At 32.5% G+C, this 72089-nt stretch overlaps 4 protein-coding genes and 1 non-coding gene across 10 annotated transcripts; 1 reads left to right on the top strand and 4 right to left on the bottom strand.

The window, feature by feature from the left end:
• Positions 1 to 49619: 49619 nt before the first annotated feature.
• On the bottom strand, positions 49620 to 52908 carry LOC127262591 (riboflavin biosynthesis protein PYRD, chloroplastic). 4 transcript variants are annotated; one of them, XR_007841162.1, is made up of 5 exons: positions 52409 to 52908; positions 51654 to 51952; positions 50981 to 51591; positions 49860 to 49900; positions 49620 to 49795 (listed from the first exon to the last, which is right to left on the bottom strand). XR_007841162.1 is itself a non-coding variant. In XM_051291346.1 (5 exons), the coding sequence occupies exons 1-3, from the start codon at positions 52760 to 52762 to the stop codon at positions 50994 to 50996; spliced, it is 1251 nt and encodes a 416-aa protein (XP_051147303.1). In that variant the 5' UTR covers positions 52763 to 52908; the 3' UTR covers positions 49620 to 49795; positions 49860 to 49895; positions 50981 to 50993. The 4 variants fall into 4 exon arrangements, 3 of the variants coding, with proteins under 3 accessions (XP_051147303.1, XP_051147302.1, XP_051147301.1); XM_051291346.1 differs by having other exon boundaries at positions 49860 to 49895; XM_051291345.1 differs by having other exon boundaries at positions 49620 to 49900.
• LOC127262592 (kiwellin-1-like) lies at positions 50052 to 51024 on the top strand. Its single transcript, XM_051291348.1, has one exon. It carries the CDS (start codon positions 50052 to 50054, stop codon positions 50613 to 50615), a length of 564 nt encoding a protein of 187 aa, XP_051147305.1. The 3' UTR covers positions 50616 to 51024.
• Positions 52909 to 52985: 77 nt separating the features above from the next.
• Positions 52986 to 53059, bottom strand: TRNAV-CAC (transfer RNA valine (anticodon CAC)). Its single transcript has one exon. It is a non-coding gene; the product is annotated as a tRNA-Val (tRNA).
• LOC127262628 (integrin-linked protein kinase 1-like) lies at positions 53051 to 55920 on the bottom strand. The gene is made up of 12 exons (XM_051291406.1): positions 55539 to 55920; positions 55195 to 55422; positions 54923 to 54997; positions 54743 to 54823; positions 54524 to 54618; positions 54301 to 54421; positions 54154 to 54233; positions 54020 to 54082; positions 53841 to 53950; positions 53663 to 53748; positions 53457 to 53575; positions 53051 to 53335 (listed from the first exon to the last, which is right to left on the bottom strand). The coding sequence occupies exons 1-12, from the start codon at positions 55572 to 55574 to the stop codon at positions 53200 to 53202; spliced, it is 1230 nt and encodes a 409-aa protein (XP_051147363.1). The 5' UTR covers positions 55575 to 55920; the 3' UTR covers positions 53051 to 53199.
• Positions 55921 to 56020: 100 nt separating this feature from the next.
• On the bottom strand, positions 56021 to 58545 carry LOC127262629 (F-box/kelch-repeat protein SKIP4). Of its 3 annotated transcripts, none has more exons than XM_051291408.1 (3): positions 58397 to 58545; positions 57399 to 57915; positions 56021 to 56786 (listed from the first exon to the last, which is right to left on the bottom strand). In XM_051291408.1, exons 2-3 carry the CDS (start codon positions 57872 to 57874, stop codon positions 56189 to 56191), a joined length of 1074 nt encoding a protein of 357 aa, XP_051147365.1. In that variant the 5' UTR covers positions 57875 to 57915; positions 58397 to 58545; the 3' UTR covers positions 56021 to 56188. The 3 variants fall into 3 exon arrangements, with proteins under 3 accessions (XP_051147365.1, XP_051147364.1, XP_051147366.1); XM_051291407.1 differs by having other exon boundaries at positions 57399 to 57950; positions 58397 to 58532; XM_051291409.1 differs by having other exon boundaries at positions 58404 to 58528.
• Between the last annotated feature and the right edge of the window lie 13544 nt (positions 58546 to 72089).

Genomic DNA, 72089 nt, shown 5'->3' with positions numbered 1-72089 from the left:
GTTGCAAGACTTCAAATCAGTCGTTGAATATAATTCCGCCATGTTTAGAATCACTTCACACTTGAACCTATGCGACAAAAATATTAATGACAATGACATGATGGAGAAAATATTCTCCACATTTCATGCCTCAAACTTACTTTTAGAGCAACAATATCGAGAGAGAGACTACAAAACATATTCAAATCTCATTGTCTGTCTTTTGTTGGCAGAACAAAACAACAAACTTTTTTTGAAAAATTATGCATCTATGCCAATAGGTTCAAGCCCATTCCCTGAAGCGAATGCGATATAGTCTGCAAATCTAGGCCGCAGAAACAACAGACGCTGGAGAGAAGGAAGAGGTCAAAGACATTTATGTCCCTAGCCTCGTTGAAATAATGACAAAAAACCATACAAGCCCTTGAAGTGGCAAAACGAGCATAAAAGAAATTATGAAGATAAGTGTCACATGTGCGACACAAAGGGACACTGGTCGCGTGTCTACAAAACGCATAAAAACTTGGTTGATTTGTACCTAGCTTCTCGGAAAATGAAAAACACATCTGCTGATTAAATCCTGTTGAACAAAATAATGACATGCCTGAAAAACACGTCTGCTAAAATAAATCTCGCTAAATAGAATAATGATGTCCTAAATAGCGATATAATGCATCTTGATACAATAGACATTTTTGAGCACCCTGAAGGTGCAAGATATTATGTATTTTATTGCTCAATTACTTTTTGTACTACTCTACTTTTTGTAATTTCATATTTTTGTATCATTTTGTATTTCACGGCTATATTAATTTATTGTCTTTTTGTTTGTTTTATTTTGAAAAGAATATGGATAACATGTGTCAAAATACACATTACAAGGAGCACAATATTTGCCTAATTGACAGTACGACTACATACACAATATTGGAATACAAAAGACATTTTTCCTACCTGAAGTTGGAAAATCAAAAGTCAACACAATAAGTGGTAGTTGGAAAATTAAAGGTTGAAGAAATTTGTTGAGTTTCAATGATATTCGTAGAAACGGATATCACATTGAAATAATGAATTAGGAAAATTATAAATATTTGGTGATTACAAAAATCATCAATGAAAATAAGTGTACAATTGAGAAAGTGCCCCTGTTGTCTTTTGGCTTGCATTATACCAAAATAAATGTCATTGAAATGTATGTGGTAGAACTGAAGTCTACACAATCAAATGAATTTTTTTATTTGGCATGATCACCTCGGGCATCTTGAAAATACCATAATGAGGCGAATAATCAAAAGCTCAATTGACCATTCATTAAAATATCGAAAGATCTTGAATTCAAATGAATTTGCTTATGTTGCATGCTCATAAGGCAAATTGATAATAAGACCACCACCAACCAAAGTTGAGACTGAATCCCCATCATTTTTGGAAGATTCGAAGGTGATATATGTGGACTAGTAGTCCACCATGTGGGCCATTTAAATATTTTATGTTATTTATTGATGCATCATGCGAGATGGTCACATGTATGCTTGGTATATACACGTAATTTAGCGTTTGCAAAATCATTTACATAAATAATTAAATTACAAGCACAATTTCCTGATTATCCAATAGAGAAAATTCGTCTCAATAATGCTAGTGAATATTCATCACAAGAATTTGACGATTATTGCACGACTTTAGGAATAACAGTTGAACATCTTGTTTCTTATGTTCATACCAAAAAATGGTCTGACAAAATCTTTCATCAAAGGGCTGCAATTAATTTTCAGACTATTATTGATGAAATCCAAACTGCCTATTTCTGCTTGGAACATGCAATATTATATGCAACAACACTTATGCGAATTAGACCGACAAGTTATCAGAAATGCTCTTTAACACAATTAGTATTTGGAAAAGAGACCAATATTTCTCACATGAGGATTTTTGGATGCACAATTTGTGTGCCGATCGCACCACCTCAATATACAAAAATAGGCCCCTAACGTCATTTGAGAATTTATGTCAGGTATGTATCACCGTCAGTAATTAAATATATCAAACCACTAAGGGGTGATCTATTTACTATGCAATTCGCAGACTGTTATTTCAATGAAACAAAAATTTGAAATTGAGGGGATAATATAATCAATTGAAAAAGGAATTTTTTTGGAAAATACCTATGAATTTCCTGGATCTTCGTTCACGATATTGTGAATTAGAAGTATAAAGAACTATACACTTGCAACAAATTGTAAATCAGTTAGCGGATAAATTTAATGACTCCAACAGAGTCACCAGGTCATATATCCCTGTAGTAAAAGCACCGGTGAAAATAAATATTCTAGCAGGACAAATGAAAAGTGCCCAATAAATCTTCTGCGTGCTTGAAACGTGGCAAACCTATGGGTTCCAAGGATAAAAATCTTAAAAAAAAATGGTATTGATTAATGATTCAATCACTCAAACAATTTGTAATGACAAAGAACACATCCTTGAAGATGATGTTCCTAAAGAACTCGTCTCAAAAGAAAATGAAGTTATTGAAAATTCAATTAACTTCCCTACTATAAAAAAAAGTTGGAACCGAAAGGAAATATTCATTGAATGTTTTTGCATATAACGTAACACTTGATATAATGGAAAAATACGAGGATCCCGAAGCAACATCGGTTGATGAATGCCGAAAAAGAAACGATCAACCAAAACGGAAAGATACGATTCAGTCTGAAATAGACTCTCTGGCCAAATCTTTGGACCCATAATTCAAACACCAGAAGATGTTAAGCTAGTTGGATGCAAATGAGTATTTGTGAGAAAAAGAATCGAAGACAATGAATTTTTCCGATACAAGTGAGGCTTGTAGCACAAAAATTCTCACAAAGACATGAAATTGATTATGACGAAACATACTCTCAACTTATGGATGATATCACATTTAGATACCTCGTAAGCCTAACAGTGCATGAAAAATTTGATATACGCCTTATGGATGTAGTCATTGCTTATCGATATAGCTCACTGGAGAATGATATTTATATGATTTTTTTTATAAAGGATATGAAATGCCTGAAGCATGCAAATCAAATTATAAAGAATGTTATTCCATCAAAGTACAAATTTTTTTGTATGAGCTCAAACAGTCTGGACGCATGTGGTATAACCATCTCACCAAATGTTTAACCAAGAAAGGTTAAACTAACGACTCAATATTCCATGTGTTTTCATAAAGAAAAATTGATCAAAATTTGTAATTATTGCAGTATATGTTGATGATTTTAATATTATTGGGATTCCTGAAGAACTCCAATTAGCATGGAATATCTAAAAAAAAGAATTCGAACTCAAAGACTTTGGAAAGACAAAATTCTATCTTGATCTGCAAATTGAATATGTGGATAATAAAATATTCATTCACCAAATCTCTTATACTCAGAAGGTATTAAAATAATTTTATATGGATAAAGCACATTGAGTACCCCAATGATCGTTAAGTCACCTGATCATAACAAGAATATATTTAGACCAAAAGAAGATGATGAAAAAATACTTGGTCCTAAAGTACCATATCTAAGTGCAATGTGCACTCATGTACCTAACAAATAGCACAAGATCAGATATTGCATTTGCAGTAAATTTATTGACATGATTTAGTTCATCTCCCACTAAACAATATTGGATTGAAGTTAAACATGTTTAACGCTATCTCCAAGGAACAAGTGATCTCGGTCTACTTTATTTAAATAATTCTCGACTTGAGTTATGGCAACTCCAACCATACACCAAATATGGAGTTTGGTGCATAAAATAGAGATGAATTCCTCCAATGCACTCTATATTTGGTGAAAATGTTGTAGCAACGCCATTTTTGGTGTTGTGCTCTTCTTTTTTTTTTTTTTTTTTTTTTTTTAATTTTGAATTTTTTTGAAATTTTGAATATTAATTAATTAATTTTTAATTTTTTTAAAAGATAATATTAATTGTAAATATAAAAAATAGTTTAAAATAATATATAAAATAAAAGATTTAAAGAATATTTTTTTTGAAAAAAAATAAAATTATGGGCTGGAATAAAAATAGTCTATAACTGTATTTTAGAGTTAAACGACATAATTAGAGATTGTGGGTTGGAGATGGCCTTATTAGGTCATGAAGAGGCTAGATATTTGTTTGACCCGTATAAAGTAAAGTCGCAAACTGACTATATATTTACATGTGACAATAGTTATTTCTTAGAGATCCACAAAATAGATAATAATTGGTTATTCATGAAGCCAGTCAAGAATGTGTTTGACTGAGGTCAATGACCAATCATATTCAAAAGAATTGTAGGTTAATGTCTGAAAAAAAATCCCTCCAATTATGTATGAAGACAATGTTGTTTGCATTGCTCAATTAAAAGTGGATATATCAAAGAAGATAGAACAAAATATATTTCACAATTTATTTTATTTTATTATTCTTTACTTATGACCTGCAATAGAATTGTGAAATTGATGTACAACAAATCCGATCATCTAAGAAATTTGAAGATTTATTAATTACGGCCGTACCAACAACAACATTCAATAAATCGGTGAAAGGGATTGAAATGCGTCGACTTAAAAATTTCAAATAAATTCCAAATCAGGGGGAACAAATCGATACAAGAAGTGTACTTTTTTTTTTTTTTTTTTCTTTCACCCGAATTTTTTCCACGAGTTTCTTCATGATAAAGTTTTAGCAAGACATATTATTTATCTAAAGACATCAAAGGGGAAATGTTATAGACACATATGCCATATGTGTACACCTTATAAAGATTAGGTGTGGATGTCATGTTCATACATATGTACTCTTTTATTATTGGATGAAATTTTGATTAATTTTCATCCTAGTATTCAAAGTTTAATCTCCCTGTAACACTACAAAAAAATATCATTTTTGTAACGAGATTTTTTCGTCATTAAATTCACTTTTTCCGTTACTAATGATATTAGAGACAGAATTAATGATGGAACTACATTAGCTACGTGATCTTTAGTGACGGAATTCCGTTACAAATATACTATTTTTTTTGTAGTGATAAATACTAGACAAATTATATTTGTTAAGGTAGAGTTTGAAAGCAATCAAATTCACTCCATCATTATGTCTTTACTCTCTCTCCCTTTAATATATATATACACAGGGTAAACTATTTTTTTAGTTTTGTAATTGGACTCCCTTATCATTTTAGTCCCGTAAGTGGAGCATGTCGCAAACTAGTCCCATAAGTGAAAATTTTTTACTGTTTTAGTCCTCCGGTGCCGGAGACGCACGCGTGGCTCGCCGGAGGCTATGTGTCCGCCAGGTTAACATGACCTGGCAGACACGTGGATTTTATTATTTATTATTTATTATTTTTAAAATTGATTTAAAATTGATTTTTAATTTTATTTGCTTTTTTTATTTTTTTTATTTGGTCCAATTGAAAAAAATTAAAAAAATAAATAAAATCCACGTGTCCGCCAGGTGTCGCTGACCTGGCGGGATACCTGGCGGATACGTGGCTTCCGGCAAGCTACGCGGGCGTTTTCGGCGTCAGAGGACTAAAACAACAAATATTTTTCACTTATAGAACTACTTTGCGACAGACTTCACTTACAGGACTAAAATAATAAAGGGGTTCAGTTACGAGATTAAAAAAACAGTTTACCTATATATATATACTTATTCATATATCTGTATAGATTACACATACACCTACATATTATATATACACTAATATACTGCATAATATAACATATATTTATATACCATATACTGATATATTTATATATAATAGTGTTTAAAATAGGAATAATTAATATTCATATTTATAACATTAGCATAATTTTTTATATAATATTTTCTCCGTTTCAATTAAAATGAGTTTTTTGAGGTTTTATAGTAGATTGAGAAATAATAATACTTCCTCGGTCAAGGTAGAAATTATACATATTTTTATTTTGGGACGTCCAATTACAAAGTAAACATTTCATTAAATACCTTATTTTTTTTCCACAAATATCCTTATTTTATATCACATAATTACTTTTACACCAAAAAACAAGGGAAAAAAATATCATTATAATACTTTTAACTACCCACTATAATTAAAATACTATTATTTTTTAAACACCGCGCCAAAAGTAAATGTTTACTTTCTATGTGGACGGAGGGAGTATTTTATTGGTTAGTGAAAGTATGTAAGATATTTTGACAGCTTTGTTCACTACAAAAAAATAATCTATTTGTAAAACGGAATTCCGTCCCTAAAGTTCACGTAGCTAACGTAATTCCATTCATATTTCCGTCTCTAATGTCATTAGTAACGGAAAAAATAGATTTAGAGACAAAAAAATTTTGTTACAAAAATGATTTTTTCTTGCAGTGGTTCTTTGACTTTAAGTATAAAGTAATTATATGTTAGTAGTATATTTGTAATTTAAGTAAAAGTTAAATGATATTTTGGTATTAGTGTATAATTATTCTTTTTTAAATTAGAAATTTTTTTTTTTGATTGAGACAGACAAAAATGATAAAAATTAGTACTTTGAATTGAGATGAAATGAATAACAAACATAAATAAGTTTGAAAATATACGTAATAGAGTGTATTTGAGTTTGTAGTGAATATATTTTCTATATTATGTATGAAAAATTAATTCATAATATAAAAAATATAATATTTTGTTTTAAATTATTAAATTTTTTGTGAATAAATAAAACGTATATATTATTATGTATGTGCAGCGGCTAATGTATTAAGGGAGCCTACCTCTATTTTATTGGATTATATTTAATTATTTTAAATCTATATATATATATATATATATGCAAATAATTATTATTTAATAAAAATAATTATAAATTAAAATCTTAATAACTAAATAGTTTAATTAAAATTAAAAAATTATAAATTATAAAATTTAAAATATAATTAAAGTATATAATCAATTTTTTTTATAAAAAAGACAAATTATGTGGGACGAACTAAAGTAGAAAATTTATCTATAAAAGATATTTGAAATAAAAAATAATAAAAACATTAAAAGTTGATATTTTTTAAAAAGAGAAATTGTACTATTTTATTTTTTTTTATCTACTATATATGCATATAATAAATAAAAAACATTAGAAATAAAAAATAATAAAAACATTAAGTGTTGATGTTTTTTTAAAAGAGAAATTGTACTATTTTTTTATCTAATATACACATAGTTACAATATATATATATATAATTATAATTAACGCCGATGTCGTTCATTATTTTTAATAAAATAAAAAAGAAAAAATTAATTTATAAATAAAAAATTATGTTTTAATTTTAAAAAATTTGTCCCCTTCTCATAAGTATTTTGGTTACCATTATGTTTATTGTATTTTTATAATATTTATGAGAAATTGTGCGAATATAAAAACATTAATTATAAGTAAAAAGAATTCTAATTTTTAATTATTTTTTTAATGTGTGTATATATACATAGATGGTGAGTTTGAGGATATTTTTGAAATTTTTATTTTTATTTTGATTTTTTATTTGATTTTATTTTTTTAATAAGAATATTATTGTATTATCAATATAGAGATAACTAATATAAATATTAATCATTGCTGCTGCTATTCGCTACTTTCTATGTTTAGGATAAATTGTCCAATTGCTGTACATACGAAAATTTAGGTAAAATATAAATACTAACTAATTAAAAAGTGTAATTGTAAAATTAATTATGGTATAATAAAAATAATTATATATTAAAATTAAAATAACTAACTAATTTAATCAAAATTAAAAAAATTATAAATTATGAAATTTAAAATGTGATTAAAAATGTATAATTATATTTCCAAAATAGAAACCGAAAAATTATGTAGGACAGACGAAAATAAAAAATATGGACAATTTATGTGAGACAGAAGGAGTATTATATATATTGTATGTAGTATACATGTGTATATATTTGTGTGGCGTGTGGATATATAATAGTATATACTATCTCTGTCCGGTTCTAAGGGCTGCATTTACTTTTAGTGTGTTGATATTTGAATATTAATTATTATATTAAAACGTAATACAATTCAAGAAAAAAAAGGTAAAAATATTAGTGTTTTATAATAATAATAATATAATGATATTTGTATACAAAATTATACAAATATAAAGATACCTTTAATACGAAATAAAATGATATAAATATAACTAGTATAAATAGACAAGGAAGTATATAATATGTTATGTGTGTTAGTGTATATAACTTATAAAATATATTAACATAATTATTTTTTACACATATAATAAATGCAATTGACATAAATAAAGAGAAAAGCTGGAGATTGAGAGAGAATTGAAAGTAAATAGGGTGTATTTAATTTTCATTCATGCAACTAAAAAAAATATTTCCTTATTCTGTTCATAATGTTTACATATTTTTAGTTTAGTCTGTTTAATTCAAATGTTTATGTATTTTTTTTAGTAATTATGGAACATACCACTAATTATTACTTCTTCTGTCCTATGTAATTTCGGTGTGTAGGTAAACATAAAAATTTAGGTAAAATATGATTAGTAAGTAGTTAAGAAGTGTATTAGTAAAAATAATTATAAATTAAGATTAAGATAACTAAATAGTTTAATTAAGATTAAAAAAATATAAAATATAAAAATTTAATATGTGATTAGAGTGTATAATTATATTTCCAAAAAAGGAAAAGACAAGTTATGTGAAATGGACGAAAATAGAAAATAGGGACAAATTATGTGAAACGGAGGGAGTAATACTTTTTTTTTCACATTAATTTATCATATTATCCTTACTTTATTATACATTTATATCTAAAAGTAAGTGCAATTTGATCTTTACACTATTATATCTACTAACTACTATTAAAATACTAATATACTTTAATCTACGTGCAATATAAATATTAGAGCTGGATGGACGGAGGAAGTACATAACTTGTTTATATAGTTGAAATATGGCAGTATTAGAAGCATCCATGTATGTAATATGTATACACTAGTGTATTACAACACTCTCCTTTAGCCGATAAAAAAAAAAAAAAAACCACTCTCCCTTAGTTTTTTTTATACAAAGGTTGTGACTCGTTAAAATCTTACTAAAAATAATTATGTGGAAAAATAAATTTTAGTAAAAGAAAAATAATACAATATTATTGTATTAATTTATTTCCCCTGATATGAGCATCATATGAGATCCCTTAACCGGATGTATTTCATTTTTTTTTTACTATTTTTTCAAATATTGCAATCGGTAATACATTGGTTAATAAATCCGCTAAATTATTATCTAGTCGAATTTTTTGTACATTGATTTCACCATTCTTTTAAAGATCATGAGTAAAGAAAACTTTCGGTGAAATATATTTCGTTCTATCTCATTTAATATAACATCTTCTAATTAACCTATACAAGCCGTATTATCTTCATACAATGTAGTCAGGAAAATTTCATCTTCAAATATTAACCCATAATATTTTAGAATATGTTGAGTCATTTATCTCAACGAAACACATTTTTTTATTAGCTTCAAGTATTGTCAATATTTCAGCATTATTTAAAGAAATAGAAGTTAATGTTGTTTTATTGATAACCAAGAGAATATAGTTTTGCCACAAATAAAAATGTAGCCAGCTTGAGACATTGTTTTATGTGGATTAAATAAATATCATACATTGGCAAAATAAATTAATTAGTGTCGATAATCTCTCGGATAAAATAACAAAAAATCAACTATTCTTTGAAGATAGTGAAAAATGCGCCTAATTTCATTTCAATGTCGTTGAATGGATGATGAGCTAATCTTGCCAATAAATAAATTATATATCAAGTCGGGCGTTGTTGAAAAGATACATCAATGTGTGTCTATAACATTCAAATATAGCACTTATGGGCCAAGTATTTCTTCGTTATCCTCTTCTGGTCTAAATGGATCTCTTACTGGATCGAATGCTCTAACGATCATTAAGGTACTTAATAGATGTAATTTATCCATCAGAATTATTTCAACACCCTTTTGGTATATTTTGATTGGTGAATAATGATTTACTTTCTAAGCGCTCAATTTGTAAATCAAAACAAAATTGAGTTTTTCCAAAAAAAAATTATCTCAAACTTCTATTTTAAATATTCATTAGCTTTCTGGAGTTCATTAAGAGTTTCAATTAAATTGAGATCATCAACATATACAGAGATAATTATCAATTTTGACTCATTTTTTCTTTTTAATAAAAATATATAGACAGAAAATATCATTTATGTAAACTTCATTTATTGAGCTTTTGTTAAGGTATCACATTAAGCCTGATTGCTTGAGGCCATACAATAATTTTTGCATTTTGATGGAATATGATTCTTTTGGCTTTAATATAGATGATTTAGATATATTAAATCCTTTTGGAATTTTTATGTAAATATCATTCCTGACCTTCTCTAATATGAGCTAAGGAATGGGCTTCTTTTTCCCATGTTGCCCGGGTAGAAGGAAGGGAGGAGCACCCCGTAAAGGACTAGTTAGCTATCCCTTGGCTACTAATATTCTATGAGAGAAAGGGTGTTCAATGAAAACAAGAAGCCCCCCCTTGACTAATAAGGTTTAAGGCGAACTACCGGAAAGAGTTGCCAGCGCAGCGAACCCGGCATCAAGTGTAAGAAGGCTTTGAGGAGAAATCCTAACTACATCCACTAATAGCATATAAGATTAATGTGTATTGTTAGATTCACCAAATACGTATATGTTATTTCATCTATGACTGGCGAATATGTTTCTCAAAATCAATACCCAGTCTTTGGGAAAAATCTTAGGGTACAAGTCTTACTTTATATATTGTAATATTATTATCTCCGTTTGTAATATTTTATTATATCGAGTGCAACAAAATATGCAGAAGCATTATCAATATTGAGTTTTTCTATTTTCAATATTTTTTTATTTGTGGTATAGTTAACTAAAGTTTCAATAATTTCATTCTCCATTTCATCAAGATTTTTAGTATCAACCTGTTCAAAGGTTGTACTGACCTTTTTAGGTATCAGATCATTGATGATCTCTTTATTAGTACTTACAATTCTGTTTCCTTTTTTTGAATTTTAATCCTTAAAATCCAACAGTTTACTACATTTTACGCAGATAAGATATATTTGGTTCAATAGACACATAGCCTGGTCACAAAAAAATCGCATATGAGATATATTTGATTCTTTTCCAAATACAATTTGTGTAGAAGAATAACAGTGATAACTTATTGATCTTATTTTCATGAGGGATTATGCATGCAATATGATATGTCTCCAAACTGATAAAGAAAGTCTATAACTCATTTATAGCGGTTAGAAAATTAATTGCAATTTTTTTATGAGTGATTCAACCATGCCATTTTGTGTACGTACATAAGGAACAAGATGTTCCATAGTGATTCCAATTGACATTCAAATGCGTGATGAATACTCTCCAGCATTATCTAGAGATATTTTCTATATTGAGTGATCTGGAAATTATGATCGCAATTTAATTATTGAGTAAAGTAGTCTAGCAAAAGTTAGATTACAAGTAAATAATAAGCATATGTGTGACCATTGCATTGACACCTCAATTAGTATTATAAAGTATTGAAGGGTCTACACGCTAGATCAATAAGTCCAAAAATATCACCCAAACTTTGTTCTAAAAAAGTTAGGGATCCAATTCCAACTTTTGTTGGAAATGGTTTGATTTAACTTCCGTTGGAAATAGGCAGCACAAGTGAATTCATTCAGACTATGTTTTTTTTTTTTTTCAATGGATGACCATTTGACTTTTCAATAATTTTCTTCAATATAACATTGTCAGAATGATGCCCAAGTTGATCGTGCTAAGTCATCAATTCACTAGTAGTCACTTGGTGTGATACCCCCGGAGTTGGGTTGTTGCTTGACTAACTCCTGTGTGTGGATGAGCCGGTATTTGAGGTCATCCAAAGTTAATTAGAGGTTAAATGGATTGAATAGACTGCTCATGTAAACAATATGCATATTCCTTTTCGGAAATCCTACTTAAAGGACTCTAGAGTAATTTGAAGATGGGTGACCCCTTGAGAAGACTCTCACGATGCGCGTGAGTAAGGATAGAAACGCACTGGAAGGAGTCGTGTTGACCTATGGGGCCAGCCTACGATCTCGAGACACCCGACTTTGCATGACTTGTGGGCCGGGGTGTTATAGTTGGTATCAGAGCCGACTTGTGATAGTCTGCAATTGTTGACCGGACTGTCAACGGGCCTAGCAATTGACGATTCTTGGGGTGCAACGTGAATGTTGTATTCTAAAGTGGGGGAGGATGTGATACCCCCCCTGGAGTTGAGTCGTTGTGTGGCCAACTCCCGTGTATGGATGAGCTAGTATTAAGCCATTTGAAGTTGATTAGAGGTTAAATGGATTGAATGAATTACTCATGTCAACAATGTGCTCATTCTTTTTCGGAAGCCCTACTAAAAGAACTCTAGAGTTAAGCATACTTGCTCTAGAGTAATTTGAGGATTGGTGACCCGATGGAAAGTCTCTAAGGGTGCATGTGAGTGAGGATAGAAGTGCGGTAGAAGAACTCGTATTGACCTGTGAGGCCAGTCTACGATCATGACACACCCAGCTTTGCGTGAATTGCGGGCCGGGGTGTCACACTTGGTCTAGAAGGTAGTGACACTGACTTTTGAATAATACAAGCAGAAGAAAATGATTACAAAATTTCTTTGACAATTCTTTTGTCATTCAATGTTTCAATATGCTATATATTTTTTTGAATATTAGTGAAGTTAGTAAATTTCTTTGAGTTTTGATCGAGAACAAGATATTTTCAATCGTCATTTTGGTCCATTCAGGGAGATATACATAGTTTTTTCTAAACCTTCAATAATTTTTTATGTACCAATAATAGTAATGATAATGGTCTTTCTCATATTCAAATGGAAGAAAGTAACTTCTTTTTTTTCGAAATATTGTGAGTCGTAGCACTATTGATAAGAAAAATATTGTCATCGGCTCCAAAATATTTGGCATCCATATCTTTGCAAGAATATAAAAATAATAGAAATATATGTATTAGTAAACATAATCAAAATAATTTTATATATTATGTGGGGAATTACAAAAAAAAGGGAAAAAATAAAAAAATATTTTATCATTTGGCATCATCAGTTGGATCAAGAAAATCATCGACATGTGTGTGATATTACCATTAAGTATATCATTGAATGTATTGTCATGAGCAGCATAGTTTGTTTCGGCGCTAATTTTTTCTTATCTTTCTTTTGAGGCCCTATATAATTAAGCCAAATGACTGGTTATACCTACTGGGTGGATTGGTCCGAGTCGAGAAAAAAAAGAATTTGTTCTAAGGTTTTTTCATAGGTCATTTGTGGCACGAAACGATTCTAGAGCATCTTCAAGATTAGGTATTGCCTCTCAAATGATTGTAGTCAAGTGCTTCTTGACGCACTCTAATATGATCCAATTTATAAGTAAACATCTCTTTTAAAATATGGCAACACCTAATCCTTCTAGAGTTCAAATTGGTCAAAATCTTTAAAAGAAAACAAAATTTTTAACAAATATAAGCCCAATGATCTTCTATTCCACACTGAGTGCATTCTTCATCATTATGTTTGTTTCTTCCGGTTAAACCTCTGTTGAGATATATACGACATTCTATCACTGTGAAACCGATTCAAATCATATATGGGCTTGCTTTGATAATTATTTTGATTGTATGAGTTAGTCCGGCCCTGTCCACAATTCCGATTTTGGTCGAAATTAATTCTTTGTCATCTGGTATGCCCACGACCACATATCAAATTTTTCAATTGCGTTGCATTTGCCTGTGGAAATTAATTTGCACTTGTTGGCCAAGATTTGTAATTTTTCAATTCATTATTTTGTTTGGTTAACAAAAGATAGGTGGTCAGTTCAAATAATTTTTGGAAGTCTCTTTCGCGATACTGCTGTTGCAAGAGCATGTTTGAGGCATAAAAAATGAAAAAAAAGTTTTCTCTATCATATGAGTTTCAAATATACTTTCGCCACAGCGTTGCAGATGTGATGTAATTTTAAATATAACAAAGTTATATTCTTAAACTATTTTAAAGTCCTAAAGTCATAAGCTTTGTCATTCGTTCCGTGTCTTTGGCAACAAAGTAAGTCTTAAGTGGACATATATTTCTTTCAATCTCTCACATAATTCAAATAGGGATTCCAACGTCACATATTGTATTTTAGTGCTCCATCAATGTGATGGCATAAGAAGACGATAACCTTTGCACAATTTTGGCTCGTGGGATTTTTATCCCAGACAATGGTATTTGTCAACAGATAATGTATTGTAATATTAATATAAGGATCCACTAAACTTATGCACAATCTATTTATAGTATATAATTTTATCCAATAATAATTTAATTATTTTTATATTAACAAATAATAATTAATTTGCCACTATCTTTTCTATTTACCCTATTACTTTTTTTTTTAAATCAATCATTTAAGAATTTTTTTATAATATTTCCACTTTACTTTTTACCTAATTTATTTCAACTTAAAAATATTATTATTTTTAAGTTTTTGTGTCCAACCAAACCTATATAATTTTATCGGATGGAAGAAATATTTTGTAATAAATATATACTTTTATTAAAAACCATAATAATTGTAGATAAAAAAAATAATAATAATAAAAAATAAAAACTAAACTAAAAACAAAAATTAGATCACCATCCATCTTGGACTGAATTATAAACTATACCACACTTCTCAATCTACTATAACCTTAATTCCTACAATAGCCACCATTCCCAATACTTTTCTGTCTTTCTTATTTTTCTGTCCTTTCATTTCCATTTTCATTTTTCATCTTTTAGGGTTCCTTCTTGTTTTTGTTCTTTTTATATTGGTATTTTATTTTTCTTCGTCATCTACTACTACTCTTGCCATCTTACTTTTCATTGTTATTTCCCATTCTTTTCATTCTTCTACTTTGATTATTCTTTTTCCTTTATTATTCTTCTTCAACTTGTCGCTGCTACTGCCGCTATTGAGATTGTTCTGGTGGATAAGAAGTTGTCCGCTCGAGTCAAATGCCTAAGGAGGCTATTCTGGCGGACATCAAAGTTTCCGCTAGCGTTTGCTTGAGGAGATAGCCGCTCGGAACCACTAATGTGCTGTGAATAGCTATCGATTTGTTGGATGCCGAAGAAGGAAGAGTCGCTACCTCTTAGAGAAGAAATGTTGTAAGGCAAGGACGGTGTAGAAAACAACTAATTCAGGGCATAACAAGCTTTATTTATCGGAAAAGGGATTCATATCTATGACTCAGCCCATGATGCAAAATGACTCAAGGTAACCATAGTTAAGAAGTCGGCTCAGCCTCGATACTTACCACAATCGGCCATCGAAAAGTGTCAAAATCTTGTCGGGAAACTTCTCGAAACTTACCTTTATCACTAGAAATTTCTCCTTTTCCCTTTCCCTCTCTACTCTCTGATCTTTCATTTCTTCACTCTGATGAAAACTGTCACCCAAACCTCATATCTCTATTTTATCCTAAAACAACACACGCTTTCACCTAAACAACCACCTAACAAATTCGAACTAAATCACCACTGGGTTTAAGGGTTTGGGGTTAGGTTAAAGGGTCTGGAACGAGTCCGGTGGACCGGGCCAAGGAGTGGACTAACTATTGTATTATCGATGGACTCATTGAATTAAGCCTTGACTCTACCTATTTTGGTCGTAATTTAACCAAATTTCAAATATATATTTACATAGATGTAGACTTACCTACTACACCAATGGATTTCATCATTGTCTTTTGTCTCTCACTGTCCAAAAACAAATGTTACGCAGACATTTATTATATGTAGAACACACAAGTCCTAATATGCACCTAAATTGATCACGTAACAACCTAGCATTTAGCATACACAAATACTACAAAAACAAGCACACAAACATGTTTAAACATAATCAATACAATGAATCTACAAATTCTAAGCGAGCATACAAACTACTATACAATCTAGAAATATATGTAAATTCACAAAGGAAAGCAACATCATGCCGAAAATATTTGAGAGAATATATATAAAAATTATGGTGAGTTTTAAGTTATTTGTGTTTTAAAAATGTTTTCTCTATTTTTCATTGTATATGAATAATTTATATGTAAATTTTTTTTTTTTTTTTTATATTGTACCGATATTTTGGCATTATTTTTTTATAAATATTTCATATTATATTTTTATATTTTTATTTTTTAACTTTGTAGATCTTATCAAATTTTGAATCTTTATCATTTAAAAAAATATTTGTGGGATCTTACAAGAAAATTATGTTGAGTTTTTTATTATGGATGATTTGACATGCAAATATTATTATTATTATTATTATTATTATTATTATTATTATTATTATTATTATTATTATTTTGTTGTATAATTTTCATATTTTTTATATCATTTCATCTATTAATATTAACTTCTGTTTACTTTAAATAATTATTGTGATTTACTTTTTGTTAATGATATAAATTTTATCTTATATTTCAATTAAAAGTGTGACAATGATCATTAGAAAAAAGAATAAGATAAATATGAGATCCCATATAGTTATTCAATTATATATATATATATATTTATACGTTTTCACATTATAAAATTTTATAATACTTATTATTATTTCATGATTAATTTTATTTTTAATTTTATTTTAAATTAAGAGAATTTAGATGATTGTTATCAATACCATTGATTTAATATTATAATTTCATTTTATTATTTTTCTCTATTATTAATTTTATTCAATATTTTTTTATTAATAATTATATTATTTTAAAATTTTAAATTTATTGATAAATTAATCTTATATATAAATTTTATTATAACATTTATAATAAAATATATTATATTTTTTTCATTAAGCTCAGAATCACCAAATATGGCAATCACCTTATTTGATGTTAACTAAAGACTACTTTAACTCTAGACACAAAGAATATATTAGACACTAAACTCTACGGCTCTCGCAAACACCTATATGGGCTATGCACAAAGTTCTATGACCTAAGCACCTAGATCGATCAACCACTACCATTAAGATATTCGGAGACTCAACCACTCAAACATCGTAACTTGGAAGAACACTTAATAACCTATGAGGAAACTTAGAATAACACTAAGAAACTTGGAGGAATGCTAACCCTAGAAGGAGACTAAGAAATTAGGAGGAATGTAAAATACTAAGAATCTAGTTCAGCTGAATGTTATCACAAAGAATACTCGAGAACACAATCACAAAATATCCTTGAAGGAACACCAAGTGAGAATACATACAAATATTCTCACATATAGCCAACAATCACACATAAGAGTCACATAGAAAACAACTAATTCAGGGCACAACAAGCTTTATTAATACAAAGCAATTAGTCCACAAAAATCAACATGCAATCCAAATCATATACATTATCACCAAGGTATATGCTAATTTATATCAATTAAAACATTTACAGATTACATCACAAAGACAATCCACATAATATCAATTAAACAATTAAATTTATCCACAAAGATATCAATAAATGAATAGAAGCCAAAAATCACATAGAAACTAAGAATGAAAATAGGTCAGACTAGACTTTGGCTAAACAGACCAGACCTCCTTTGAAAAACTAAGGCCTAAGCATGGCCTATTAGTCTGTAATAAAAATATTCTACAGCCTGAGCATGGTCTATTAGTCTGTAATAAAAAAAATTATACAATCTGAGCTTGACATATTTTTAAGTTTGTGTAATCTACGAGCTATTTAAAAGCCTATATAATAATTAATTTTTTATTTTTTGAAATTCAATATATAAAATCGGTTGTCTATATCAATGTAATCCTAACCAAGAAGAAACCGAGTCTGTAATATCCTCAGAGGAGTCTGAAATAGAATTAGTATTATCAGAAAATATTAATACAATAAAAGACAACTTCCAAGATGATAATGAAATAAATAAAATATATAGGAGTAGAAATAAATTCAAAAGAACCACCAAATGGAAAAATGCAAAAACAAGAAATTACTATAATAGGCCTACACCGCCAGACATTCAATATGAAGAAAGATAAAAGTTTCATGCTAGTAGGTATGATGGACAATCAGTCTACGAATGGAATATAGATGGTAAATCTGAATATGAAATACTAAATACTCTTCGGGAAATGGGCATGGTTAGGTTAGCATATAAAATTCAAAACATAGAAGAAAAAATGCTACATATCTTATTATTTAAGGATTTACAGGATAACTAAAATATTGGTGGGATAATGCAATTTCTCTTCAAGATAAAATTACAATTTTAGAACATACAATAGAAATTGAAGATGAATTAGGACGTATAACAACTAAACCAGATTCAATCAATTGTTTAATAGTTACTATAGCCATGTACTTGGTAGGAAATCCATCCGAGGAATTAAATTCATCCAAAATATTTTTAACAAATTTAAGATGTCCAACCTTATCGGACTTTAGGTGGTATAAGGATATTGTTTTAACATATGTATTAACAAGACCTGATTGCAATGTATCTTTTTGAAAAGAAAAATTCATAACTGGTCTACCTACTTTATTTTCACAACGAATTATGAGCAATCTTCAAAATGAGCTAGGAACGAATACATAAACTTTGAAACAATAACTTTTGGTCAATTATTTGCTTTTATTAAAAAGAAGGGTTAGCATTATGTTCCGAGCTTAAAATACAAGCTAGATATGGATTTGAGCGTCAAAAAGTAGGATCCTTTTGTCAAGCCTTTGCCATAAGTGGAATAAAAGCTCCTTCATGTCAAAAACCTAAACATTTAAAATTCAAACGTCATAAAAAATCTCATCATGAATACAGAAAACGAAAACCTTATTTTAAAAATTACAAAAAGAATAATAAAAATATAATAATACGTTGGAAATGTGGAAAGGTAGGACACAAAGCAGATAAATACAAATTAAAGAAGAAAATTAATGAAATTTTTCAATAAACTGATTTAAAAGAAAAAATGGTTTCATTATTAGTACAAAGTTCTGACGAAGAAAGAGAATAATTTGATTCAAGTAGTGAAAATTCATGTAATACTTACTATGTCTAGAATATGTATAAACGTGATTACTCAACAGAATGATAAAGAATTTCTTTTTGATATTATAGATCAAATTGAAGATCCTAATATCAAAAAAGATTATTTAAAAAGACTAAAAGATTTAGTTCTCAATGAAGAAGAACATGTTAAATTAGTTGAACTTTTTAGTTTATTAAAAGTATTAGACAAATGTTCATCAAATCCTTTAAGCAAAAAGAATTCTTCAAAAGGTATTCAAAGTGAGATAAATATATTGAAAAATCAAATTAATAAAATAAAATAAGAAATAAATTTACTTCAGATAAAAGATCTAGAAATTGAAGCTAGAATTGCATTTATAATAATTAATGAAGATACCCCTTCAGTAAATCCACCTTCTACGGAAATAAAAATAGGAACACAAATTCCCCCGAATCTGAATTTTTACAAATAATAGAAAAAATTAATTTTAAAAAATGGTATGCTATGATTACTCTAGCAATAGATGATTTTAAAGAAACTTTTGTTGCATTAATAGATAGCGGGCAGATCAAAGTTGCATAAAAGCTGGTCTTATTTCAACAAAATATTATAATAAAACTAATGAACAATTATTAACAACAAATGAAGCACCTTTAAAAGTAAAATATAAATTATCTAAATGATACATATGTAATAATGAATATTGTTTCAAAGATATATTTTTTATAATTAATGATATAAGTCAAGATATAATTTTAGAAACTCCCTTCTTAATTCAAATACATCCATTTACTACCGACAATCAATCAATTCATACTAATATTATGGAAAAAAATATAATTTTTAGATTTTTATATTCCGTAAAACAAAAAGAATTATTCTTACTTCAAACATCTTCTATATTTAAACAAATAAATTTAATACAACAAAAAGAAAAAGAAATCATGTTTCTAAAATAAGAACAATCATATGTATCAATAGAAGAAAAATAAAAGATCCATTAGTTCAAAAGAAAAAGAAAATATTAGAAGTAGAAAATCTATTTAAAAAAGAAATTTGTACATATATTCCAAATGCATTTTGGGATAGAAAAAAATATATTATTAATCTTTCATATGAAAAAGATTTTATAGAAAAAAATATTTCAACCAAAGCTAGACGAATTTAAATGAACCGAAAATTATTACAAATATGCAAAAAAGAAATTCAAAATCTTTTAAATAAAAAACTCATTAGGCCTTCAAAGTCACCATGATCGTGCGTTGCTTTCTATGTTATGAATCATGCAGAAAAAGAACGTGGTGTCCTAAGGTTAGTTATTAATTACAAACCCCTAAACAAAATTCTTCAATGGATAAGATATCATATTCTAAATAAAAGAGATTTATTAAACAGATTATATAATGCAAAAATATTTTCAAAATTCGATTTAAAATCTGGATATTGGCAAAGTTAAATAGTCGAAGACGATATATATAAAACTGTTTTAACAGTCCATTTTGGTCATTATGAATGGAATGTAATGCCTTTCGGATTAAAAAAATGCTCCTTCTGAATTTCAACACATAATGAATGATATTTTCAACTTTTACTCAAATTTTACAATAGTATATATAGACGATGTTCTAGTTTTCTCAAAAAATATAGATCAACATTTTAAGCATTTACAAATATTTTTCAACATAATTGGAAAAAATGGTTTAGCAGTTTCATACTCTAAAATGAAATTATTCCAAACTCAAATTCGTTTATTAGGGCATGAAATTCATGTAGGAACTATTAAACCAATAACTAGAGCCATAGAATTTACAAACAAATTCCCCAATGAAATAAAAGAAAAAAACCAATTACAAAGATTTTTAGGATGTTTAAACTATGTAGCTGATTTCTTTCCAAATACGAGACAAATTTGTCAACCTTTATTTCAAAGATTACAAACTAATCCCCCTCATGGACTGATCAATACACTGAAATTGTTCAAGTCTTAAAAGAAAAGGTTAAAGTCCTACCATGTTTAGGTATTTCAAATCCTCAGACATTCATGATAGTGGAAACAGATGCATCTGATATAGGTTAGGGAGGAATACTAAAACAAAAAATAGAATCAAAAGAACAGTTAGTTAGATGCATCTGATATGGCTTGGACCACAAAAGAGTTATTCAAGAATTAAAAATGAGGTTTTATCTGTTGTCTTATGTATTCCAAATTTCAAAATGATTTATATTTTAAAATTTTTTTATTAAAAATTGACTGTAAATCTGCAAAAGAAATTTTACAAAAAGATGTTCAAAATCTTGTTTCAAAATAAAATTTTGCAAGATGGCAAGCTATCCTATCTGCCTTTGATTTTAAAATTGAATTCATTAATGGTTCATTAAATTCATTGTCTGATTTCTGTACTCGAGAATTTTTGCAGGGTAATGGTAGACCATAAACCCAAATCCATTATTCCTCATAAATATATTCCTTTTAACCATACCATCAATTTATATAAACTTAGAAAAATAAATTTTTTTATCCCAACTCAGGGAAGAAAAAGCCCACTTAATTCATTTCTTACAAATTTTTGAATATAATTTAGAATTCATTAATAAACACCCTCATTTATTTACCAAAAAGATGATAGAAAATACTGGAACATCCTAAATTCAAAAGCCCGTACAAAATTAAAAGAACTAAAAATAATGTATCAAATTATTTTATTACTTAACTATAATTTTTCTTCTTGTAGGTATGAACACTCCAACTCAACCTACAACTCAAAAGGCAAAAGATTATGAACTCATCCAAAAAACAGTGGTTCCTACAAGCAACAGGTTTCAACCATTTTATGATTTTCCCCCACTAACCTATATTTAAGCCACCCAATCTTTTCAAAATCAAACTATTTCAAAACTACAAAATCAACATATGGACAAAACTCAAGCTCCCCATACTCCACCTAGACAACCAACTAATTCCTCATATTTTAGAAAAAATATTACTGAACATATCACATTAACCAAATTCAAAGAAATCCCTGACATATATACCCTTAAACAATTTACCCAAAGATTTTTTCTAACGGGATGTCACTGGAGCACAGATGATCCATCAAAACCCAAAATTTTTAATAACTCATTTTAGTAAATTCCGATTCAATTGAACTCACCCATACTAAAGATTCTCAAAATCCAGACCGCGTAGCTTATTCAAAATGCATAATAAAAAAGGTGTGTTCCCAACGAGAATGGGCTTCCTCATTTTCCACAAAAATATTTTCAGTAATTTTTTCTCCAAAAGGGTATACATACCATGACTATCGTATGGCATGGTATAGAACCTTTCTATTCCGACCATTTGATCATTCATGGTTTTTTACTTTTCATTCAAATTGTATTAAAAATTTCCCAATATTGTTTTACCACTGGTGGGTATTCTACGGCTCAGAAAAGGATATAATTCCTCCCGAGGTTCAACTTTATTTTCAACTCTTCAACAAAAAGTCCAAAGACGAAGAATTCTAGAAACCAATATTATTCCACGCCGAATTCAAAGTTCCATAGGTATTTTGTTAGTCCTTCGAATTTTTGCAGGCTTTCGAAAAACCCAATCCATTATCACTAGTTCAAGAATTCAAAATCAAATGGTGGAACCAATTCAACACCCATTTTTGTGATCAACAAACAATAGCCCATTTTTTCAGGCACTCAAAGAAATTTAAAAAAATCCGTCATCCACTACTCAAAGTAACAAGTCATTATCCATTTCACAGAGTGAAAAGAACATTCCAGAAGTATCAAAGGAACCACCTGCTCCAAAAACCCCGAATACTCAACAACATCAACAAATACTCAAATTCATGGAAATGATAGGTAGCAATCCCCAATTCATGGAATTCATTACAAATCAACAAAACAAAGCCCACGTCGATTCCGATACGACAGAGGGATCAAGTTGTGATCCATTCGGAGGACCATTAGCTCAAGATCCATTTGATATGTAACATATTATAAAATAAATAAATAAATAAATAAAAATAAAAATAAAATAATATATATAAACAAAAATAAGTATCCATAAACTTAAAATAATATATTCTAGATCTAGAAAATAAAAAATCATATCATAGATCTAGCTTTGCTATTTTTAGTTATTCCTCGCCTATAAATAGGGAGAATGATTTCATTGTCAATACACTTGCTAGACTTAATATAGATCTTGAAAAAAGAATTCTCTCTTTGTGTACTTGTTCACCTTGCAATCTCAAGAATCAATTAAGAAGTTTTTATTCGAGTAAGTTTGTTCTTTACTTTGTTCTTGTTCTTACTATTATTTTTATTCTTAATTTTGTTCTTCTAATATATATATATAATTATGGTTAGTATATACAACATGGTCGGCTCCGCCATCTATTTCTAACTTTTGGGTCGGCTCCGCCGCCTATTTATCTAACTTTTGCTTTTGGTCGGCTTCGCCGCCTATTTCTAACTTTTGGGACGGCTCCGTCGCCTACGTCTAATTAATTTGGTCGGCTCCGCCGCCAAGTCTATAGTTACAATTAATCACTTTTACAATTAATATATAAAATATTAATCATTAAATTAATTTTTTTAAAAAAATATAAATATATAATAATTTTATATATTAAATCAAAATTGTATATATAAATAGGTCGGTCTGATAGGCCTCAAAGACTTTTTGTAAAATATAAATCTATTCTAATTAATTAAATAGGCTTTAAAATAAGCCTATATCGAATTGTTTACATAAATAGTCTGGCACTTGTCTTGTCGAGCCTGATTTGCAAGATATTAAGTTGGGCCGAAGGTTTACCCAGTGTGCATTTTCCAGTAGTGGCAGCGAGTTCCCACGGTATTAAAAAAAAAAAAGAAAAAAAAAGCATACATCAATATATTCCTTAATTTCTAAAATTAGTTCTAATTTTTAGCGACTAATGTTTATTTTTAACTAACTTTCTCAAAGAAACATTCCATTTAATTTTTATACATGATATTTTGATTTTTACAAAGGATCTTATGGAAGAATTTCTAAACTAACCACATAGCTTACAAAATAAAAAATCTAACATATGCACGTTTATTCTGTTGGAATATATGGGTATTGCGAGAATAAACGTGAAACCGAGTCGATGATGAATTCTCTTTCCGAAAATTAGATACGCCTCGGTAGTGTCTCCGGTGGATGACGTTCTAACCCAAAGATAAAACGGTTTCCGTCTCCAATGAGAGTGGCACCTCTAATCGTTGGAGCTCCGGCGAACAAAAACGAGAGAGGAACTAAGCTGGGGAGGCTTCCGGAAAGCTAGAAGAGAGAAGAGTAGGACGAGAGGATTTTTTGTTCTTCGTTATAAGAATGAAGGGGGAGGCCCTTTATATAGGCGTCTCCACTTCGCCAAAATGGCAGGGGATTAATTACGATCAAATTACGACCTTAATTATCGATGTAATTAATTATAATTCAAACCTTCCATTTGAAGTAGTCGTAATTGATTCTAATTACAAACCTTCGGTTTGTGACGATCGTAATTTATTCTAATTTCAAACCTTCCGTTTGAAACGATTGTAATTTATTTTAATTTCAAACCTTCCGTTTGAGATTATAATAAATTTATCCAACGGATAATATTTTATCCAAATAATATTGCGACTTAGGCCATATACCCGGGTTTAATTTGGGGTTGCACAATTTGGTTTGTCTCGAGACAGGCAAAATAGCCAAAATATTAACCAAACCCCATACACAATAAATAAATAATATTGATTTATTTCTTCCAAATTAATTATATTAATTTAGTACACCGGTCCGTCGCATTTTCACTCACAAAAATAATCAATTGCAAATAACCGATTATCCAACAATCTCCCACATAAGTGGAAATGCCCATAAAGGACAGAAACTCAGCTCAATCTCTGTGAGACATTAACACATCAGGATAGATAGTTTTTTGCTATGAACCTTCCATAGTCAACATTACAGAGTGTACTGGTGGCCCAGTTGACGTGATGCGTTGAACTATTCCACATTTACGTGCACTTAGTCAATAATATTGACGTGTTGCTATCTCAGTCTCAACTTTGTTCTCATGTTTTGATCCATTTCGGCCATGGATCTCGTCTTTGGATTCATAAGTGTTTCATTTGAAGCGGCCCACACTTCACACTTATATAGGTAATCCTATATCAAGGTATCTAACTCACACCTTTAGGATCATTAAGAGTCATTGACTCAATCTCACCACTTTTGCACATTATAACACTCATTGCTTTTCAGGGAATTGTATTGAGTGTTCGTGCTGGACTCTTACAGTTTAGTTTTCCCATTGAACCAAGGCTTGGGATTTCCAAGTGATTTGGTTGGGTTACCACTGTAATTGTCTCTATCTTGTGGATTTCAAACCCATTCCCTTTAGCAGTTTGTACATTTGATCTCTCTGCAACCCTTTGGTTAGCGGATCGGCTAGGTTTTCTATTGATTTTACATATTCAATAGTCAAAACCCCACTGGTGATCAAATGTCGACCATCAACCGTATTGTACATTTGATGTGCAGACCAAATCATCCGACGATGTGTCGAAGAAAGTGATTGTGAATCAATTCTGAAGTTTTGTCATTCACTAGAATGTGGGGGTCATTTTAGCTCTCAGCGGACTGCAAGAAAGGTACTCGATAGTGGATTTTATTGGCCGACATTATTTAATGATGCTTATGAAGTTTCCAAAGCATGTGATAAATGAAAAATAATAGATAATATTTCTGCTAGAAATTAAATGTCCCTAACACCGGTGTTGTTTGTTGAGGTATTCGATGTGTGGGGTATGAATTTTATGGGTCCATTTCCACTTTCACATGGTTTTTTGTATATCATACTTGCTGTTGATTATGTGTTGAAGTGGGTGGAAGCAAAGGCCACCTGAACTAACGATGCTAAAGTTGTTGCAGAGTTTCTAAGGTCCTTGATTTTCACTCTCTTTGGAATGCCTAAGTAAATTGTAAGGGATCGGGGCACACATTTTTGCAACAAAACCATGTCACCGTTGTTTCGCAGGTATGAAGTTCTTCATAAAGTCTCAACGTCATATCATCCGCAAACAAACGGACAAGCTGAGGTTTCTAATCGGGAGATAAAAGGAATTTTAGAGAAGATAGTGAGGCCAGATAGAAAGGATTAGAGTTTATGCTTAGAGGATGCATTTTGGGCATACAGAACTACATATAAAACTCCACTTGGGATGTCGCCCTACAGGTTAGTCTTTGGTAAGCCTTGTCGTTTACCCGTTGAACTTAAACATAGAGCTTTTTGGGCTATTAAACAGTGTAACATGAATTTGAGTGAAGTTGGAGAATGTAGGAAATTACAGTGGCAAGAATTGGAGGAGATTTGAAATGAAGCTTACGAGAATGTTGTTATTTATAAAGAAAAAAGTAATAAATTTCATGATCAAAATATTTTGAGGAAGGATTTTAAGGTTGGTCAAAAGGTTCTGCTTTATCATTCTCGCCTTAAGCTCTTTCCAGGTAAGCTTCATTTTCGTTGGATAGGTCTTTTTTATTACTAACGTGTTTCTGTATGGTGCAGTTAAGATTCAAAGTCTAAGCACGGAATAGAGGTTTGTTGTGAATGTACATCGTCTTAGACTTTACTACGAGGTGTTTCAAAGCAAAGATATGGAGTGCGTAGCTCTTTTTGAGCCGCATGATTAGCTTAAGAGATATTGTGTCGAGCCAACGACAATAAACAAATGTGCTTTTTGAGAGGCAACCTAAGTGTTTTAATTTTATTTTGTGTGCTTTGAGTTTTTATTGTGTTTGTGAGTTAGTCTCCTGTCTTAATTTTGATGTTTTGATGCAGGTATAGTATTAGTGTGTTGTGATTGATGAGAGAATTTTTTTTTTTTTTTTTTAAAGAAATCAGAACGTAAAATTTCCTAGGGCCTTACATTCTGAAAAATTCCACCAAAAAAAAAATTATTTTGGAGAATAATTAAATTTATTATTATATTTAATCTATTATATTTATTATTATTATTATTATTATTATAAGTATTGAATTTATTATTACTATATTTATTATTATTGAATTTAATAATTATTATTATAGCTATTAAATCCTATTTTTCTTATTTTTATATTTATTATTATATTCATAATTATTATTATATTTATTATTATTAGTATATTTATTTATTATTACTTCTATAATTTTTATACGATATTTATTACTATAACTTTTAATTTTATTATTGCTATAGTTATTATTATTTCTATAATTATAATTATTACTATATTTATCATTATTATAAATTATTATATCAATTTAACCCTAATTCCTCGGTTCAACTTGCGATCGCAGCCCTGCGCCGATCACCGTCCAGCCCGGTTCGAACCGGTTCGCTTACGCAGTCTGCGCGTCCCTGCGCAGCCATCTCTTCCTCGCCGGTCGCCGTCAGCCTCCATCCACGCGTCCCTCATCAGCCGCGAGTCGTCACTTCGATTCTTCAGGGAGTTCTTCTACTCTTCTTCTCTTAATCTATATTGCATTCTCTTGGTTAACCTCTCGAATATTGCCTCGATTATTGCCTAGTTATTATATAAACAATTTCGGAGAAGTTCTTTGATCAAGTTGATAAATGGATGCATATAGATTATTGTGAGAAATTATTGGGTGATTGAAATTGTCTGTGAATTAACATTTGAATACTTTGTTGTGAAATTATTCTTGGTGTTGGAATTTACCGCGAACTTGTTATTTAGTTGGTGAATTTATTATGACTAAAGTGCGAGAATCGGATCCCCTCCTACTACTTCCACCAGTGCTAGCGTCATCGGTCCATCCATCATTGACCGGTCGCTCCCACCTATTCCAGAAAAATTTCTTTTCTCCATCTCTTTTGTTTTATCTTTGTTCTTGCAACAGAGACATTGCTTCAATTAGGTGTGGGGAAGATTAGAACTTTTTATGCGATATAATACTTTATTTTGATAACTTCCCTGCATGCCCTTTTGTGTATTTTGAGCCGAGGTTATTGTGTTTACTTAGTTCATTAAGATCTTGCCGTGTTTGCTGATGAAGTTAGATGACGAGTGTGCTTAGCCTTCTAACAAATAACCCTTAAGTGAGTTGTTTGAACCTTATTTGAGCAAATTCACTCATACATATCATATATGCTCAATTTTCTTGGATTGTGTGAACATATGTTGTATTTGACTACCTAGAACTTATTTGCTTATGCTTATTAACTCCGCGTCTATTGAAAATTGGTGGGATTAAAATGATAGGGCACTAAAATTACCCGTGTTGGCCTTAATTTCATATATTCACCTACATTATCCTCTAGTGAACCAAGTTTGAGCTCAATGTTATTATCTTATTTTTCTTGATTTATATTTAACCATAAGCCGATAAGCCTTTTTATTGAATTAAGCCAAACGCTTACTTGAACCCATGGGAACTTGAGGGATTTTTTTTTATTCATTATATTAGATTATTTAGAGTTGCATTCATTATACAATATTATTCCAAAGTTGTACTTGAAAGTATTCATATTGTGGCACGGTTATAAATTCGTATATATTTTTGTCAAAAGTATCTCATTATCTAGCCCCTTTAAAATAAAATAATAATAATAAAAAAGGGGCCAAAAAAATAAAAGAAAAAATGAAATATTCCGAGTCCTTAAAAAAAAAAAAAGGACTCATGTAAAAGAGAGAAAATATGTTCTTGTATTGCATTGATCATCGCTTATGAGTATTGTGTTGTTCTTGTTCATTCATATATGCGACTTGCGCTCATTGTGATATGATGAATTTATAGATTAATTCATCGGTCCCATTAGCCGTTAATATCCTCTTTCCTACTCCAACCATGGCCCCATTACAACTTTTAGTTAAGACCTTTGATTATGAACGTTAACTTCTTGATGAATTGTAGAGTTGATTTGATTTGCTTGCAAACCTATGTGATCCGTCGTTTACTTCATGTGCTTTGAGTGAATTTAGCCTAGACATTTTAGGGTGAGAGCTTTTACTTATATACATCTCACATTTGGTGAGGTTAGTTGATTCTTGCATGCTTTGAATCTGATGTAATCTATGAAACAGCTAAAAGTGACTTTTGCGCTAGTGAGCATTCCAATTCTTGGTTTGGACATATGCTTGAGGACAAACATGGATTAGGTGTGTGGGAATTTATATGTGCTATATAGGATAATATTTTGTTATATATGGGCAACTTTTTGATGTGAAATTTTGTATATGCTCATTATGGTGTGTTTTTTATTGTGTAATAGGTTTCATGGAGTTGACAAGTTTGTGGCGTATTAGAGAGAAAGAAGAGACGGCAGAACGCAAAGAACTTGGAGAAGGATTGTAGACGGCTTTTTGGGGCATTCTTCTTCTATTCTAGTATTGTTCTTCCTTATCTATTTCTAAAGAATTGAAGGCATGATGAACTTTTCCAATTATTTTGTGTTTTCAATTTTTATGAATTCTGAATAATTTAGGTGTGAATTGACGTTTTGGATTGAATTTGTGAGACTTGATTTTGTTTAATTTGGTGTTCATCGATATTGAGTATTTCTAATTCTTCTATTTATAAATTTAGAAATCTTAAATTGATTATTATGAACGTATTGATTTGAGATTTCGTAGCTAAATTAGAAGAATTTGAAATACCCAATATCGATGAACACCAAATTAAACAAAATCAAATTTTACAAATTCAATCCCAAACATCAATTCACACCTACGCTAGAAATGAAATTAATCGAAATTCATAAAAATTGAAAATACAAAACAATTAAAAAAGTTCATCATGTCTTCAGTTCTAAATAGATAAGGAAAAACAATACTAGAATAAAAGAAAAATACCCCGAAAAGCCGTCTCAATCTTCCTCCAAGTTCTTTGTGTTCTGTCGTCTCTTCTTTCTCCATAATATGCCACAAACTTGCCAATTCCGTGAAACCTTTTACACAATAAAAAACACACCATAAGGAGCATATATATATACAAAATTCCGCATCAAAATATTATCATATATAGCACATATCAAACTGTAATAGATTTTTCTTGTCTTATTAAATTATTGTACTTCTTCAATAATATATTATGAGCGCTATTAATACTAACATAGACATCCAACTTTTTTTTATTCCAAGTACAAAACTTTCATTCACAAAAGTTTCATTGTCACCTTTAGTGTTAAGTTGATCTCTAAATAAATAGCAGTACTAACCATATGTTTGATCTTATTTGACACTAGGCTCTAAGCAATTAGCATATTGATCAAATTACTCTAGATTAAAACAATGCAATTTACCACCAATTATTTTCTTAGAAAACTCATGACTCCGCTTTGACAAAGATCTTTTTAATAAGTAAATTTTTCTAATTTTATCAACTTGGTTTGGTTATGATTGTATTCAAATATATTTTTTTATATTTCTAAAGAGAGCCTATCTAAATCAAAAAAATTTTAGCGGAACCGTTAGAGGTGTCATTTCTTAAATAACGCTAATTTTTTCAGATAATTTTCTTTTAGAATATCTTCCATCATTTAAAGTTTAAACCAATTTCAAGGTGAAAATCTATATAAATAAGCAAAATATATTACAAATTAATCCAATATTTTTTGAAAAACACTTACAAACGGTAATCCAAATTGAGTACTATACAATCTAAAAGTTTCAAATAAGCAATTTAAACGGCCAAAAAAGAAAATAAAAAATTGAAAAAGAATTATAATAACTCACCAAAAGAAAGAATATCAAAATTAACAACCTAAATGAAGAAGGTTGAAGAAATCAACCAAATCAATAGCCAAATACGGCTGCTTGTCGTCCCATATAATTAATAATATTTTTTTTTTAAAAAAAATCAAAATAGGACCTGACTATTCTTTAAATAAGAAAAGAATTTGTAAATAGAATTTATTTTTTGAATAATTAAATTGAAAAAATAAATTAAATACTACATAAAATTTGAATTGATTAAGGTGAGTTCATGTGAATTATAATTTTTTAATTTGAATAATTGTTTGATGTAATATAAATAAATAATATTTTGATATTTTAAATTTAATTTAATTTTTTTTAATATAATATAAGATAGCAATAAAAATTAAGATAAATTGATTTTTTAGTCTCGTCTGGACCCTTTTATTATTTAAGTTTCGTAATTGGAGGATGTCTTAAAATAGTTTCGTAATTAAAAATCTTTTCGCAATTTAGTACTCAATGTCTATGTGGCACCTGCGTAGCATGCTGCATGTTATGTCAGCAATATGTGGCTGACACGTGTCACGTGATCTTTAATAATTTATAAATTATGGTATTTTTTAATTATATTTTTTTATATTTAATATAAAATATATAAATTCTCCACGTAACAGCCGCGTGGCGTTGACGTGACGGATATATGGATAATTTTTATTTTTTATTTTAATTTTAATTGTTTTAGTTTTAACTTTTATATATTTTATATATTTTTTAATTTATTTTTTATATATTTTATATATTTAATTTTATTTTTTATTAAAAGATAAAATTAAAAAAAATAAAAATTATCCACGTGGCGAACACGTGTCCGAAAGCCTGCCACGCAGATGCCACATAGGCATTGAAGACTAATTTGAGAAAAAATTTCATTTATGAGATTATTTTAAAACAATATACAGTTACGGGACTAAAAAATAATTTACTCTAAAAATTAAACTGTTCTATAAGTCCTGTATCTAACACATTTTATTATTTTAAAACTTTAAATGGACCATGTTTGAAAATAGTCTTGTAAGTAAAACTTTTTTGCTAAAATGTTCTGCGGTGCTGGACTTGCCACCCTAGTCTTCTGTTGCTGACGTGGTTAATATGTCATCGTCACGTAAATGTCATGTTAGTGGCACGTGAAATTTTTTTATTATTTTACAAAATATCTTGGTAAACTATTTTTTTGTTCTCATATATCTGATCTCCTTTTTCATTTTAGGACATTAAATTGACACTGTCTGAAAATAGTCCTCTTAATAAAATATTTTTTTGCTAAAATGGTCCTCTGATGTGTCACTGGTGTGACGATCATGTCAGCAACGGCGGACCAGTGTGGGAATGCAGCACCAGATGATTATTTTAGCGAAATTTTTTTACTTACGAGACTATTTTCAAATTGGATCCATTTAAAATTCTAAAATGAAAAAAAAAAATTCAAATAAGAGATTAAAAATAAGTTTACCCTTTGATTTAATATTTTTAAAAATAAAAATAAATAATGAATAATATAAATATAAAGGAAGTCCCAACCAAACACGACTCTAAAGTATAAGATTTCTTGGGAAAAAAAAAAAATGAAAAGACCAACATAAATTTAACCCCAAAAGATCAAATTTACAATATACTTTATCTAACTCATTTTATTAGTGAGACAGTATTTAATATAATAAGTTTAATTAATAATTAGCCAATACCTCTGTGCTATACACAAATATTTTAATAATATTATAAATAATTAATTTAATTTAATTTTTATTTATAAATATCATTTTAACAAATTTTCTTGTTAATTTTTTAATTTTCTTGTCATAATTTATCAAATTATTATATAGCTAAAAATTATAAATGATTTGTAAACAATCTATAAATTATAAATTACAAATGAAATATTTAAAACATATATATAGTAATAGTTAAATGTACTACATAGTAATACTTTTTTTATTTTTTTATTAAGTATATTTAATACTCCATCCGTCCACCTCTAAGGTCACATTTATCTTTTACGTCATTATACTTAATATTAAAAATTTTACTATATTTGTATAATTTTTTATACAAATGTCTTTTTATTAGTATTATAAGTTACTAATTGAAGTATTTTTGCAATTTTTTCTTAATTTGTACCATATTTTGATATAATAATTAATATTCAAAAATCAACAAGCAAAAAACAAATAAAACCCTAAGAGCCGGACGGATGTAGTATTATTTTTTATTATAAGTTACTAATTGAAGTATTTTTGCAATTTTTTTTTTAATTTGTACCACATTTTAATATAATAATTAATATTCAAATATCAACAAACAAAAAATAAATGAGACTCTTAGAGCCGGACGGATGTAGTATTAATTTTTGTTTTAGGAAAAATTTATATTATATATTAGAATATTTGTTATAAAAACTATAAATATTACTACTATAATTTGTAGTTTGAAGATATTTTTTTTATGTGTGGTATAGGAAATTTAGTAGGTAATATAAAAAATAATGAATGTGTGTAATATATTAAGTTTTTTCGAAAAAATATATTATAATAAAACACAAAAAGAACACAAATAATTTACTATTTATGTACACATTTGTAATATATATATATATATATATCAAATACAATAATAAATAATCATTAATAAAAAAATAAATATCTAATTATCATTAAAAAATAAATTTAAAATAAAAAATAATTCAAATCAATAATCAATCAATTATATATAACAATTTTAGTGATATAAATAAAAAAACTAATAGTAATGCATTTTATTATAAATGTTATATTAAAATAATATATATATATATAAGATTATTTTATCAATATATTTAAATTTGTAAAATAATATAATTATTAATAAAAAATATTGAATAAAATTAATAAAAGAGAAAAATAGTAATATTAAATTACTCGTATTGATAATAATCATCTAACTTCTCTTAATTTAATATAAAAGAAAAAAAATAAAATTAATTTTATAATTTGAAAACGTGTATATCATTGAATAATCATATTTCATCTTATTCTTTTTCCTAATGATCATTGTCACATTTTTAATTGAAATATAAGATAAAATTTATATCATTAACAAAAAAATAAATCACAATAATTATTTAAAACTAAGAAAAATTATCAAAGAAATCAATAATGTTTTTTTAAGATCCCCGAATATTTTTCAAATGGTAAAATTCAAAATTTGATACTATCTACAAAGTTAAAAAGTAAAAATATAAGAATATAAATATTTATAGAAAAATGATGCCACAATATCCATACAATATACAAAAAATAAAATCTACTTATAATGAAAAACTCACCATAATTGTCTATGCATAATGGAAAACTCACCATAATTTTTTGTAAAATCCCCAAATAATTTTCAAATCGTAAAATTCAAATTTTGATAAGCTAAAAAATAAGAAAATAATACGAAATATTTATAGAAGAATGATGCCAAAATATCCATATTATTACAAAAATAAAATAAAATCTAGTTGAGTAAGAGATGACCCGTTGGTGTAGGGGTTGGACTTGTGATCCGACGACATAAACCGTTTTTTACCACTTTGAGTTTGGGATATCGTTACGGCACTGTTTTTTACTAATTTTTCGAGTGTGACTTGATTTATTCCTCACCGCTTTCATGTGTTATTCAATTCCCATATGACATCTTCCTATTGTGTTTGTGTTGATGACTAGCCGCGGGGGGTTGCAACTGTGTTGTTATCATGAAAGGTCTATTGTAGGTACATGAAGACTTCAATGAATCAGAACTCAGTGAGAGGCCAACAGGAAGTTACGATGAGCGGCGTTTCAGCAGTTCTGTGGGTTAGGTCTTGCATTTTTCAACTATCAAGCTTTTTGTTCTAATGCGCAACGGCTGCTACAACTCGGTTCTGCGAGGCGCTGATTTCGTGCAAGAACTTGTAAACGGTCATCCGGCACGGATGAAGAATTTGTTACGCCTTAGCCTCGTTCATGCATTGGAGGAACGCAGGTTACTACTGGTAACGCCGCAAACTAGAGTGTACCCGGTGACAATCTTTCTGCTGACTGTAGGGCATGCAACATGACACTGTGTCTTAGCGAAGTGATTTCAACATTCAACCTCCACGTAAAAAAAGTTGCCAAAGAATTGGACCTTTTCTCGGCGGAGCTGATTTGTCCTAGTGACCAAACACACACTCATCCGCGCATACGCTACGATGCACGTTTCTTCAAGTACGTCCTAAACACAATTGCACTTTTTAATAGTGGTTTAGAGACCGTACAGATTCAAAGTTGTTTCGTTGATTGCAGGATGTTGTCGGAGCGATTGACGGAGTATTGTGTTGGAGATTTTATTCGGGGTGTCAATTAGGATTGGCGGAGTGTAAGATAAACATGGTTGATGTTAGTTAGAACTCACCACGTACTAAAATATCTGCACGTAAATATAAATAGGTTCTAGTTAATGAACTCGGGGTTACCATAGTTATTTTAGATGGGTGTTCACATTTGGTTCTCCAACGCTCAATTTGGTAATTTGTAGGAATACGGTATGTATAAAAAAATATTATTGTGCTTAACAACCAACCAATCACTTTCCAAAAGTCAAAGTTCAATTTTTTCACACGAAATAGTCAAATTAAAAAAAAAAAAACAATAACTAAATAGTTAATAAAAATAACAAACAATAATATAGTTTAACAACTTTACACATTTTTCCATACCACACATAAAAAAAAAAAAAAAAAAAACACAACCCCAAAATATAAAACAAACACACCTCTTTTTCATAATTAAATTATTACTCTCTCAGTCTCATATATTTTGGGCTTATTACTGTAGATGTGAGAATTTAAGTAAAGTATAATTAATAGGTAATTAAGAAGTGTATTAGTAAAAATAATTATAGATTACGATTAAGACAATCAAATAGTTTAATTAAAATTGAGAAAATTATAAAATTTAATATTTAAAATGTGATTAAAGTGTATAATTATATTTTCAAAAATAGAAAATGACAAGTTATATCGGATGAATGAAAATAGAAAATAGAGACAAATTATATGGGAAGGAGAGAGTAAATACTTTTAACATGTGTTCGCTTCACGAATTGGATTTACCATTTACTGTATAATTACTGTAAATAAGTTAAATAGAAAATCTCTAGTCTAAACCCTACGCCCTTATTAAATATCTAATCTTTCTTTATGTCAGAATTTGCCTGGAAAAATCCCTCATGAAATCGGTCAAATTGAACGAGCAAGGATTGTTCACGTGCTAGCAATTGCAATCGGTGGATAAAGGGTTTTTTTTTTTTTTTTTAAAAAAAAATAGTGATTAGTATTTCATTCCAAAAAATTCAAAGAATAAAGAAAATAAATAAATAAATCAACGTGTGTGTTTGGGGTCGAGATTTTTTATTGAGATTGGATTAGTGAAATTAAAATTGAAATAGTGATATAATGCAATATAATATAGTATTGATGTGATGATGTGAATAATTATAATTTTTAGTAGTACAATAAAAAGAATTAAAAATAAATGTTTGATTTGATAATTTTGAGATAAAATATTTGCATACAAATTTGAGAAAATTTGATAAAATGAAATATAGTCTTAAAAAAAAAAAGAAAAAAACTTTTTCAAATTTTAATTTTAAATTTTATTTTTAAATATCAAATGAAACATCACTTTTCATTATTATTTATAATTTTTTTTAACAATATTTATATATCATTAATTTCAAATTATTACATCAATATATCATTTTTTTTTCAATAAAATAATAATTTTTTCAATATTATTATTACAAAATTCAAACCTCCAAAACATCAGTTAAAAATTAATACTTCAAAAATTCAAATTTAAAATCCAACCCCCAAAAAAACACACCTTTTGAATAATAGGATCCTTAAATTACGATAATCTTTTTATAAATAAATTATTTTTTAAATTTAAAATTCTCAAACTATTCATTTTAATATATAAGAGAATTATTACTTTTTTTCTAAACAATGTAAATTAATGTCAGTTAATATAAATAATATAATTTACCAAAATTATATATTTTTTATTTTAAAAATTTTAAAAACTTAAAAAATATTTGGGATTGTGAATATATATATACATATGATATGATATTGAATTATAAGAAATTACTCTTTTTCGTTTCAAATACGGTGCAACATTTGTATTTGACATAAGAATTTAGGTGATAAGTATTTAGTATGGTAATTTGAGATAATTTGGATATTAAAATGTGATTAGAGAGAAAAATGATTATTTATATATTTTTTATTTTAATGATGTAATAAAATAAAGTAAAGTATATATTAATATATATATAAACATTATTAATTATTTTTAAATTTAAAAATATTACAGGTGTTTGATGAAGGAGTATTTTATTATTTTATTATTTGAATAGTATTGTTTTGATTTTAAAATAAGAATTAATTTATAAACTATGTTTAAATATTTTAAATATTATATTTCAATAAAATATATCAAAAATAAATATTATTTTGTAGAAAATAATTTTTTAAATAATACAAATAAATAAATATAATAGTTATAACCGAGATAAGTTAATTTTATAAAAAAATAGAAATTTGAAATATAGATAAAAATATTTATTTATTAAGTAGATATATAAATATATAAATTTTGAATGAGTCATATACTATGTATGATGTTATATGCCAATTAAGTTGATTTATATTTATTTAATATATTAAAATTTAGTCAATTTTACCAAAATTTAAAATAACAATTGAAATAAAAATGGAGGAAGCAGTTTATATGGGGTGTGTTTGTTTGGGGATTGGATTTTAAATCTATTATTCATTATTTTTTTCTCTAAAAAATATCAAATCAAATACATATTTTTTATTTTTTATACTATACTAAAAATCAATTTTGCATTTAAAATATCACATCAACACCTATTTATATCACATCATATAACTATTCAAATTCAAAATTTTTACTATTCAAATATCAACTCAAAATTCAAACCCCAAACAAACACACCAGAAATCTTTATAAAAAATTATAAAAATGAGATTAATATGCAATATTAAATAAGAGTAACATTTTCCCTCGATAATATAAAATATATATTAAATTATTAATTTTTACAGATAAACGAAACACTTCTCAAAAAATTTATGTAATTTGATTCGACATAAAATATTACTAGTTTATTAATAAATTGATAAAAAATAAATAGTATTCCCTCCGTCCCAAAATTATAGTTTGGGTTGGATTTGATACAAAATTTAAGAAATATTGATATTATATTGGTAGTGGATAAAAAATACGGATAAAAGACCTTTTGCTTTTGTGACTGTATTAGTGTAAAAAGTAGTGGCAATTGTGTAATAATAATCAAAAAGTAAGGATAGTTTTATAGTAATACGATTATTTATGAAAATGAGACTATTGTTTTAGGACAAACAAAAATGATAAACGGGACTATTGTATTGGGACTGAGGAAATATATATATATTTTTTAAGGATCTTTAGTATTTGTCATTCTCTTATGTAAACATTACGTTTCACTCTATATTATTTTTATCAAATTAAATTACTATTCAAATTAAAAATTTTATTTATCAAAATTTAAATTGAAAATTTAAACTCTCAATCAACCATTCTTAAAAATAACATCCCAAAAAAATAAATAAATATAAATAAACAAATAAACAACACGCATTGGATTTTGTGGTGTAACAACTTGGCAGTCATTTGTGCATTTGGTAGATTCAAGAGATTGATCAAAAAATTCAAGTCGATTCTCTTTGTCATCTTCAATGTGACAAAAAATCAAAAATCAATATAGCATGATTTATTCATTGTAAATTCAAATTACTATTTTAAGTCGTCAAGAAATATGCATGCCATTACATTCCAACACTTACCTCTAATCGTTTTGGGTCTGTCTATATCGACCTGAATTAGGTTCTCCAGCTTCTTCAAAAAAATATCCGAATTGATCTCGCTACGAAAATCGATATACGAACAAAGTTGAACGATATCGAAATGCAAAATTCGTAGCTGATCTGAGATGGCAAAAGTGAATAACGTTAATTACTATTCGTGAAAAATATGAAATAAAAAAAAAAAAAATTGAACTTTTAATTGTAACAGAAAATTGCATTACAAAAGAATTGAAATAAAAATGCAGTAATAATGAAAGTAAGCAATAAATTTACTCATCTATTCTCTCATTTCCTTCTAATATATCTTCTGAGATCGGATAACTTCTCAGACACGTCACATACTCATTTTCTATATCTATTTGTAGAAAATATTTTAACTGGACCGCAGGCTATCACTTGAGCCAGACTCATTTATTATTATTTTTGGTTAATTATATAGCATAAAAATGCATTAAATGCTTTTATTGAGTGAAGCTCTTTTTATTAATATAAAATTTGATTATTTTTGTCAAAAATTAATGTTTAATTGTTAATATGATCAAATTTTATACAAATAAAATAGATAAAATATCTTAAATAAATTTTTTAATTAAATAAATAAATATATAATTGATTAATTCTTTATTTTATAATTTTTGGAGATAAATTGTTATATGATTTTTACAAAAATTATAAAAATAAATAATTGATCAATATTATTTATTTTTTATTTAAAAAATTATTTAAGATATTTTATATCTTTTATTTGTATAAAATTTGCGTAATTTAAATATTTATTTAAAATCAAACATCAGCTTTGGACAAAGAGAATTTGTACAAACTTCAAATTAACACAAGAAGATCGCAATTAATAAAACGCAAGAGAGTGTTATATAATTTACACTTATTCTTTTTTGGATTAACACAAATGCCCCACAAAAATATTTCGAGTAAAGATTATCTTATAGACCAAATATTTTTGCTTAAATCTCTATAACTCTCGCGCACTTTTCAAAGCATATTCCTTATTGTTATTTATTTGTCTCATACACACCGCCGCTCTTTCAATTTTCAAATTATCTTTAAAATCAATTTACTTCATAAAAGAAAATCGTTATCCAAGACCACCATCATTGTTCTATTTTTTGTTCCCAAATGTTGTATGTATACTTGCATTTTCCATCATTTCAAAAATTCATCACACATCTTTACTTTTTTTTTTCATGTCGTCCGAGACTACCTTTGCCTTACTTTCTTCTTTTTCAAGATCGGCGTGAATGTTTTCCTTCTTGAAGACGGTGTTATTTTCTCTTGAAAGTGACGACGCACTTCATTCTTGACTAGCTCAGTTATTTTTGATTCACCATCGATTTATCTTGCTTCAGGTTAATGTCGATGGTTCCTGCCAATCGGTTCGTCCGATCGGTTCTAGGGCTGCTTTGGGTCCGGCAGCGGTGGTTCGGCACGTGGTTTTGCGGTCGGACCATTCGTCCTTCTCCCGTCATTCAGCAGTTGCTTGGCGGGCGTCGTGGGTAGAGCTGTTAAACGAACCGAGCCGTTCGTGAACTCGGCTCGATTCGGCTAAGTTAAAGCTCGTTCGCGAACGTTAACAAGCCAAGCCGAACAACATAAACAGGCTCGTTTGGTTAACGAACGAGCCCGAGCTTTGTTCGCGAATGTTAATTTAAATGATATATTTATTATAAATATTATATATACATATAAAATTATGATTTATAAATAAATAAATATTAATTTAAAATATATAAATAAAATAATTTTAAATTTTTTTATAATTTATATATAAATTTTTTAAAAAATAAGACAAATGAGCTCGAATGAGCTTAATCGAGCCTAAATTAGCCGAACACGAACACGAGCTCAAACAATAAAAATTCTTAACGAGCCGAGCTCGAACACTACGAACGAGCTCGAACACTACAAACGAGCTCGAAACCTTAACGAACGAGCCCGAGCCTTGTTCGTGAACGTTAACGAACACTTAAAATTTGGCTCGGCTCGGCTCGGCTCGGATCGTTAACAGCTCTAGTCGTGGGCTCAATTTTGATACGCTCCAAGGTGCTCTTATCAATCTTGTCGACGAACATTCAGAGATGAGGCTTCTGGCTCAACATCAACATAGGATGAAGAGATTAATGCATTGGCTGGTGGTACATGTCTGCCAATTTTATTCACGACATGTTTTGTTCACCGCGTTTGTTACTTATGTTCTGCCTTTACAAGGTCGGTTCCTTCCAAGCAACTTCGAGACACATTTCTGCCATTGCCCTGCTCTTGTGAATACACATCGATACAACAGATTGCCTATGACGGTGGCTATTTCCAAGTCTCAGGTAGCTAAGGGCAAAAGACGCCTTGTGACTCCGGTTCCATCATGCGTGGTACGGTACATTCACTCCGAAACCATTTGAATATCTCTCTTAGTGCCTTCTTTGACCGTGCATATTTGAGCAAACTTCCTTGAAGAAAGTGGCTCCTTCTTCTAGTCAGGACGTAGAGGTTGTTCCTCATTCTATTTCCGGTAGGATTATGGTCACTTGTAGTCCTTCTCGAGGCTCATCCTTGCATACGCCACCATCTCGTCTCGAGTCGTATGGTGCCCCGACAATATCCTAGCCTCTCATGGCTTTTGGATGTTAAGTGGAGGTCCTCCAGTTAGTGTCCTTACCAAAAAAGTGATATGACAGTATTTGAGCGTTTGGGATGTCAGATTTGTTGCATAATTAATTGAGAGACTTGCAGGAGGCCAAGTCTTTGGCTGGCTATAACTGAACATCGGGGCTTTGCCTTTTCGAGCTTCTTCTTCCCGAAGCAAAGCAAATTCATTATGAATGATCAGCTTCAAAACGTCGGTAATGTATCTAAAAAGTTCCAAAGCGAATTCATGGAAGGATGCTTGGATTTCTCCCCGAATTTGTGGTTGAAGTACATTGGCAAGAAGACTGATGATCTTATCCAGCCTTCTATCAACTATGGAACGACTTCGGGCGCGGGGCGAGATGACGAATCGCCGATGATACCTTTATTTTTAGACATCTTTGCAGCTGTCGGGTTGTAAGTTTTCTTTTCTGGAGTTGCATGAAAGATCACAAGACGTTGAAGTCCTGCTGGGTGTGCCAATTTTGTTACCGACGGTCTAATCGCTTTGGGCTTGTCAAAATCAACATAAATTAGGTTCTTCGATCTCCTAAAAAAATACCCGGGCCGATCTTGCTACAAAAATTGAATATGAACAAATTCGAACGAGATTAAAATGCAAAATCATAGATGATTTGAGATAACGAAAGTGAACGACACTAACTACTGTTTGTGAAAAATATGAAGTGGAAAGGAAAACTAAACTTTGATAGAAATAGATAATTGCAGTACAAGGCAGAATAAAAATTGAAATAAAAATATAGTAAAAACGAAAGTAAACAGTAAATTTCTTGGATGAACAATAGTACTCCATTATTCTCTCTCTTGCTTCTAATATATCTTCGGAGATTGGATAACTTGCCACTCACGTCATATATCCATTTTCTGTAACCACTTTCGGATAATATCTTGACAGGATCTAGGACTGGACTGTAGGTTATCTCTTGGGTTGGGCTGGTTTATTATTATTTTTTTGAAGTAATACAAATGCCCACAAAAATATTTCGGATAAAATTTATCTTGCACACCAAATATTTTTTTATTAAATATCTATAACTCTCGTGCGCTTTCCCAAACATATTCCTTATGGTTGTTTATTTGTCTCATACACGCCGCCACACTTTCAATCTTCAGAATATTTTTAAAATCAATTTCCTTCATACTCGTTACCCAAGACCACCATTACTGTTATCTTTTTTGCTCCGAAATGTTGCATGTATATTTGCTTCCACACGTCATCTTTTCCATTATTCCTAAAACCCATCATACATTCTGATAAAGAAAACCCATAACACATCTTTAGTTTCTTTTCTTCATCATTCGAGACTATCTTTGTCTTACTTTCTTCTTTCTCTTCTTCTTCGAGAATGGCGTGTACATTCTCCTTTTGAAGACAGTGTCATATTTTCTAGAAATCGACGACACACTCTGTTCTTGACTGGTTTGGTTCTTTTCGGTCCGCCGTCGATTTATCTTGCTCCGGGTTAGAGCAGCGTAGAAAACAAAAGTAAAAAATAGACCCGACCAATCCCGAAGGCCGGCCACCAGACGACTCAGGGCGAGATGATGGCGGATGCAAGAATTTTTATTCCGAGACGATGTTGACCCAGTTTTGATGAGCTTCGGCTAGGTTCTGCACCGCCCGACTGTGATTACGTTAAAGTACCATCCATTGCTCCCGGAGCTCAAACAAAGGGCCATCGAGTTTATGAGCCTGTTCGAACAACTCCAGACGCCAATTAGTTGCCTCCCGAGACTATCCACGATCCAGTGCATCTTTGGAGAATCTTCTTCAATGTTCGTGAATGCGCACCAGCTCATTGCAAAGAGCTCTATCTTCCTCCTGAAGGGCCTTAAAGTATGTCGTCTCCTCTTGAGCATGACGTAGCTCCTAGTTGTAGCCATAAGCGGCCCAACGTTCCTCCAAGGAGGTGTACTCAGTCAACTTGCTATAGCTCGTCTTGCGTAGGGTTTGATTCACCCGTAAGTGCTCAAAAGTCTCCCATAATCAGTCAGCCAAGGTTTCCATACGGCTCTTCTCATTCGAACCTGCCACCAACGATTCGGCCGTCTCCAAAGCCGCTAGCTGCATGACTCAACAACTCCCAAGTCATCAAGAGGAGAAAAAACACATCTTTCGAATAAACTGCATGCACATTTGCAGATGGACCTTTTACCACCAACTGTGGAAAATGAGTAGAAGTACCCCGAAAGAAATATGTTTCAATGTCCTCTTGGAACGTCATTAGATTTGGAAAAACTGGTAGTGAATCATGTGAAGGAGAATAGACGGACTTCACAGCAGAAAGAGTTCCCGATGACTTTCGAAAAGGACTACAAGTGATCACAACTCTACTGGAAATAAGAAGAAGAACAACCACTACGTTCCGACTAGAAGAATGAGCCACTTTCTTCCAAGGGACATGCTCAAATATGCATGGTCAGAAGAAAATACAAAGAGATTCAAATGGTTTCAACATGAACGTACCGCGCATGATGAAACCGGAGTCACAAACGTCTCATCCCTTTAGCTACTTGAGACTTGGAAATAGCCGTTGGAGTAGTCACTCTGTTGGATCGCCGTGCATTCACAAAAGTGAAGGCATCAGCAAAAATACATCCCAGAAGATGCTCGGCAGGAACCACCCCTATAAAGGAAAAGCATAAATAATAAACGCGGTGAACAAACATGCAATGAATAAAAAATGCACACATGTACCAACAAACAGCACATTCATCTCTTCATCATCTGCTAATGTCGAGCCAAAAGCCTTATCTTTTGAATGTTCGTCGACAAGCCCAATAAGAGCACCTCGGAGCATATCAAAATCGAGCGCACGGCGCCTGCCAGGCAGCTGCTGAATGGCGGGAGAAGGAAGAATGATCCGACTGCAAAGAACATGCCGAACTGCCGCCGCCGGACCTAAAGCAGCCCTGGAACCGATCGGACGAACCGATTTGCGAAAACCACCATACATTAACCCGAAGCAAGATAAATCAACGGTAGACCGAAAAGAACCGAACCAGTCAAGAATGGAATGCATCGTCAATTTCGGAAAAAAAATGACACCAACGTCTTTAAGAAGGAGAACGTCCACACCGATCTTGAAAAAGAAGATGAAGATGATGATGAAGAAAGTAAGACAAAGGTAGTCTCGGACAATGAAGAGAAGAAAGTAAAAATGTGTGATGGATTTTTGAAATGATAAAGAGAAGGTGGCGTGTGAAAGCAATTATACATACAACCTTTGGGAACCAAAAAGTGAACAATGATGATGATCTTGGGTAACGAGCTTATTTTATAAAAGAAATTGATTTTAAAGATATACTGAAAATTGAAAAGGTGACGGCATATATGAAACAAATAAACAACCATGAAGAATATACTTGGAAAAGCTTGCGGGAGTTATGAAATTCTAAATAAAAATATTTGGTCTGCAAGATAAATTTTACCCGAAATTTTTTTTGTGAGCATTTGTAATTACTCCAAAAAAAAATTAATAAACTTACACGGCCCAAGAGATAGTCTGTAGTCCAGTCCATGATCCAATGAAAATATTATCCGAAAGTAATTACTGAAAATTGGTATATGATGTGTGTGAGAAATTACCAAATCTGAGAAAATATATTAAAAGCAAGAGAGAGAAAAAGGGGAGTACGATTATTCATCAAAGAAATTTACTGCTTACTTTTATTATTACTGCATTTTTTTATTCCAATTCTTATTCTTCCTTGTGCTGCAATTATCCATTTCAATCAAAGTTCAATTTTCTTTTCCTCTTCATATTTTCCACGAATAGTAGTTAGCGTCGTTCACTTTTACCGTCTCGGATTAGCTACAATTTTATATTTTGCATTTTGATATTGTTTGACTTTGTTCTTATATCGATTGTTGTAGCGAGATCGACCTGGACACTTTCTTGAGAAGGCTAAAAAACTTAATTTACGTCGATTTCGACAGGTCCAAAGCGATTAGGCCATCGATAACAAAATTGGTATGCCTAGTGAGACTCCAACATCTCGCGATATTCCATGTAACTCCGGAAAAGAAAATTGACGCTGCCAATAACTACAGAGATGTCTAAAGACAAAAAACCGTCGACGATTCATCATCTCGCCCCGCGCCCAAAGTCATTCTGCAGGACGAGGCATCCGCAGCTGCTGGAAGGCCGGATCAGATCATCAGCCTTCCTTCCAGCGTATTTCAGCAGCAAAATCAAGGAGAAATCCAAACATACCTCCATGAATCCGCTTTGAAACTTTTCAGATACATTACCGACGTTTTGAAATCGACCATTTGGAATGAATTTGCACTGCTTCAGGAAGAAGCTCAAAAAGGCAAAGCCCCAATGGTCAGTTTCAGCCAGCCAGAGACTTGAACTCCTGCAGGTCTCTCAATTAATTCTGTAGCAAATCCGACCTCCAAGACACTCAAATACGGTAATGTCACCTTTTTGGTAAGGGCAATAACTCTTGAAGACTCCATTTAACATCCCGAAGTTGGGAGAGGACAGGACGTCTTCAGGGAAACCCTACGGCCGGATAGGGGACCTTCATTGCCTAGGGGGCATGGACGACGGTAACTCCAACACCTTGCTTTGTTCCAACACCTTCTGGAACGACATACGGACCAAGGGTACCAGTCCTAACGTCATCCCAATTCGTGGGGAGCAGGGAGCTGCCAGAGAAGGTCAACTCCCTGTTGCTTCCGATTAACAGGAAACCTATGGATCTCTTACCAAAACAGCAATGCCAAACCCCGGAAATGTGCCACCACAACAAACATCGGTCTTCAGAGGCCACCGAAGGTATTCAAGCTCGTGTCCCGCATCAGGGGCCTACTCATCAGGCCTTTTTGTAGTTGGCGTTACACAATCTGCCGTCCGTTCAGGCAGCTCTTGAACAGCCAGGAGTGCAGGCAGAGATGGCGCCGCTACCGCATCCTTTCATAAATCCACAGGCGATCGAGGATGCGATTCGCAATTTATGGCGATCCCATTCAACTACCGGCAAGGCCCCATTACCAAAGGTCCTTTCCAGGTTACATTGTATTGGATCATCCATTATCACGGAACACTCAGATCCCCGAGTTTTCACTATTTTCATGGGAAGACTTTCGCTACAATCGAACATGTTAGCTAATTTACGGCTCTATGTGGAGGAGAGTTTGGGAATAATTGGTACAAACTCCACATATTCTCATTGTCTTTAACTGGCGCAGCCTTCTCTTGGTACATTTCTGCCTCCGAATTTCATCCATACCTGGGCAAACATGGAAAGGACCTTCCACTAACGCTTTTACAGTCCCTTCCCAGAGGTAACCATATCGGACATAACAAATTTGCGTTAGCGCGGTGAGAAATCAGTTGAACAATTCCTGGAATGTTTCATAAGGTCCCAAAGCAGGTGCCAAGTTCGCAAACTGAATATGGAGCTTGATAACATGACACCAGCTACATAAGAAATTGGCTCTCCAGGAATATCATAACTACCGTGTAAAGTTGTGAAGGCCGAACAGCTCTTGAAAAAGGCTCAAACGGCCCAAAATAAAAATTTTGGAGTAGAAACCATCATGTTTATGTCTAGGAAGAAGGTGCCAAAGCCGATGATGAATCAGATGAGACCTTCCGGGCCAAGATCTCAAAGGGGAAGGCCCATACTTTCCCGCTCTCAAGCCGCCCCGGTGGAAGAAAGCAAATCCGAAGGTGTTTTATTCCTTCAACATTGCAAAACCTGAGCAGATTTTTGAATTTCTGCTAAAGGGCAACGAGCTCCATTTGAAAGAAGGCCACAAAATTCCGACAAATGAAGAGCTGATCAGAAAATCATATTGCAAATGGCATGTGCTATATGGACATCAAGTTGGGAATTGCATTATATTTAGGAATGCAGTGAAAAAAGTCATCAAAGAAGGGCGCCTTATCTTGGCCAAGAAACCTAATATGAAGGTTAATACAAAGTCGTTTCCTTACCAATAAACGCCGTCAAAGTTCGTCCAACAAGGTCCGGCAGGTCGACAACAGGATCCGAAAAAAGTAGCAGGGTAACATGCCCACAAAAACCGGTACTTGAAAGATTCGGGTGGTTGATTAAACCCCCGAGAAGTAACTCGGTATGGAATAGACTTTCGTCTACAAACACAGTTGCAAAAATAAGTTTCGAAAAAGACAAAGAGGTCTGGCGAATGTCCTCAGCGGATCAGGTGATAATTACACTCCATCATACACATTTTCCTGAGAGAGTTCCGGAAGATGGAAGCTAGACTGTGAACCATAAGGAGCAGAGGTCAAGATTTCCTACCAGGATTAAAAAAATGAGGATGCAGAGACAACGCCTAGCCATTCGCCTCTACTAAAAATGTCAAATAGGGGGCAGCAGGCAGATGAGCAGAATATGATGGCCATTGGAAGGCCGAAACTAGACCGTGAAAATATTCTTTACCAGCTTCAGGCCCAGAAGGAATGGAAGTCAAAGCGTATATTGACGAAGGATTAATGTTTCATCAAGCAGTAACTTCCTATAGCTCCTGGAACAACCCAATTCCCGAGGATGAACCGATGATTGAAACACTCGATTGTCATGAGATGTCGAAAGCAAGTTTAGACATAATTGCACCGATCAAAACCTTGAACGAGGCTTACACTACGAGGGAGACTTCAAGGTCAACATGATAGGATTTTTGCCCGGAGAATTCGAAGCCCCTTAGGGATAAGATTTATCTAAAAGAAAAAGAATCATTCTAGAGATAACAAAATTCATATATCAGACTTCTTCCGGATGCATTCTTCTTTTTATTCCTTCATAATTTTTTTCTTGCAATTTTCAGCAATCTATTTTTTCTACTAATTTTTTACCGATTCCAGTCTTTTTTCAGCACTTTCCTCTTTACATTATTAGTCTTGATTTTTACCTTCTTGCTACGTTAATCACTCAAGCATCACGAGATAACCCGAATCCTTTCTTGAGGAGGCTAGAGAACCCTCCTATTGAATCAATTCCGACAGATTTTTCTGATTAAATCGTCAATAACGATCTTTTACGACCACAGTGTATATATACACACATTATATGATATGTTATATGGATGTATCAATATGAACAAGCGAACCATCCTTCCCACTATTCATTTAAAAACAAAACAAAACAAAAGCAATATAAAACATCATATTGAATACTTAGTATTACATTTTAAATTTTTATTATTATGAGAGTTTAGACTTAAACCAAATCTTGAAAGACGTAATTAATCTTTTCCCATGGCTATGGTTATATGAAAATATGAACGGGCATTATATAAATCATAGATCATAACTGTGGAGTTTTGGACAATAAATTAAAAAGATCCAAAACAAATCCAACCGACCCGCTCAAATTGAAGCCCGGACCCGACAACCCACTGTCCGACCCAATCTCTGAGAGACCCGTCGGTTTATGGCTTTAGACCGGGCTTAACCGGTCTGAACCAGGTCTGCTCTAATATATATATATATATATTGGAGCCTTGAACCGGTTCAATTGGATTAATTCATTCAGATACAGAACATACGAGAACAGAACCTTCTTTGCGATTCTTCTCTCGTGCCCTAGGCGATTCCTTCATCGTCGCTCTGTGTTTCTCCGGTGAATCTGTCCGGCGACTTGGGAGTTTCTCTTCCCGTTGATGCGCGCCTCTTCCCTCGGTGCTTCTACGGTTTGATTTACTCAATTTGTGCCTTTATTTGTGTCTCGCGACGTATATGTTGTTCGCGGTGTAATAGGCTTGAAATCGTTGTATTTTCGTAGATTAGGGTTCGGGTTTGTGTGTTAGTTGCGATTCCGTAGCGAGTCTTTGTGGTTTGGGTCTTGGATGTATATTCGATGTCAGTTTGTTGATACGTGGGTAAAACTGAGTCCGAATAGATTGCTTCCGTAATAATAAAAGATTCTTTAAGTTTTTGTTAGATTCGAGATATTCTTATGCGAATATGTGTTGTTGATCTTGGATTAGTAATAACAATAACAAAAAAATTATATTAATATAATTCAGATATAATATATTAACCGACATCATATGACGATATTTTCACACAAATACGTCCTATTATTGATCTTAGCATATATGATCTTACAGCACACACTTATAAAGTATAACTACCACCAAATATATATTAGGTATGTCCATTTTTACGAACAAATCAGCACCTTAATGAACACCGTAACATTCCACCTCCCATGAATAGTGCCTTTAAAATATAAAATGGAAATTACCTACAACGAGAGGTCACGTGACAAAAACAAGATTTACTTTGTAGAGAGCGGTAATTAAACAAAGAGAATCTCCATCGAAGCCGCCGTTACCATAAAACTACAAAACAAATACTTGAATCTCCATTCTATCTTTAACCTAACAGACAAATAAAGATTCATCATTGCAGTCACTTTCCCAAAAGTTTAAGATATAATATTACCTCACAATGAATGGTTCCTTCTTGTCCCAACAAAATCTGCACTAAATCACAAGAAAACGAATTCAAGATTCACATTCAAAAACCAGACAAAATTTCCGTTATCCCCTATCAGTAAATAGACAACTGTTTTTCGACGTATAAATACGTCTATACGTCGAATGCAGAGGCGAAGGAAGGGAAGGGGCGAAGAAGATGAAGAATGTGTTCATCTCCTCGTTTATATTTCTATCTTTCTACATTTTGATTGCATTGTCATCTGTCGATGCAGCTGGCTGCAAGTCCAGCGGAAAGATTAAGGGCAAGAAGCCGCCGAAAGACAAGTGCAACACATCCAATGATTCGGAATGCTGCGAGGAAGGCAAGTACTACGACATCTACAAATGTTCGCCTAAGGAATCTGGTAGGACCAAGGCTGTGTTGACTCTGAATGGGTTTGAAAAAGGTAAGGACGGAGGGGGGCCTGCAGAGTGCGACGGGCACTACCACTCGGACAACATCCCGATTGTGGCGATGTCGACGGGATGGTTCAACAAGATGAAGAGGTGCTTCCAGAACGTGACCATTTATGGGAGAGGGAAGAAAGTGACTGCTATGGTGATCGACGAGTGTGACTCGACTATGGGTTGTGACGAGGAACACGACTACCAGCCTCCGTGCCCGAACAACATCGTTGACGGGTCGAGGGCTGTGTGGGAGGCCTTAGGAGTACCTAAGAAGGATTGGGGACTAATGGAAGTACAATGGGAGGATGCATGATGGGGAAATGATGAAGATGTGTGGTCAGGATTTTATCAAGGTGCGTCGTTGCGACGGAAACTAATAAGGGCAAGGCGTTCGAAACGGGTTCGATAACCAGTGCCCATTGATTGAAATAACTTGCTCTACTATTGAGCTATGGAGTTCAGATCTTTAGCTACGGTGGTCTGAAAATCTATTTCCTATGTTCTCTCACATATTTGAATAAATTCTATCTTAAGAATAGATCATCGAATTGCTACATAAATGACCAAATAATAACGATAATATAAACTCAAGCAAGCATAGGCCAATACTATCATCTTAAACAAGTTTCAGCACGAAAACTCATCTAAAATAATGTAGGCAATGGCAAATGAAAGTACCTTATATCATCATTCAGAAATATCCCTCAAGAAGAACGCTCTTTCCGGACACACCAGATGTCGACCTTTTCACCGCCTTCACTTTTGTATCTAAATCATTTGAGCTTGGGCCTTGGCGACCGTTGAAAATTGGGAGCACCTCCACTATAGCCTTCTGGAACAAATTTTGTTCAAGCCCTTCCTTGAGGATATTGTCGAAATCTGCATCTGTCCACATCAAATCAAGTAATACGCTGCATGATCCCTGAAGCTTGCAGTGTTCAAGAATATCAGGTAAACATATTCGATCCAAAGATAACATTTGCGTCCCTTCTTGATCGGTTAGTGTCTCTGAGCTTGCATCCTTTGCAGATACTATGGTTAATTTAGAAGAAACATTCCTGAGAGCAGGAATTCGAGTTAAGGAATCTGGAGATGTTTTAAGCACGATGAGATGCGGTTGATTTGCCCCAGGTTCGTTAGAAATGGGGATCGAAGATTTCTTAACCAACGTTGAAGAAGAAACTATGACAGCATCGTATTCCTGCAATAATTTTGAATAATATCCACCACACATTTCAGCTTCTTCACCAACCTTATTTACCATACGGCCGTCCATAGATTTCGAATATCTGTCAAATAAGCAAAAATTAGCCAAATCAAGCATAACTGAAGAAAAAAGGCGAAATACTACCTTAGAGTAAGAAAGGGCTTCCCCGTCAGCATACAATGGATGTAGGCTTCATTTAGCCTTTTGCAAATTTCTTCCTCAACCCCAACCTTTACATTGATGCCTGCTTCTTGCAGTTTTTTTATCCCAGTTGAGGCAACGATGGGATTAGGATCGACCATTCCAACAACCACATTTGCCACATTCGCTTCGATTAATGCCTCGGTGCAAGGTGGAGTTCTTCCATAGTGATTGCAAGGCTCCAAGGTCACATATGCTGTCGCATTCTCAGCCAAATCCCCAGCATCTCTTAATGCAAAAACCTATAGTTTTCCTAGTCATATTCAGTATAAAACAACTTCACAATCAAATTCAGATAGTTTCATGTAAAAATGATGCTGCTGCACTGCAGCTCAAATTGAAGATATTAGGGTGATGTTGGATCAAGTTATATATTAATCTGAGACGAGACTAATCGAATCATACATCAATATGAAATGGTACTAATTGATTCGCAGATATGTCAATTGGAAAGTTGAGGAACCCAATCAATCTAAGTGAGAATTCTAAACTCTAAACTAATCGAATCATAAATTAATTGAATTGCAGATATGTCAATGGGAAAGTTGGGAACTCAATCAATCAAGTGAAACTGAATTATTATAACTGTAAAAGACTTTAGAATTAATCAAATTGATCCAGTCTGCATCAGCAATATACACAGCTCAAATCTTCAACCAAAATGCAGAAGTTTAACCGAGAAGACGAAGCCACTTTACCTCAGCATGAGGTTGCCCAGGTTTGGGGTGGAATCCTTCTCCCACAACCTTCCCATCCTTCACAATGACGCAGCCAACCATCGGATTAGGGCTGGTGTACCCCACACCCTTCCTCGCCAGCTCCACACACCTTTTCATATAATATCCATCGTCAAACTTATCTCCCGGAGCTATTTCATTCCCGGAACACCTGATCACACCCGAATTGCATCTTTTTCTCGAATTAATTCGAAATTCATCCACCATTTTCTTTGAATTGTGAAGCACGACTTCTATTTTCGGTGAAAACGATGAAAGTCTCTGCTGCTCCATGGTCAGTACATTGTGACCAATGCAGTTTGGAAATCGGAGCATGGCCAGAAATCGGCGGCGGGAAAGGAGTCGGAGAGGAAGACGACGCCGGCAATCGGCCTGTGGTGGCGAAAACCTGTGGCTGATGTTGATCTCCGGTCGTCGTCGGTAGAGAGGGAGTGTTTGGTGATTGTGAAATTAAATTAGGAATTAGGGTTTAGTTTTATGAGTAAATTTGTGAAAAGTAAAAAGGATAAAAGTACCGATCAAAAAACGCATTTGAAAATGTCTGAGCCCGGGTTCGAACCGGGGACCTCTAGTGTGTGAGACTAGCGTGATAACCAACTACACCACCCAGACCTGGTTATTTATTTTTATTCAACATTAATTTTATACAAATTAAAAATTACTAAATTTAAATTTATTTCTCCAAAACATATATAAGTAAAAGTAATAGTAATAGTAGTAGCAGCCGGCAACTGAAAGAGGTAAGGCGTTGTTCATAAGATGCCACAGCCACTGCAGGAGCACGACCCCTGCTGCATCAGCCTCTCTTGAATGCGCTCCAAGTGCTCGATGATATCTTCGAACGTCGGCCTTTGATCGGGGCTCTTGTGCCAGCAATCTTGAAGAAGCCTGCAGTCCACAGAGATCATGGATCAGATCAAACTGACGATGATCTTGATCATACTCACCATGATAATGCTGATCTTGATGATATCGATAATGATAATCTTGATGAAATTGATGCGCTCACTTTTTGATCGGTCCCGGGTAAACAATGGATGGTAGGTGTGGTCTTGAGTTCTCGTATGCTCGTTTGTCGGCAAGTTTTTCTGGATTTCCGTCTGTATTCGAGGGTCCTCCTTGGAACATCTATACACAGAACATTCGTTAAAGCAAGAAAGTCATAAGGCAATCTCTGGATAATTCAAAATCGAAGTTATGGTGTTTTGCATTTACCTCGTGGAGAATTAGTGCAAACGAGAAGACATCCACGCTTTGTCCGTATGATTCTCTCCGGTAGACTTCTGGAGCCATGTAGCGATCTGCCGTATGCAGAAAGAGTCATCTCATGAGTTTCGAAACAAACAATCGAAGATTACTAATTTTCTTTCTCATCACAACTAATGATTCATACACGATCCTGTCCCGCCGGTCATTTTGTATCCGGTATTCTTGCCCAGTATAATTTTGCTTAGACCAAAATCCGTGACTTTTAGTCGCCCCGCCTCATTCTGCAGCACATTTCTGGGAAAAAAACCTTTGATTATGCAGCATTATCGAATATGTCCAAGCAGCAAGTACAGGGATCGATACCTTGGTGTCAAATCGCGGTGGATTATCGAGTGAGGTTTATGTTGATGCAGATAATTCATCCCTCTGCAGGAAACTTTGAATCTTACACAAACCCGAAAACCCAATAATCTTCTTAATGATTTCAACGTACATACCGTGCTATATCCAAAGCATATGCAACGGCAGTCAAGGGGTCGAGTCTTCCTTTCTTTCTCAGTATATCGTATAAACTTCCCTACAATTTCCAGTGCATTTAATAGATTTATTCAGAAACAAATGCTAATTGCCAAGGTGGATCTTACATTTCGTAGGTACTCGGTTATCAAGATCAGGCGATCGGGGTGCTTAAGAACGCCGAGGAACTGAACTATGTTGGGATGGCGCAGTTTCTGCCAGAGGGCTAATTCCTTCAGGAAGTTTTCCCTGAAGAGCCGAGCCACAATGAGTATCGAGATATGCAGTAACTGAATAGAGCCAGTAACTATGTCAGAATAGAAGCAGTAGAATTTGGATAGGATAACTCACTTCACTGTTGGGTTCGAAGCAATGGCAGACCGAATGGTTTTGGCTGCAACTTCAGTACCACGCCACTTGAGTAAATAAACTTCACCATAAGCGCCCTTTTAAAAACCGGGAGTATTCTCATCAGAAAAAAACTAGACTTCCGTCGAGAGGCTTTGTTAACAGAGAAAATCGGTGGCTTAATAGGAAATAGCCTTGGCTTGTAAATTTAGAGAAAATTACTTCACCAATGAGAGTTGCTTCCTCCATGTTTACTTCTGTAGGGTCTATCTGACAGCATTCTGTTTGAGAGTCAACTCCCATCTGTAACAAGTGAGATATTTCTCAGAATCATCGACTCGCAGACCAAGTATTCAACTACCATCACGAAAAATGTTCGTAGCAGTGCTGAAATGGATATACCGGATCAGTTCCACCGTGTGCTTTCAGAATTTCGCAGATATCCTGATGGCCAAAGCTACACGCATCCGAGAGTGGCTGCAAGGTTTTCAACATACGACCTATTAAATTTTTAGATAATCAAGTTTCTGGAAGCAAGTTCACGCGAATAAAAAATATGAGAAACAGAGCCTTGGATAGTATGCTAGTTTTCATCGACTTTACTGAGGCACAGGTGATGTTATCAAGGCAAATTGAGCTTGTACTGAACAAAACTAAGGCATGTATGTACTCACAGTTCGACCCCACCGATCCATGGAGTTCACATCAGCTCCTTTCTGAAGAAGGAGAACGACTATCTCCGTACGCCCTTCACACGATGCCAAGTGTAGTGCTGTTCTTTTATCGTAATCTGCCAGATTTGCGTTGACGCCTTTTGTGAGCTCCTGCATGACTCCAGCTTTATCGCCCTTCCCCGAACAAAAAAGGAGACGGTATGGGCCTTCCCTGTCGATAATCTCTTGCTGCAAAAGATAACAGATACACAACCAGAAGATACACTCTAACCGAATCGGAAGATGCAGCTTTCCAAACATCTGTATATGCAAAAGTAACATAGTACCAGTCAGAAAAATAATACCTTATGAAGAGAGGATTGATGCCTGTTATCTTCCATGGGCGAAAGAGAGTCGAAATTAGCTCACCAGAATCTCAGAGGCAATCCTACAAACACTGGGTGAAGAGATCAAAAGTAAAAGACAGCTTTGCATAAAGATAGACCATCCAAACAAAGTTGATTCAGATCTGGAAACAGTCCAAAGAAGCTGACAATCCCAAGAAAGAAGATACTGGAAAATCTGTCTTATTTCCAGTGTTTTTCTTGCCTTGCAGTCCCAACTGGAAAATTGAATGCTTTGGACTCTTCGTCCATGGTGACTGGCTAAAAACACTATTTCCTCAATTTTTTTCCAATTTTGGCAACCTGGGAATGATGCAATTCTTGTTTCTTCACTAACCTTATCCATTGGAGAGAGCTTGAAGCTTTTTCTGGACATGCCAAGCAATTGAAAGCTTAAGCTTTTCTCATGAATTCAACCAATGCATCAATAGCACAAGAAGATGAGCACTAAATTCAAACATATATATATCAAAATGAAAAAATGATACACATCTTTTCTATCATTGTAGCTAGTGCAAATCATCATTAGTAATTTCAAATGGTCTCTGAACAATTCCTCCTTATACTTGATATTTAATGCATCGAGTAAGCGAAGAATCCCAGGAAGACAATCAAACAGAAAGAGATTTACAGCTTATCACTTCATAATCACAATTCAATTTCAAAATGGAAGAACTTAACAGAACGCCTTCAACACAGCTTGCATTTTCGATGTCAACCATCACTGTTCCGAGTCCCTTACCAACAACCAAGATCTTTTTCCCAATTGCAACAAGTCGACAGGGTGGGGTCACGAGATGCATTGAAAGTCGCCTTAATGCTATCCATTCCCTGGCTTCTGCTTGCCACATAGTTAGTTTCAACCCTGAGGTTTGCTCCAACACGTACAAGATCCCGTCTATTACAACTGCTGGGCCACGCCATCCGCTGGCCATGTCAGCATTGGCATGCTGCCAGGTACTGTTCGATGGGTCATATACAAGGGCGCACACATGTGAGGATACAGGTGAGATGGCACACCGAATGTAAATCTTTCCATCCAAGACTACAGAATCCTCAATCTCTGGGATGACATTAGGATCCACATGTGAGCTCCAATGATCGGTGTGGCTGTCGTAAATATCCCAAGATTGTGGATTACTAGATTCTGACCCGATCCCGCCAATGGCATATATTTTCTCATCCAAAGCTTCATAAGCAAAAAAGGACCTAACAATCAAAGACAAGAAATAAACATAAATCAATACACTGGACGACAGCTTAAACTAGTACTAACGTAACAAAGTCCTTAAAAGTTGCAAAATCAAAGAGGTTTTGGATCATCTCCAGGTTTTAACATAAATTCCTAGTTCAGAAAAGTTGTTTGTTTGTAATCAGAGTAATCAACATAAGAATATAAAAGAATTCATATGAAGAGTGGGAGGACATTAGCTTCAATGATAAATGTCAACAATCAAGGATTAATATTCTTTCATAATTTGAATACCCAAATGATTATTAGAATATTCATAATTCTGAGGCAACGGTTTTATTTATCAGTCGCTCGTCCTGGCTCCATGGTACGCTGTGATGCTATCTACAACTATGGTTTGAGCATATAAACCTGATGACCAAATTATGCCGACATACTTGTGTTTTCTTTCTTCCCTCACTCCTAATTCTACAGAAATCAGAATTACATAAATGAAAATTCCAACAACAAAAATAAAAAAATTTCGCAAGAAAATCCAGCAAACAATGCTAAAAATGTACCGAAGTATAAAAATATATGTTTCCATTAATTATCCAACATCCCAAGACAGTTTTCAGCAAATATGTTACCTAGCTGTGGATAGGGAACTCCCTCTAGACCACATGTTAGCCGAACCATCATAACAGTACACCTCATCAGTTGCTGGCTCAATCCAACCACAGCCTCCAAATAGGTAAATTTTCTTACCCAATACTTCAAATCCAACGCCATTTCTCTTGAAGAAGCGAACCGGGAGGCCATCAATTCGCTTCCAACCCCTCTTCAGTTGGTTAGGATCCAACATATACATACAAAGCTGCTCATTCTTGTCCCTACATAAAGCATAAACCCAAGTCTCTTCTAGGTGATGCTTAAGCCGGTACTGATGCAATTCCTCACCACATAACAACTTCCGCCATCTCCTGGACACACAGTTGAGGATCGGATGGAACCACCGGGGAACTCTTGCCAAGCAACAAAGTGCGACGTCGTCTGGAAGTCCTGGCAGCAATGCAGGGTTTTCGGATCGAATGATGTGCATATTGAGTTCCATGCCATTACTCATTTCATCAGAAGATTTCTACAGAAGTCATGCTTTTGATGAACCTTTCAGATGTACATCTCTTAGTTAAAATATGAAACTGAACATAACAAAATCCACAAAGAAGCTAAAATCAAAAGTAATTGGGATGATTATCATAAAAAAAATAAACAGAGGTAATATTGCAGAAATAATTCATCAAAAAACCCTATGCAAAATCCAAACCACCACTCAAATTTTACTTTGAGGTATTACGGAAGCATCTTCCACATATTTTACATATATATATATATATATATATATATATAGGTTATCATCGCAATTGAGTCATCACAATCAAAAAATGATGCCGACGAGAATAAGCAATCACCTAAATTTCCAGTTTTCAACCAGCTGTGCCAATTAATAAACATAGAGAATCGGTGAATTCACAAAGACGACGTCAGATTCCGCCGAAAAACATACGTATCGAAGTTCAACAACGCATGGAATTAAATTTTCCACAAGCAAATTTCCATAAATTAAATAGCCTATCCACGAACTCACCAGTCACCTGAGGAACTGGTGGCTTTCTGAAATTCAACCGCGATTCCGAAATGGGTCGTCCGAGAATCACGAAACAAGCAGAGGTGAAATGCAAAATCCACGCTCTCTTCTCGTGTCCGTGGGGTCGGTTTCGAATATGTACAAATTTCTGGGTACTAAAAAATAAAATAAAATTGGGTTATCGATCAATAGCAATAAAATTTATTGGGCCATCGTTGAGTTGAGGCCTTTGAAAGCTGCCTGCATACATTTTGAAGGTCCTGCTCCTTTAGATAGGCATAGTACTCTTCATCGTTTTGTTTTCACTTTTCAAAACTATTAAATTAAATTAAATATCTACATTTTATTTAATATAAAAAATAATTATTTGTTATGATACATCACATTGTTGGGCCGGTCACTCCTATGTGAAATTTTTTTTTTTTTTTTCAATTATAAAATTTAGGAAAAAAATCAATTTTGGTTCCAATATAACCAAACTTCATCAATTTTTGTCCTAATATAAAAATCTTATCAATTTTGGTCTCAATATAACCAAAACTCATCATTTTTGGTTCCAATATACAATCTTTATCAATTTTAGTCCCAATATAACCAAAACTCATAATTTTTTTGTCCCAATATAATCAAACTTTATCTTTTTTGGTCCCACCGTCAACAAACCAACGGAAAATGCTGACGTGGACTTAACGGAGTCGAGTTGGCAGGTGACCTGGAATGAACACGGCCGTGTACCATACAACACGCCCGTGAACATACAAGTCAGCATCCGCCAGTCACTATACACGGCCGTGTGACATTTAACACGGCCATGTTTCCTGCCTGTGTCTACACACGGCCGTGTGAATAAAATGAACACGGCCGTGTTCATCTGAAAGGCAATTCCCGCGACTACACACGGCCGTGTTAGTGTTCACGGCCATGGACTCAGGCTGTGTTTCTGCCACGCCCGTGTGTTGTTGTGACACGGCCATGTTGGCGTCGTTATTTCTGTTATCTCCCCCGTATTTTACACGGCCGTGTGAAGTTTCATAAGGGCGTGTATCTTTCTGTCTGGCGATTAACCAATTTAACCGATTGAAGTTTAACCAATTTTCAAGTTTAAATTAAAATTAGTAAAAATAGCCTAAACATCAGTCTTTAGATTACTGTAAGGATTAATACATATTTAAAACAAAAAATCATTACATATTACACGCAAAATACAAAAAAACAGAAAGCTACACGTCCTCGTTTCTGTTTGGATGATCCGCAAACAAAGCATCTGTATCAATTGTGACATCGCCGTGTCCCGGTGTAGATGCATGAGGAGCACCATCGTTTGGTGAAATAGGAATGGAGAGATGCTGAAAAATACGGGAAAATGAAGATCTCATCTCCAACCGCATGCCATCCATCTGGCGATGCACCTCCATTTGCAACTCGTCCATACGGCGATGCATATCCATGCGTAAATCATCAATGGCTGACCTGTCAATGGGTATCTGAATGCGGTGCGGCTGATCATCCTCTGCCCTGATCACCCTCTGGCTTACCCTGATCACCTGGAAGCTGATCAACCCCATCTCCTGGTGCATCAACCCTATCAATCAATACATATATATCTACTTCTCCCTTCGTCACCTTCCTAACCATACCCATCATCTGCAACGTTCGAAAACCACAAGGCTGCTGACACAAATCGGATCCTCAATCTCTTCCTCTAAAAGCCCAAGACCCCTTGCCAGTCGAGTAACATACGGACCAAGAGAGATTTTTTCCAAACGGCCATCCTCGACCTGATATATCATAAATCGAGCAAGCATAAAACCCAAATTTATAGGGTGACGCTCTAGCATACTCCAAAGATAACATAAATCAATATTCGAAACTACCCCAGTGCTCTCGCCCCGACCGGAAAGTGAGTGAGTTAGAATATAATGTATATACCGTAGTGGCGGGTACCGAAGAGTCGATGCCTTAGAACGTGCAGAATTGTAAGCCGCTTCGGTGCTAATTTGGGACCAGTACACGGCAGATTGAATAGGCATAAGAGTAGGCAAGGCTTCGAAGTCATCCGTTTCCACAAAGTCCCGGTCATATAAACCCATTATCACTGAAAAATCGGCGAATGATATCGAAAACATCTTTCCCAGTAATCTAAACGTCAAAGTCTTAGGTTTTTCGTAATTATAGTTCACCGATCCATAATCAAGAGTTGACATAAACTCTAAAGTTAAATTTTTGTAACTCGGCTCCACAATCTGAAAAAAAACGAACCCACGCTCCAACCGAAACTAAAGCCTCTACCTCCTCCCGCATTCCCAACATAGCCAAAACATTCCAATCGATATATTTGCTCTTTGAAAAAGATCTGCTCCTAAATCTTTCGTAACGTTCGGTGTGTTCTAATTCACCAAAACCTAAAAAATCATCTGTTGTATCCACTCTCGCTGAAGAACTTGCATCTTTTCGAATTCTCTTGCCCTTACCCTTACCCCCAGCCATTATTACTCTACATTAAAAATAAAATGCAAAATTAAAAATTTATTTTGCGCAAAATATCCATGCAAAAGGCAACCAAAAAATCAAATAATATATAATTTCAAGTATAAATCATTATTACAAAATATAATATGGTGGAGGCAAACCAGTTTTCGGCCACAGTTGTGCTCCATTCATGGGGCCAATAGAATATGAATAAACCCTTTTGAAGTTCTCAACACTGTATACTTCATCAACAAAGTCCGCTGGATCTAGTTGTTGACCGCAGATGGCACTCATTCCATGACGACAAGGAATTCCACATAAATCCCATTTTCTACACCCGCACGATTTCTTCAAAATATCCACTACAAACCTGCTGCCATCGGAACAACCCACCTCGTAGGTCCAATCATCAGCCTTAACTGGAACACATGATGAAGCTTCTTGAATATTTTTTTCCATGATTTTTACTATTTTGGGGCAAAATCGCATATTTTCCCATTTTCGAAGTGCCATTTCTCTCCGTTTTGCAAGCCGTGACAACATATATCTCCTAATCCATTCCAACATAGGCAAAATTGGCATATCTCTTGCATCCAATATAATACTATTGAAAGATTCACACAAGTTGTTCAAAATCATATCACACTTTGAAAATGTCGCAAAATATGACCTCGACTATTGTGAAGGTGGCTTGTCGGCCAACCAATCTACACATCTTTCATCTAACTCTTTGATCTCCTTCATAGCATCCTCGAACTCGGGAACCGTGGTTGCATCTGCTGCCATCCAAATAAGTCGTTTATATGCAAGTCCCTTGAATCCAGCACTTTTCATATTACCGTAAAGATGTCGTACACAAAATCTTTTTTTTGATCCGGGAAAAATCTTTTCCATAGCAGGAACAAGTCCTTTCTGTTTGTCTGATATGAATGTATACGACTCATCACGTTCTATATCTAGATCATCTTTCAGCAGCATGAAAAATCATTCTCATGCCTCACGTGTCTCACTCCCAACAACAACATACGCCAAAGGAAATAATTAGTTATTGGGATCAATTGCAATCGCAGTTAACAAGATACCTTGACACGGACCCTTTAAATGACATCCATCGACCCCAATCACAGGTCGACAACCGGACTGAAATCCAAGAACAAGCGATTTGAAACATATATAATATTTGCTAAATCGTCATCGTCCATTTATAAACTCCCTTTCCAACTCCATCGAGACGCGTGATCCCGGATTCGATTCCCTTAGTGCTTCAGCATAATCCCACAACTTTCCATATTGCTCCTCTGCATCACCATCAATTGCTTTGAGTGCTCTCTTCTTTGCCCTATATGCTTGTTGATAGGATACATTGCATCTAATATCTTCGGAAACATCAACTCTAAATCATTTCACATGTCTTGAAGGGTCCGATCGAAACAACGGTTCGTATTTTTTCGCAAGCTATGAAGACTTTACATTCTTGACATTTAAATCACACATACAATCATGCTTTGATTGATAGGTTCGGATTTGATATGTCGATTGATCGCTCACTTTCAAAGCATTTATTCTCCAATTACAACTTTGAACTGAGCATCGAACATACATTCTTCTTTTGTCATTTTTGACCAAACATAGAGTCTTCATCGTCAAGATAGCGTGATTTTGGATGACAAAACATAGAGTCTTCATCGTCAAGATAGCGTGATTTTGGATGGCCTCTTTAAACTCTTTCTTCGAACTGAAAATCATCCCGAGTACAAACGATGGATTGTACTTGGTAGATGGATCGTACACTGTTTGAGAATCGTTGAGCTCTGTATCGGACCCGGTAATACTTGTGAGATCATTTTCGTGTGAATCTTCCAAAGACATCTCATCGTCAAAATTTTGACGTACCATAATAGATAGATCCTCATTCATCTCCTCATCATCTACCATATCTTCGTATAACAAATGATCTATTAAATTAGCTTCCATATCCTCCTCTTTCATCAAATAATCGGGATCTTCAAACTCCAATTCTTCTTCTCTCATATCTTCTTGATCTAACTGTATATTTTTTCCCTTCTCAATCATATTTTCGATAAATATTTTCTTCACCTACAAGAATACTAAAAAAAATATAACTAAGAAAACAATAATAATACAATACTTAAAAATTATAAATATAAGATTCAAACAAAATATGCAAAAAAATAAATATCTATATAATCAACGTAAAACATATACATCATATATCACTAAACACACAACTTAAAAAACCCTAAAAAAACACTAAAACTATAAATTATATCAACATATAATCGATAGAAGATAAAATATATTGTATACTTTACTTACCAAATGAGTAGAAATCTTTTTCGTCGTCTTTTTCGCCGTGAGAAATAAAATGTAGATGGACAACATGGCTGGGAAGAAGAAACGTTGCAGAAAGACGACGCCAACACGGCCGTGTCAGAACAACACACGGCCGTGGCAGAAACACAGCCTGAGTCCATGGCCGTGAACACTAACACGGCTGTGTGACACGTATAAAACGGCCGTGTGTAGTCGTGGGAATTGCCTTTCAGATGAACACGGCTGTGTTCATTTTATTCACACGGTCGTGTGTAGACACATGCAGGAAACATGACCGTGTTAAATGTCACACGGCCGTGTATAGTGACTGGCGGATGCTGACTTGTATGTTCACGGGCGTGTTGTATGGTACACGGCCGTGTTTATTCCAGGTCACCTGCCAGCTCGACTCCGTTAAGTCTACGTCAGCATTTTCCATTAGTTTGTTGACGGTGGGACCAAAAAAGATAAAGTTTGATTATATTGGGACAAAAATGATGAGTTTTGGTTATATTGAGACTAAAATTGATAAAGATTGTATATTGTGACCAAAAATGATGAGTTTTGGTTATATTGGGACCAAAATTGATAAGATTTTTATATTGGGACCAAAATTGATGAATTTTGGTTATATTAGGACCAAAATTGATTTTTCCCCTAAAATTTATTTGTAAATCATATTAGGGTAAAGGATGCAGCAGAGTAGATGGATTTCAAATTGATTTTAGAACACAAATAAACACCAACGAGCAGCTATTTCCGCAACACAATGCACAACTTCAGAAAATTGACGATTCGGATTTGAGTGAAATTTGGACACAATATTTGTAACACTCCGTTATTGGTTTTTACTGGTTGAATTGTTGTTTAGAGGTATGTAATTTGAGTTATTTGAGGCAGACGGTAGCAGTTATTTTTTGGGAAGAATTTGTTCGTTTCTAGTTATTTTGTGTTGTTGTTCTATTTAACTGGTTTGGGATTATTGGTGCATTGTTTTGTGTTATTGCTTAGAACACTCTTGTGTACTTAGATTTGATTATAGTGGAGCCGTTTTAGTGGTCCATGTAATACCCCGTAAAAATACTCGCCGGAAGTTTGCCGGAACGTGCGGACTTCGACGCCGGAGTAGGACAATATTATTTTAGACCTAATTTATTTTGAGCTTTTGGTGTAAGAAATTAAGGAATTGGCTGTAAATTAGGAATAAAATTGAGTTTAGGGTAAAATAAATAATAAATTAGATTTAGTTTATCAGTATCTCTTAATTTAGGTATCTTTATCTATAATTTGTTAAGATTTATCATATCTAAGTGTAGATTTGATAAGATATAGCGTATCTATATTTTGTTAAGATATAGCATGTTCAGGTTAGAGTGTCTATATATATATATATATATATATAGAGGATGAGTCCAAGTCTTTTATGTTTAATAATATAAAATAAAATAAAAAAAGAACAGAGGCAGCACAGCAGAACGCATGCTGCCAGCCAACCCCCTTCTTCCTTGGAGTCCCTTTTCTCCAAAACTCTTCGTTTTGGTCTTTTCTCTTAAGGTAAGTGGGATTAATCTTAGATAGATTGATATGTTCTAATCCTTAGACCCCTTCTATTGATATATTTTCAAAATTATTGTCAAATGTGTTTGCCCTAAAAGTATTAAGTTTTGCCAATTTCTTTTAGGAAATTGATTATAATGTCATCTAAGGCTTATGTGAAGATTATTATTGAATTGTAAATTAAAAATCGTAGAATTTATGGGTTGTGTTTGAAACCCTAGTTTTGCGCTAACCTAGTTATGGTTTTTGGAAAAAGATTTACGATTATATTTAAATATTATGATTTTTTGGAGTTAGACCATGTCTATTGTGATTGACATATTTTTCGAATATTTATTTGGCGAAATAAAGTGAGATTATAACGAACTTCTTGGGTCTAATATCCTATTTTGCATGGTTAAATGTTGATAATTGAAATATTTTGAGTTAAAACACTCTTTTTGAAATTTGCCTAGGAGCATGTTGAGTATTTGGTCAAATTGGTAATTGAAACTACCCGTCGAGTCCAATCAACTCGTCGATTGTTTGGATGATAAGGCATAGCCTTCCACTCTGTGCCTTGCAAACACGTGAGGGTATACCGGTATTTTAGGATAACTAGCTAACCTTGAACTAGATCCTGAATGGGCTAGGTCGAGGGATCGATATGGCGGGTTCCCTTTTAGGGTGATTCCGAGGTGCCCGTCATTCACGATGAAAAGGTCTTTAGACCGTCATCCGTGATGGAGGGATGAATTGCGTACAATCCCCCCTTGGTATGTTATATTGGAGACTAGAGAGTTGTGGGCCGTATGGCGCCCCTCGCAAACTAATAATAAATTAATTTACGTGTACTTTGGATTTCGAACCCTTATGTACGCATTGTGGAGTTTCCTTTGAGGGTTATGACCCTATGTTTGTTATGTGAAATTATGTGACGTGTCATACGAAGTAATAAGGTTGGAAAACCGGGTCAAGCTGGCCCTGATTAAGGCCTAGTGGAGTTTTCTTCGTGATGTGCTCATCACTATTATTTGAGAATGAAAAGGCGATATAAGGGAGGCACTAAAAGACTCGTGTGTGTGAGTTATCCTTATGTGATATGTGTCATCTTATTCAAATTATCTTCTTCAAATGATTTTGTGGCATTATACCGTATTAATTTATCTTCGATTAATTGCGCTTACTCAACCGTTGTGTTGACCCTCTTCTTACAACCTTTTTGTCAGTGATCATGTTTCAGTTATACCTAAATGATGCATCCACGTCATATGATCCATCGAGGGGGAACTATAACTACTTTATCTTCTAAAATATTTTTGAAATCTATTATTAATGTTTAAGAACTATTTCCAACTTATGCTTTTGACTCGAACTTTATTTATTTAAATGATAAGCCATTGCGCTTTAATTCTAAATCTCTAAATAGTTATTTTGTAATGGTTATTTTAGCCTTAGCGCCACAACGTAGGGCTAGTTGGTTGATGAACGAGCCTTACGGTGTGGCGTGGCGGTGACGCTCCGGTTTGAGCCGGCCGGGGTATTACAGAAAATTGACAATTCCCGCTTCGTCAACCGTCGGATTGGAGTGAAATTTGGACACAATATTTGTAACACTCCGTTATTGGTTTTTACTGGTTGAATTGTTGTTTAGAGGTATGTAATTTGAGTTATTTGAGGCAGACGGTAGCAGTTATTTTTTAGGAAGAATTTGTTCGTTTTTAGTTATTTTGTGTTGTTGTTCTATTTAACTGGTTTGGGATTATTGGTGCATTGTTTTGTGTTATTGCTTAGAACACTCTTGTGTACTTAGATTTGATTATAGTGGAGCCGTTTTAGTGGTCCAGGCGACCGGTAGTTTTTCCTTCAATTTGAAGAATTTTTAGCATTAAAATTGTATTATATCTTGCATTGTTGAATTTCTATTTCTATTTGTTATTGTTTTTCCTAATTAATTCTTGCAAGCTTGCATTTGTTTAGTCATATCATAATGGTATGATTGAATTGGGGTGTTATTTCCTTGCTTGAATGATGGAGACTAATACAAATGAAATGATTATTTTGAAATAGGCTAGACTTTGTCCAGCCTATTATAAAAATATATTGCTTAAGGCTGGCCTGTAAGCCTAAAAAAAATATTTTAAAAGTCCAAGTCTGACCTTTTAAAAATCTGGTCTGACTTACAAGACTGTTTAAAATGCTGCATAATAATTTTTTTCTCTCTTTTTTTTAAGAATTAAATGCTATAAATAAAAAATAAAATAAATACAATTATTTATTATATACAAAATAATTAAAAATTTTATTTTTTCAACGACAAAAATAATATTTTTAATTTGCCCTATAAAATACAATATATAATAGTATTATTTTCCAGAAAAGAAAAAACTATATTACAATTCACATAAAAAATAAAAAAAAATTATTGGCAATAACAAGTTTAGAAATAAAAACAGATAAAGATCATTGCATAATGAGTTTAAAAAAAAAAACAGTTTACATCATTATCATTCTATTGTTATTGAGTTGACTATCTTAAAATAAAGTTTCACAACAATTAGCTAAAAAGCAACATTGAAAATTCCAACAAAATGTTTAAAAATTAATGACATAGCTTTTCAGGTTCATGTCATCGCAAAAGAATTGCAAATTCGCCCAAAATTTTTGGAACCACTAAAATTGTTCAAGTACAGAAGCTCATCAAACCGATTTTTTTCACTCTATAGAAAAATTTCACGAAGCATCAAGACACTATGCTAGAACAAGAAGATAAAAAATGTCTTACTTATCAATGCAATAAAAGACTCGAGAGAAATAGCAAACAAATCAGTAAACAACTTCCGGGCTTTAGCATTTCCATTCCTAAAATAAAAACTTCAAATTTCAATAGACGATTAATCCAAAAACTTCAACTTGAAGTACAAAAACAGTCTAACAATTATACTCGTAAATGTTAGACATGTAAATGCATGCATACATATATATATATACATATTATATATGTATCTGAATAATTCATATCCAAAGCAGTGAAGTTAATGCAGTATAAATTATAAAAATAAAGAAAATAACTCTGAATTTGATCCGGTAGAAAAGGAAAAGTAAACAATGAACAAATCTTATGATGATCGCCTGATTTGTATTATTTGCAACACTCACAACAGATCTAGGCTATGCAACAAGAGAAATATAAAGTCATCATTTCAACATAAATGGCATATTAATGCTAGTAAGTTATTATAAAAATATTTAAGTATGAATAAACACCTTTCATCATTTCATCGCATGTTATATTAGCAATAGCATAAACATGAGGTATATCCAAATGTTTCTGCTTATAAGCCGCAACAAAGTCCTTCCTGTCCAGGTGACTAATATTAAAACTGTAATATAAAAACAACCACCTGCAAACTTTTTAAATTTTACGGAGCATTTATAAACATCTTGAGGAACTCAGAAAACAAAGCTGGAATCCTCCAACAAAAATACATCATGCAACAACAATATCTTACTAACAAATTAGATTTTTCAAACAATAAATCTATACAAAAATTTCAAAAAATATTATAATTCTAAAATATACCGCAATCAAAATATTAAAGAATGTCTTTGAATCAATAAACTTATCTCCTTAAAAACTCATCCACCTTCAAATGAGAAAAACAATTTTATTAGAAAAAAAAACATATAGTAGGTGATGAATAATATAAAGAATAGATATTTACTAATAAAATTTACCTTTTTTTTTCAAGTTGTATTTATGTCGAAGCCAATCTCCTCCACAAATGAGTGTCTCAATAGTTTCTTTATTCAATCTTGAACAATAATTCTACCTCCGGCACTAAATGTAGATTTTAAAGCTACCGTTGATATTGGAATTGCAAGTACATCGGCTGTCATCTTCCATAAAACTTTATATTTCATGTTGTTGTTCATCCACCACTACAAAGCACAAAATAAAGACATATTTTCATCAGGAATATAAACATTGTCCTCCAAATATGCATTTAATTCAGATTTTGATACAGGAATTGGTTTTTTTTTGTACTTACAAGACTCATAATTTGGTCAAAATCAGTAACTATTGTAGATTCAGATTGGGCGGTGGCGGAGGAGATGTTGCTAGCCATATTGCATTCATTTGAGTACGAATCTTCAACACTTAAGGCGACATAATCATTATACAAATGTTGCAATGAAGCACGCATTTTGTTCACATACTCGGCAACAACTTCTCTAGTGTATCATTGGAAAACATATTTCAACACCATGAAATTTCACCCTCGGATCCAATGCATTTGCAATGACCATCAACATATTGCACTCATTCCAATATTTATCAAACTTTTCATTCATTTGAGTTGCCATTTGTGTCATAAAAAGATCCACATCCTTTGCCACATTATCAATTACTTGCTTCACTTTCCAAATCTCTAAAAGATACTGGTTGGCAGTAGGATATTCACTTCCAGAGATTACAGTGGTAACTAGGTCGAACATTCCTAAAAACATAGAAACTTTCTCAAGTTTCTCTTAATCTTTATTTGAAGGTGCAAATGTATAATGAAACTCTCTTTATTGGTATTCCGATAATGCAATCTTGAATTTTTAAAGTGAAAGCTAACATGTAATATGTAGAATTACATATTGTTGGACAATCAATGATCAACTTCGTTTCTTTAAAATGCTTTTGTTCAACAACTTCACCAAAAGTCTTCAATCTTGAATCATTGAAGTTTACATAAACATTGTGAATGATATCTTTGATTTGACTAAGTCCGTCTTGCATAAAAAAATTCAATATGTGTGTCCAACATCTAACATGAAATAGAGCTCCATCAAGGACAAGCTTGGTGCTACGTGATATGTAATCTTTTCGATACTTTAAGAACGAGTCATTATACGAAACTTTATCAACTGATACGGAAAATAATTTATCTTCGATCCCCCAAGCCTTCAAGCATTTGAAAATGGCATTGACTACATCAATTCTTTGCTTTGGAGCTGGTACTTTGACAAAGCTTAAAATCTTTTTATGAAGCTTCCACTCAGAATCTATGAAATGACCGGTGATTACCATGTACTCAATTACCTGATGACTGCATTTTCACATATTTGTTGTCAAGCTAATCTTGCTCACACTCTTTAATAATTCATTCAATGTTTTCTTTTTTGTCTTATATATTGCTATGCAATCACTTCTTATCATCTTACGAGAAACTTTTTGAAATTCAGAATTTGCATACTGAAAGGACCATATAAAAGCACCGTCTTCTATAATGCTAAAAGGATACTCATGCACCATAATATTTGTGGCAATGGTTTCCCTCGTCTTTTCATTAAAATATCTAAATCCGGGACTAATAAACGGATTGGTTGTACAAGATGGCTTAAAAGGAACAACAACTTATTTCTTTTGTGAATCCATATGTACTGACCTCTGCAAACACCCCTCTAAATGTTTATGTAGATGGCTTATGCTCGCACCTCTTCCCCTAGTAGCAAATACATTTTTACAAAACTTGCAAATAGCTTTCTTTGCACCTCCAGCAACCTCAATTTCATCAAAATTATTTCATACAAACTGAAGTTTATTTCCTTTTTATCTTATTGGCACCTTCATTTGTTTGATTTGGACTTCTTTCATCTTCATTCACCAGTTGGCTTGAAATGAAATCCATTGTGTCTTTTGTAGATGAAGGACAAAAAGTATTTGGTTCATCGACCGATTTCCTTTTCTGCTTGAAAATGAAAAAAAATACATTTAATTAATGAGATATATTATAAACAAAAATATTAACTTGTTCAATAAATGTTAGTATTTTATTTACATGTTGACGGGCGACGGCTTATTCTTGCAAATGCCAACGTATTTCTTAATTTTTTTAAAAGAAATTAAAATAAAATTTATTCATAGATCATCTAAATAAAATATAACATAAAAACAAAAATAAATAAAATATAACAAAAAAATATAATGAAATTCATATAAAAAAGAACAATGGAAAAGAAACAAAAATATATTTAAACTTTCTTTACCTTAGTGGATATTTCAAATTCCACAACCAGCAGCGACAAGGAAGAAGAAAAAGAAGGAAAATAAAAAAAAAAATGGCGAGACTACGTGAAGGAGATTGAAGGAAGTTGGTAATGGCTATGGAGGTCGGCGGCGGCCGTCGAAGAGAGGAGTAAAGAAAAGGAATTGGGTTGAAAATTCAAATATAAGTGCAGGTGTTACGCAGACGGGTTGTGTATTTGAATTAGGGTTAAAAAAATAAAAGAAAAAATTAGGGATGAAAACTAAAAAGGAAATATCGAGTGCAATATTTGGCAGCCATATTTCATAATTCAAAATAATTTTTGTTTTTTTTTTTCATAATTGAAATTATTTAGTAATACGTAGTATTATAATATTTATATATATTATTATTAAAAATAAAATCATTTTTAAATAATAAAAAATATTTTTATAAATAGTACTCCCTCCGTCCACTAAAAATAGCCCATTTGGATCTGACATGGAGTTTAAGAAAAAAATTATTTTATTGAAAAAGTGATAGGTAGTTGGGAATATTTTTGGAAATTTGGTTAGAAATAAAAGTAAATGAATGGAGATAATGCAATAGAGTTAGGTATTCGTTGTAAATAAGTGGTGAAAAAAAGAATAATAATTAAATGTTGATTTATTGACTTTGTCAAAATTAGTAATGTGATTAATTTAGCAGACAGACTAAAAAAGAAAGTAAGAATAAATTTGGCTAACGGATTAAATAATAATAAATAGGTCGGCCTGCTAGATTAAAAAAATTTTTTTTTTTAAGCCTAAGCCTATTTTATTTAAATATATAGGCTTTAAAATTGTTTTAGACCTGACATTTTTAATAAATAGATTAGGCCAATTCGTAGGCTTTTGACAAGCCGTCTGGTTTATCTTCATCCCTAGTTTGAATGAAACTAATTGTATTTTGTGGAATGGGAAGATTAAAGACTTGGTGTTTTTGAAAAGTATGCATCTACATGTCTTTGCTTTGCAGAAGCATAAATCTATGTCTGAGGAAGATTAAAGTTTCCAACATCAGGAGGTTTGTGGATTTATTCGACAATTTATAGATGACAATGTCTATACCACATTATTAATGAGACATAGAACATTATGGGAGAAGATTAAATCTTTATATGCTTCCAAGTCGGGAAATAACAAATTATATTTGTTAAATCGGTTCCTAAATTTGAGGTATCAATAAGGTCTTCTATCTCGGATCATTTTAATGAATTTCAAAGGCTTCTTGATCAAATGTCTAGAATGGGAATCGATTTTAATGATGAACTTCTGGGGATTCTTCTCTTATTGACT

The sequence above is a fragment of the Andrographis paniculata genome, unplaced genomic scaffold, assembly GCF_009805555.1.
Source record: "Andrographis paniculata isolate CXL003 unplaced genomic scaffold, ASM980555v1 Contig65END, whole genome shotgun sequence".
NCBI classification, from domain to species: Eukaryota; Viridiplantae; Streptophyta; class Magnoliopsida; order Lamiales; family Acanthaceae; genus Andrographis; species Andrographis paniculata.
Note: the sequence above shows the minus strand (reverse complement) of the source record. Positions and strands in the feature narration are given on the sequence as shown.

Bases quoted from the DNA above. Each gene is read 5' to 3' on its own strand.
- LOC127262592 (XM_051291348.1), top strand. From the start codon at position 50,052: ATGAAGAATGTGTTCATCTCCTCGTTTATATTTCTATCTTTCTACATT.
- LOC127262591 (XM_051291345.1), bottom strand. From the start codon at position 52,762: ATGCTCCGATTTCCAAACTGCATTGGTCACAATGTACTGACCATGGAG. The intron at 51,953-52,408 runs GTAAAGTGGCTT...GGAAAACTATAG, and splicing joins CTGGGCAACCTCATGCTGAG to GTTTTTGCATTAAGAGATGC. The intron at 51,592-51,653 runs GTAGTATTTCGC...CTTATTTGACAG, and splicing joins AAGCCCTTTCTTACTCTAAG to ATATTCGAAATCTATGGACG.
- LOC127262628 (XM_051291406.1), bottom strand. From the start codon at position 55,574: ATGGAAGATAACAGGCATCAATCCTCTCTTCATAAG. The intron at 54,422-54,523 runs GTGAGTTATCCT...TCGGCTCTTCAG, and splicing joins GCTTCGAACCCAACAGTGAA to GGAAAACTTCCTGAAGGAAT. The intron at 53,951-54,019 runs GTATCGATCCCT...TTTTTTTCCCAG, and splicing joins CACCGCGATTTGACACCAAG to AAATGTGCTGCAGAATGAGG.
- LOC127262629 (XM_051291408.1), bottom strand. From the start codon at position 57,874: ATGAGTAATGGCATGGAACTCAATATGCACATCATTCGATCCGAAAAC. The intron at 56,787-57,398 runs GTAACATATTTG...TTTGATTGTTAG, and splicing joins AGTTCCCTATCCACAGCTAG to GTCCTTTTTTGCTTATGAAG.